This window comes from Euleptes europaea, chromosome 7, assembly GCF_029931775.1.
Source record: "Euleptes europaea isolate rEulEur1 chromosome 7, rEulEur1.hap1, whole genome shotgun sequence".
NCBI classification, from domain to species: Eukaryota; Metazoa; Chordata; class Lepidosauria; order Squamata; family Sphaerodactylidae; genus Euleptes; species Euleptes europaea.
The window spans coordinates 101,363,987-101,434,544 of record NC_079318.1 but is presented as its reverse complement, the minus strand read 5'-3'; the positions used below and the strand labels follow the sequence as shown (position 1 = coordinate 101,434,544).

Below are 70,558 nucleotides of genomic sequence, written 5' to 3'. Positions count from 1 at the left end.
GTCACAGCTGAGACACCAGATGAAGATGCATCCACCCCCTTAAGGGATCAATGGCCACATCCGCAGAAGAGAACAGGCAGTTCCAATGGGGATGGGGGCAGAGGAATCCCTGAAGGTTAGCTACTGGGCAGCATCAGTAGTGGAAGGTGACACTGGCGGAGGATCTTTCGTAGACAACGGCAGTGCCACTACGGCTAACCCTGGTTAGTACTGTGCAGAAGAAGGCACTGGTAAACCACTTCTGACCAACCTTTACCTTGAAAACCCTATGATGAGACAATCCAAAATGAAAAAAGATATAGTGCTGGAAGATGGGCCCCCCAGGTTGGATGGCACTCAATCTACTACTGGGGTAGAGCAGAGGACAAGTACAAGTAGCGCTGTTCTTAATGATGCGATTGAACTAAAGCTGAAAGGACGTTCAGTGGTTGACATGAATAGATGCAAAAGGAAAGTCCAAAGCTGTTCGACGCATATAATAGGAACAGGGAATGTGAGAAGCATGAATCAGGGTAAGCTTGAAATTGTTAAACAAGAAACGGAACGTATGGACATTTCAGTCCTGGGAGTAAGTGAATTAAAGTGGACTGGATTAGGACATTTTCAATCAGAAAATTACAAAGTGTTTTATTCAGGGAATGACAAAAAGAGAAGAAACGGAGTTGCTTTAATAGTGAGGCAAGATGTAGCAAAGGCACTCAGGAGAGAAATTATGGGTATATGAGGATGGCCAAATTAACAGATTCCCTACATGGGAAGGATATGGAAGAATTAAAAAAAAACATGGTTAAAAGCCGCCGCATATTGGGACAAACTGGCAAAAATGAATTTTACTAACTTAATGAATGTAATTTTTACTATTTTCTATATATATTGTTAAGAACTAATAATTTAAAACTGTTAAGACACTTCTCCGGAAGTCCAATATTGTGGTGGTGGGACACTGTTCTAGGTGGGTGGTGGGTTTTCAGGGTACTATGAATATTGTAATTTTATGATATTATGAATTTTTAATAATTTGTGTGTACACTTTTGTATTGTTTATTTTATATCCTTTGTTTATTTTTTATTTTGTTTTATGATAAAAAAATTTTTACAAAAAAAAAAGGAGCTATAATGCAAAGTCTGACCGAATATAAATCAGACTTCAGGGAAAGCCTATCAACATAAGCATCATTCAAGTTTATGCCCCAACTACAGATGCTGATGAGGAAGAAATTGAAAGTTTTTATGCCAGTGTCCAGGAAGGAATTGATCACACACCTAAACAAGATATGCTGATAATCATAGGTGATTGGAATGCAAAAGTAGGAAACAAAACAGAATCATATTCCCTATTACTATGTATGGGTGTGAAAGCTGGACAGTGAAGAAAGCTGATAGGAAGAAAATAGATTCCTTTGAGATGTGGTGTTGGAGGAGAGTGTTATGGATTCCGTGGACTGCCCCCCCCAAAAACAAATCAGTGGGTTATAGATCAAATCAAGCCTGAAGGCTTCCTGTCCTGAAAACCTCCAGACTAACAAAGACTACAGTCAACAATAGCCATGCAGATTAGCTTTGGATTTCACTCATTAAGAGATCACTTCAGGATACAATGGCTCCATATTAACATACCACACCCTCATTAGCACATTATCTTGATACTTACAGGACAATGATTAGCACATTACCTTTGATACTTTTTGCAGGACAATGATTCAGCTCAACCCCAACCCCTTTCTGACTATATATTACTCTTCCTACACACTTGACACTGAGAGACACTGTCCTTCAGTGTTACTCCTCTGAAGATGCCTGCCACAGCTGCTGGCGAAACGTCAGGAAAGAAAATACCAAGACCACGGTTACACAACCCGGATAACCCATAAGAACCAATGAACTCTGACCGTGAAAGCCTTCGACAATATTAAGGCTGTCAAAGATAGGACATTTTGGAGGACTTTCATTGATAGGGTCGCCATGAGCCGGAAGCGACTTGACAGCACTTAACACACTCAGTATGATATCAGCAGTTTTATTCTCTCTCTCTGTGTGTGTTAAGTGTTTATTCTCTATTCCTCGTCTAATTATGGCCAGCATGGAATTTGCCTTTTTCAAAGCAGCAGCACACTGGGTTGACATCTTCATCGAGCAATCCACTACCACCCCAAGATGCTTTTCTTGGTCTGTTGCTGCCAGCACAGATCCCATCAGTGTATATGTGAATCATGGTGGGGGTTTTTTAAATCCCCAATATGCGTCACTTTACACTTGCTCACATTGAATCTCATTTGCCATTTTAATGTCCATTCTTTCAGTCTGGAGAGTTCCTTTTGGAGTCCAATTTTGTTTTAACCACCCTAAATAATTTGGTGTCATCTGCAAACTTGGCCATCTCGCTGTTCACCCCCAACTCCAGGTCATTGATGAATAGGTTGAAAAGCACCGGTCCCAACACAGATCCCTGAGGCACCCCACTGCTCACATCCCGCCATTGGGAGAACTGACCATTGATTCCTACTATTTATTTGTTCAGAAGTAAATCCTGGCTGATGATACTGGAAACCACAGAGAGGTCTTCAGGTGAACCAGCAAGGACACCTCCAGTCGGTATACTGGTGCTGAGCACCCATCAGTGTGACCTGTTTCCATGACATGACTAGCCCAAGGTCACCCAGCAGGCTTCATGGGGAGGAGTGGGGAAACAAATCCGGTTCTCCAGATGAGAGTCAATCACTCTTAACCGCTACACCGCTACCGGTAAACATAAGAACTAAAGCCCTGCTGGAATAGACCAGTGAGGGTCCATCTAGTCCAGCATCCCGTCTCACACAGGGGCCAACCAGTTCCTCTGGAGGTCCAACAACAGGGCACAGAGGCCCAGGCCTTTCCCTAATAAGATCATAAGATCTCTCCAGGATCAGAGGAGCATGCCTATTCTGTTAGGTGCCATGAAACAGAGGCAGGATGCTGCTCTGCAGTCGTCTTGTTTGGGGGCTTCCTGGAGGCACCTGGTTGGCCACTGTGGGAACAGACTGCTGGCCTTGATGGGACTGGGTCTGATCCAGCAGGGCCTTTCTTGTGTTCTTATCATCAGAAGAGCCCTGCTGGATCAGACCAGTGAGGGTCCATCTAGTCAGCATCGGGTCTCACATAGTGGCCAACCAGGTCCTTACAGCGGGTAGTTTCAATACATCAGGATCCAGTTGAAGGATGGATCATTCGCTGCTGATGAATCAAGACCCAGTGGGGAAATTGAAAAGAGAGAGGTTGAAACCTTCTTTATATAGGAACAATCTTATCCAAGGAAATGAAAGGAGAAGGTCTGATATGACCTCGTTTAAATACTGAAGGAAAACATCTGATACTCAAGTAAGAGATCATGTAAAGCTGTTAGCTGCTTCCCAAGCAGCTAAATCCTTGCTGTTTCTAAACAAGCTTTCTGAGCATGTCAATAAACCAGGGAGAATGTTGGCCTGTCTCTTGGTAGATAAACCGGAGAATCGTTTTCTTGCCAAACATAAATCCAGATTAGATAAAATAGTACATAGTCTGACAGAGCAAAGGACAGATTAGGAAAAAAAATCTTTATAAATCAGAGCATGTTGATAAGTAGGGTGTTTTCCTAGATTCTGAAAGAACTAGATTTTCACATCTAGAAGATCCTGTCACTCTAGAAGAGAGAGAAACCACAATTAATTAATTGAATAAACCTCTGGGACCAGATGGTTCTGTCTTACATGTGTAGAAGAGATTAACCCTTTTCTAGAGAAGTTATTTAGGCCACTGTATCTGTCAGAGGCTGACAGAGTTTTGATTCACAAAGATGAGGAAGATCCAGCAAAAGTAGCATCTTACTTTTGAATGAGCCAGTGTGGATTAGTAGCTAGAGTGTTGGACTAGGATCTGGGTAGACCAGGTGCAAACTCTCCACCGTTGTTTGGTTCTTGTAGGTTATCCGGGCTGTGTGACCATGGTCTTGGTATTTTCTTTCCTGACGTTTCGCCAGCAGCTGTGGCAGGCATCTTCAGAGGAGTAACACTGAAGGACGTGTTACTCCTCTGAAGATGCCTGCCACAGCTGCTGGCGAAACGTCAGGAAAGAAAATACCAAGACTACGGTCACACAGCCCGGATAACCTACAAGAACCAATGAACTCTGACCGTGAAAGCCTTTGACAATATTTCTCCACTGTTGTGTTTATGCGTAATGTGCTGTCAAGTCACTTTCAACTAATGGTGATCCTATTAATGAATGGACCTGACCTGAATGGCCCAGGCTAGAATGATCTCATAAAATCTCAGAAGCTAACCAGGGCCGGCCCTTGGATGGGAGATCTCCAAGGAATACCAGGGTTGTGTTGCGGAGGCAGGCAATGGCAAACCACCTCTGTTAGTCTCTTGCCTTGAAAACCCTACTGGATTGCCATAAATCGGCTGTGACTTAATGGCACTTGACACCCATGCACATGAATTAATGACATCCAAACGTCCTCTCGTTAACAGCCTTGCTCAGGTCTTGCACACTGAGGGCCGTGGCTTCCTTGATTGAGTCAATCCATCTCATGTTGGGTCTTCCTCTTTTGCTAAAGTACATCTGGCACTCAGCCAGCAAGAAACCCCTTTTAGCATATGCAGGGTACGGTGGGGGGAAAGTCTCTCAGTAACCATCACTGGATATGACTGGCTTAAGCAGCACAAAACTGTTGCTAACACTTTGTGGCAGAAGAACAGCCCCACTGACCCACAACCACAGCCCCATTTGGCCCATTGAGGAATCCAGGCGGCCAGCGACCATCCTGAGTCTCTGCCTGGGGACATGCCCCTTTCCTGGCTCACCTGATCCTTGGAGTTTCTTTTCTCTCTTTATCAGTCTACTACCCCCAACTGGTTGTTTTAGAAATTACCCACTGAGAGGGCCAGTATTCCCAGCTTCCCTTCAATGTTGCTGATTAAAGGCTCCATCTAATGCCCACATCTCCTGTTACCCAGCAATTTGTTACCACAGGGATGGCTTACCACACTTGCATCCTCCCAGGGATACAGTGATTTAGCTACTGACTGCTGCCCTTCCCTTACCACAATTTAGATAGCATATTCAAACAGTGGAGAACAACTAGCAGCATTTAAAATAATGAATGTATTAAAAGTCCACAAACATACTCTCTGTCCAGCAACAGATCAATCAAGGAACACAAAAAGAAAGTGCAAACATGCTGTCCCTCTGTCCCTTTAAACATACCCTAGCTGATATTATTCTAAGAAGTTACAGTGTTCTAAAAGCCTCTCAATGTCCCTGAGTCTTTCTCTGGGCATCTATCCCTTTGTAGGTCAAGGAATCCTTTCTAAAATCTCCAGGAAGATACAACCTAGCCTCTCATGCCCCCAAGTCTCTGTGTCCCTTCTATGTGTCAGATTCCAGCCAAGGTGTGAGCTGACCATTGTCTGTGGCCAGGATGGCTATTAGCATTTCCAAAGCTTTGATGGTTGGTAATAGAGTGATAATTGGGAGAAATTGATTCAGGAAGAAAAACGTTTAAAACCTGAACGTGAGGTTTTTGTCAAGCTCAAACCCTGAAGCAAACAGCTATTTCTCCACATGCTTCACTGAATAGCGGTATCTGTGAAAATGGTTACACGTTGTTGTGCAGATGGTACTATATACCAAACAAATTATCCTGCATTTCCAAGACAAATTCTATATCTAATGCCTGATGGTGTCAGCTCTTGACCCAATGAACCAGAAATCACCACAGAGACAGTCAGAGTCCAAGCAGATGGCTTTTACTGGTCAAAAAGGTATCACAGTGCATATAGAATAAAATGACAGCTATGAGGGTCTTGCTCGTTAGTTGGCAATATAAGGCTTGAAAAAGGCGGGTGATTACAGAACACACAAAGCATAAACAGAGCACACTTTCCCAGGAAGTAGCGTTCCCAGGCTTTGGTATGTGAAGTTGTCCTTGAAGTCTGAATGGTTCAGCCAAGGAACAGAGGCAACAGAGAAACCGAGATAACAGCCTGACATCCTGCTCCCCTTAAGGCCCCCTCCCATCCTGCAAGGGGGCTGGTCTGTCTGGGTAGGCAACGTGAAAGGCGTTGACGAGCTTGGGGGCGGAGACATCTCGTGCACGAACCCACTCGTCATAGGCAGGGGGGAAGTGTTTCCAGCGAACTAGGTATTGTAAAATTCCATGGTGAATACGGGAGTCTAGGACCTTGGATACCTCAAAATGTTCTTCCCCCCCCACCATTATGGGCTGCTCGGGAGGCAGTTCTGGATGCCACTGCGGAGAAGCAATATGGGGTTTCAGGAGGCTGATGTGGAAAACGGGGTGCACACGTCTTAAGGTTTTGGAGAGAGATAGTTCCACTGTGACAGGATTTATGATGCGAGTGATAGGAAATGGGCCAATGTACTTAGCGTTGAGCTTATGGCACGGTCGGGTGGAACGCAAATTCTTGGTGGATAGGTAGACCAGGTCACCTACTTGTGGATCCCCACCGGGGGACCGATGTTTATCGGCTTGTGCTTTGTATAAGCGCTTGGCTCGGGCAAGATTGCTAATCAGCCAGGGCCACGTAGTGCGGAGGGTGTGTGCCCAAGAGGCAATGTCGGCATCCCCCTCCCCTTCCACATCCTCCACAGGGGGGATAGGACTGAAGTCCTGTCCATAGATCGCATAAAACGGGCTGAAACCAGTGGACTGATGTACAGCATTATTATAAGCATATTCTGCAAAAGGTAACAGTTCTACCCAGTTATCTTGGTGGTAATTGACATAACAGCGCAAATAACATTCAAGTGCAGCATTAACACGTTCGGTCTGGCCATCCGTTTGGGGATGGTATGCACTAGATAATCCCTGCTCCACCCCCACCAATTTGAGAAAAGCTTTCCAAAACTTTGCAACAAAGCTACTGCCGCGGTCGCAGATTATTTTGCGCGGAAACGAATGTAGTCTAAAGACATGTGACACGAAGAGGCGGAGGGGATCCCTGCGCATGGAACCAAATGTATTTGCTTGGAAAATAAGTCAGTGATAACCCATAGTACAGTTTTCCCCCCGCTGAGAGGGAGATCCGTCATAAAATCCATAGCAATCACTTCCCAGGGTTTGGAGGGTATTTCAAGCGGTTGCAGTAGTCCTGGGGGCTTGCCTTGAGATCGCTTGACTGTGGCGCAAATAGGACAGCTGCGAATAAACGAGTCAATATCAGAACGCATTCCCCCCCACCAAAACTGTCTGCGCAACAAGTGAAGGGTTTTTAGAAACCCAAAGTGCCCTGCGGTTTTCATTCCATGGGCCAAGTGTAAGACGTCTTTTCGGAGCGCTTTGGGTACATACAATTTTGAGTCTTTGTACCAAGAGCCCCCTTGTTCAATAACACCAGGAGGCAGGGTTTGTTTAGAATGTTCCATAAGGCAGTGGTCCCGCAGGGACTCTATGAAAGAATCAGAGATGGGAACCCCCCCCTCGTTTAACATAGTAGTCGGAGCAGGTAGGGGGGTTGGCGAGGGGGAAACGCTTACGTGTTGCGGTGCGTAGACTTCAGGCGGCCGGGCGGCCGGTCGAGTTGGAGGAGTCGGAGCCGGGGCCATCGTGGCGTCCCGTCGCGGAGGTAGGAGAGTGGCCGGTAGGGTTGGAGGAGTTTGCCTGCTGGTAACTGTGTGTTGTCGCCGGGGCAGCGTTTGAGATCGGGTTTGTACAGCCAATACGGGCAGGGCTTCTCTTTGTGCGGGCGTAAATAGAGAGTCTGTTGGCCGATCGAGTTTTGCTGGGTATTGAGGCAATCGGGAGAGAGCATCCGCGAGAACGTTCTGTTTTCCTGGAACATGCTTCAGGACAAAACGAAACTGAGCAAAGAATTCCGCCCAACGTTGTTGTTTTGCGGATAATTTATGGTTTCCTGTGAGAGCGGCCAGATTCTTGTGATCGGTCCAAACTTCGAAGGGGACTTTGGACCCTTCCAGGAACTGTCACCAAAGGGTAAGAGCATGGTGAACAGCTGAGGCTTCTTTCTCCCAAATAGGCCAGTTCAATTGGGAGTGCGCAAACTTCTTAGAGAAATACGCGCAAGGATGAAGGAGACCATTAGGTCCTTTTTGCAGCAGCCCCCCCCCCCCCCATGGCTACGTCGGAGGCATCGACCTGCACAATGAACATTCGATTAGGGTCTGGGTGCCTTAGCACCGGTTCTGATGTGAAAAGCCGTTTGAGAGCCACAAAAGCGGCTTGGCATTGATCAGTCCACAGTATTCTAGCGGAGGGCAATGTGGCCGAGCTTTCTTTACCTTTGGTTTTTAGAAGGTCGGTGATGGGCAGTGCTATTTGGGCGAAGTTTGGAATGAATCCGCGGTAGAAATTAGCAAAGCCCAGGAATTGTTGTACTTGCTTGCGGTTGGAGGGAGGTGCCCATTCGAGGACGGAACGGACCTTGTCTGGGTCCATGCTAAGGCCATGGTGGGAGATTATGTATCCCAAGAAAGTTATTTTGCTTTGGTGAAATTCGCATTTAGCTAGCTTTGCGAAGAGTTGGTGGGTGCGTAGACGGCGTAGAACTTCTCGGACCAATGTGACATGCTCGTCCATGGTTTTTGAATAAATGAGAATGTCGTCTAAATAAACCACCACCCCGCGGTACAGCAAATCATGAAGGATTTCATTGATGAGTTGCATGAAGACCCCCGGGGCCCCTTTTAACCCAAAGGGCATCACAAGGAATTCAAACATTCCAAAGCAGCTAGAGAAGGCAGTGAGGGGTTCGTCCCCCTCTCGGATGCGGACGCGGTAGTAGGCTTCTACCAGGTCCAATTTAGAAAAAATACGTCCTTCTTGTAGTTGTCCCAAGATATCTGAAATTAATGGTATAGGATAGGCGTTGGTTTGAGTAACTGCATTGAGTTTTCGGAAGTCAATGCAGAGGCGTAGGTCGCCCTCCTTCTTTCGAACAAAAAATGCGGGGGCTGAGTTGGGAGCATTCGATGGGCGAATGAACCCTCTAGCAAGGTTTTTGTCCAAAAAGTCCCGAAGCACAGTGCGCTCGGAAGTGCTCATTGGGTAGATTTTACTTTTGGTTAATGTGCAGTCTTTCACCACTTCAATTGCACAGTCGGTAGCCCGGTGAGGGGGTAAGGCATCACATTCTTTAATGTTAAAAACATCCGCGAAGTCTTGGTATATTTCAGGGAGGGCTGGTGTTGATGGGATCTCGGAGAGTAATGCCGGAGCGGGTGGAGACAGCATCGCAACTTGTTGTCGGTGTTGATCGCATTTGGGATTGTTAAAGGAAATTGTGTTCGTGTCCAATCGATACTGGGACAATGACCTTTAATCCAGTTAATTCCCAGGACCACCTCGAATCGAATAGGGGCTATGGTAAAGTCGATTTGTTCCCAGTGGGAGCCAATTCCCATTGCCACCCCTATAGTGCGATGGTCAACTGGACCCCCTTTGAAATGGCTCCCATCCATTTGGGCAAATTGGACGGGAGCTGGTAAAACCTCGGACTCGACTTTGAGTGCTGCAAATGTGGCTGCACTTATGAGAGTGCGACTGCAACCAGAGTCAATAAGTGCTTTAACGGGTAGTTGGGGGCCACCTTCATGATGTTGTAGAATGGCATCTACATAAACGGTGGTTTCTACTTCCTTTACTTTAGTGGGAGCTGTCGGTTTAGCAGGAGAATCTGCAGAGGTCTGTGGAGACGCTCCACTCACCACAGACCGGAGCCGTTTTTTGACAAGTCAAGGGGAGATTCTAGGTTTAAAGCCGGAGAGGTCCATGGGTTCTCTTCGTCCGAAGAGGGAAAGTTGTCCCCCAATGGGGCACTTGTAATCCGAGACCCGGCTGGGTCAGTTGATGCAGGCAGAACGGATGAGTCTCCAGCGTGAAGTGCAGAGGGTGTGGGTCTTCCGGGCGCTGCGCTGCGGGTGGCCGCGGTGCCTCTGCGTTGCGGTCGTCCCCTAGCTCGAGTTGCCGTGCTGGGACGAAAAGGTTCAGGGCGGTAAGGGCAGACCGCTGCAAAGTGGCCCTGTTCCCCACAAATGAGGCAGGCACCCCTTTGAAATCGGGTTTCGCGATCCTGGAGTGGACACGTCGGCTTCTGTATAGCGGGGGGTGGTGCCTTGGGCTGGGGCTTTGGGGCGCTTTTCTCCTTGTGTTTTTGGCGGACAAGGGAAACGAAGCGCCGGCGGCTTTCTACTTCTTCGGCTAATAGAATCCAATCCTCGAGAGTATCGGGATCGCCCCGCATGTATGATCAGTTCAGGACGTCGGGGTGTAGGGCTTCTCTGAAATGGTGAATTAGGGTGGCTTCGGGCCAGCCCACAATTTTGCTCGCCAGTCTTTGAAATTCATTGGCAAACTCTCGGACTGGAGTAGAGCCCTGTCTTAGTTGTAGCAGGTCGGTTTTGGCCCGTTCCCCCAGAAAGGGGTCCTCAAACCTCCTACGTAGAGCAGTCATGAAATTGTTGAGGGAACGGATAGAGCGGGATCGGGGGTCGAATTGGAGCACCATCCAGTCGGCCGCTTTGCCTGTCAGAAGGGAAGCTACGTAGCGCACCCGGCTGTCCTCGGTAGGGAATAATTGTCCCTGTTCTCGCATATAACTGTCCACCTGGTGCAAGAAACAGGGGAGAGCTTCAAGAGATCCATCATATGTAGTTTTCAACTTGAGCTGTTTCCAAGGACCGGGTATGGGTTGACCCGGTGGCACAGGCTGACCCGGTTGCACAGGAGCTCCGGGTGCAGGTAGAACAGGAGCTCCGGGAGGTGGAGGTGGTGCAGGAGGTTGGACTGGTCCCCCCTGACCCGGGACGGGCTGTGCTTGGGCTATCAGGGCTTGCTGCAACTGCCTGTTGTCCTGCAGCATTTGTTCCATTAACTCTTGGAGTTGATCGACACGGTCGGATAACTCTCGATTCTGGGCTCAAAACAGGTGAACATCCTCTCCTGGGCCGCCGGTACGATGAGGTTTACTTGTCCGGAAACTCGTGGCCCATTGAGAACTGTCCCCATATAGGTCCTCGTCTGCAGACTCTCCGGAGTCTTGGCGTCGGTTTGCAAGGCGGCGTGCGCGTGGGGTTGTGCGCGACGGGGCAAACACCGGGGAGAAAGACAGACCTAATGGAGGGCCGCTCTTTACAGTGTCCTTAGGGCGACCGCCGGTTTGCGCACGATCCGCAGCCAACTGTAACTCCTTATCCCTTGCGGCTTGGGCTTCGGCCGCTGCCTTAGCCGCTTCAGCAGCTTCTTTATCCTCGAGAACCTTTCGGGCTTCGAGTTTCAGAGCTTCAGTTGCGGTAACGTGCGGTAAAAGTTCTGTTTCCAGGAGCAAGAGTATGGGGTCGGGTTCCCCGCCCAGCAATGGTTGTATCCGAACCGCGATAGCGGGTGCGTCGGCCCCAAATGTCGAGGCCAAACGTTGGGCCAAGGTGGCTACCGTAGTATCCTTTGTACAATCCGCAAAGAGGAGGGCCGTCTGGACAGCGACCCGCTTGGCTTCAGCTTGACAACTAGCTGCATCGGGTATCAGGGAAAGACCTGAGGCTCCTGCCATGGTACCTTTTCCCCGGGTAGTAGGGGCCGTGAATGGGAGAGACTCACGGGCAATAAGTTCGTCCAATAATCCGGTTAGTACCTGTAAGTCCTCAGTTGCCAGCCGGGCATCATCCAGCAACTGATCAAAATCCTGGAGTTCTAAACGAGTATTAGTATCATCCGAGGTTAACATCCAGAGAACTTTCACTAGAGATTGCCACTGTGTCTGTACTAGTCCCTCCAAGCGGCAAGCCTCTAGAGTAGTCCTAAAAAGTTCAGCGACTATGTCCTGTAGAAGGGTAGGATCCCCACATGAGGACTCCAGGGTTCCAGGAAGTAGTAGTCCCGGTTCACTCGGAGAGCGACCTCCTAGCTCCTATCCGAGTGGCAGGCAAACCCTCCAGGGCTCTAGCCTGACTAGGGGATCGTTGAAGAAGAATTATAGTGACCCTTATAGCTGTCATAATGTCAGCTCTTGACCCAATGAACCAGAAATCACCACAGAGACAGTCAGAGTCCAAGCAGATGGCTTTTACTGGTCAAAAAGGTATCACAGTGCATATAGAATAAAATGACAGCTATGAGGGTCTTGCTCGTTAGTTGGCAATATAAGGCTTGAAAAAGGCGGGTGAACACACAAAGCATAAACAGAGCACACTTTCCCAGGAAGTAGCGTTCCCAGGCTTTGGTATGTGAAGTTGTCCTTGAAGTCTGAATGGTTCAGCCAAGGAACAGAGGCAACAGAGAAACCGAGATAACAGCCTGACATCTGGACATGTGGGAAGTTACCAGATATCCAAGAATGAGTTTAGGAAGGTTTCGTTTGTGATGTTGATTAATAAACTTTCCATGTATAAACACATTTGGGAGGGGGGAGGAATTATAAACATGAGCAATTTTTACATAAAGGGCAATCATTCAGTGTTGTAATAGTCATAACAATTAGTAATGTACATCAAGAAGTAATGCTAAGTGGATGGGAAAACTGATAAAGAATTGAATGACAATGATTTATGTTGAATTTGATTTGTTAGATTTATGGTAGTGGGTTAAACTGAGCTTTATGTAAGATTAATAACTGCCTCTTTCCTTTTTTATACTAATTTCTGTTTTATATGGATGACTGTTGTGTGTTAAGTGCCGTCAAGTTGCTTCCGACTCATGGAGACCCTATGAATGAAATTCCTCCAAAATGTCCTATCTTTGACAGTCTTGCTCAGATCCTGCAAACTGAAGGTCGTGGCTTCCTTTATTGAGTCCATCCATCTCTTGTTGGGTCTTCCTCTTTTCCTGCTGCCCTCAACTTTTCCTAGCATGATTGTCTTTTCCAGTGACTCTTGTCTTCTCATATGGATGACTACTTACATTGTATTTGGTGGACTTTTTCACTACGTCTTCCTGTTGTACAGAACGAACCGGTGGAACCCACTGCCACAAGATGTGTTGGTGGCAACGGGTTAACATGTGTCTAAAAAGGGAATGGACAGCTAACCACGTGAAGGGTGGGCTACCGTGGCTATTAGCCAGAGAGGATGAGTCTGTGAGTGGTCCTTAGCCATGGAAACCTCCAGTGCTCAGAAGCAGAGCGGGAGGCACAGGGGCCTTCCCAGGAGCATCTGCCTGGCCACTGCGGGAAGCAGCGGATGGACCCGTTTGGGCCCGTCTGATTCATCAGGGCTCATGATCTGCCCAGCGGTGCGACGGTTGAATCACAGGGTCTGTGCGGGGAATGGAAGGGCTTGGCTTGTCCTGGCCTTCCTGGCTACACCAACATATAATCAAGGGGGGCAAAGACTCCTCCCCTTCATTCCCTCCCCTGCCCAGCGGTACCCTCACCAAAGACCCAGAGCCCACCTCCCCAACCTGCAGAGCTGGCTCTCCCTCTTCTCCCCTCCATCAACCCCCAAGAGTATCAAGGCAGGTTTCAAATGACCCAGAGCCTTGGCATCCTTATTTTTAACTGCAGGTGGATATTTAAGCCCCCTGATTGGAGTGAAACCTGAGCAACCCCTCTGTCCATCCGGCGGCTTCAGCTCTCCCCCGCTCTCTATTTTGGGTTTCCTCGAGTCAGCACCTCACAGACTCCCAGCTCCAGCTCCCCCCACCCCACCCCGCTTCCCACAGATAGCACATTTTGTACCCAAAGCCTGTAGGGAGGAGCTGCGGGTGTGGAATGTGGGGGTGGATTCCTTCCCCCACGGCCTCCCCACTGAGAGGGGGGAGGACCTGGGCAGGAGCTGAGAAGACAGCCCCCAAGCCCTGGCACCCAAATTCTCCCCAAATCCCACAAAGTGAGGCCAACCTGGGAAGATGCGGAAATTCCCATTTGCAAAATTATGAGAAAAGGAGGGAGGCACCTGTGATTTCCCCTTTGGTAATTTTTCAGCGGGGCAGCGAATAAGGGCCAGCGAGTTCCCCCATTCTGAATGGGAAGAGAATCCCAGAAGCATCATCCTCACTCTTGTCTCAGAGTATCACAACACTGCCACAGAGTGTTAGGAGCTAGATGAAGGGATCATAGAGGTCATCTAGTCCACCCTCTGCTCATTGCAGGAATGCACAACCACAGCATCCCTGAGAGACAGGGTTGCCAACCTCCAGGTACTAGCTGGAGATCTCCCGCTATTACAACTGATCTCCAGATGAGAGAGATCAGTAACCCTGGAGAAAATGGCCGCTTTGGCAATTGGCCTCTATGGCATTGAAGTCCCTCCCTCCCCCAAATCCTGCCCTCCTGGTGGCGACGAGGGACCTGGCAACCCTACTGAGAGCCAGCCAGCCAGCCTCTGCTTCAAGAAGGCCAGGGGAGGAGAGTCCACCACCTTCTGAAGCAGTCTCTCTCTTCCACGACTGACTGCCTCTTACCCTTAGGAAGTTTCTCCTCTTATTCTCGCTGCAATAGATGTTCTGTGTCATTCCCACCCATTTTTGTCTTGTCCTGCCCTCTGGAGCAAGAGAGAGCGAGTCTGCTCCATGTCCTACATGACCCGTCTTCCGAGAGTTACAGGCTCCCTGACTGTCTGGGGTCAGAGAAGGCGCTGCACGGCCACTGAAAAGCTGCAGACAAAGTGATCAAGAGGGGAGCTACAGGGAGGTCATTTCAGACCCTCATAACACTCTTTTTGCTCCAAAAATGTTTTTACATGAACATTTGGGCCCATCCCGTCTTTTTAAATTTGCACGAGTAGGGCTTTTTGGTGGCTTTTGCTAGACTAGGGGCCGTTGGGAAGAGGGGCCGTGGCTGGGGGCGGGGACCTCTCGCTTGGCACATGGAATGTCCAGTGGGAAAAGGCTCAGGTTGGTGGTGATGGGAAAGGCCCTTCTGTGCCCGGGACACTCATGGTAGTCTCAGAGGAGCAGGCCTATTATCTGAGGTGCTGTGGAGCGCAGGCAGGATAAATGCTGCTGCAGCCGTCTTGCTTGTGGGCTTCCTGGAGGCATCTGGTTGGCCACTGTGGGAACAGACTGCTGGACTTGATGGGCCTGGGTCTGATCCAGCAGGGCTTTTCTGATGCTCTTATGTTCTTAACTCCCTTTCTGAGACCAGGGCCCTGCAAGACCAGTGCTCGCTTCGGCAGCACATATATTAAAAATTGGGCCCTGCGGGACCTGGCGCAATTCTGCCAGGCCTATGGTTGAGAGCAGCAAGGGTTTCCCAGCACAACTGGCCTCCCTTCCTGTTCCCATGCTGCTGTTATTAGATCGTGAACCAGAAGGGTTGCCAGGTACCTCTTTGCCACCGGCGGCAGGAGGTTTTTGGGGTGGAGCCTGAGGAGGGTGGGGTTTGGGGAGGGGAGGGACTTCAATGCCATAGAGTCCAATTGCCAAAGCGGCCATTTGCTGCAGGGGAACTGATCTCTATTGGCTGGAGATCAGTTCTGGAGGTTGGCAACCATATGAACCGGGGACCCTGACTGCTTTTGGTCTGGCTTTGGCCCCTGTGTGCTGGTAAATGAGCGCCATCTGTTTTGTATCTCTTTTTAATCTAGTGATTGATTTTTAATTGGGGTAAATTGTATATTCTTTCTAGGTTTCTATGCTTTTTTACTTGTGAACTGACTTGAGCCCTGCTTCGGCTGGGCTAATATAAGACTAAGGGTCAAATAAAAATATTGTCTACTGGCAGTGGGTCTCCAAGAACTCAGGCGAAGGTCTTTCCCATCACCTGCTGCCTGGTCCTTTCAACTGGAGATGCTGCCAGGGGTTGAACCCAGAATCTTCTGTATGCCAAGCAGATGCTCTGCCTCTGAGCCACAGCCTCTTGCCCTCAAATGCCTTCACAGCTGGTAGCTCTGCCCTGTGGTCTGCTGTTGGCATTTGGGCATGGTTTACATAGGAAGTCCTCCAACACATAAGGAGTAGAAAGAAAGCACTGTGGTACAGTGGATAGAGCACTGGCTCTGGGGAGACACAAGTTCAAATCCCCCACACACCCACAGAAGCTAGCTGGGTGACCTTGGGCCACCCCAGCGAACCCATCCTGGTTTATGTCTTATCTCTCTCCTTTCTCTCCAGTGAGGAACCTATAGTGGTTTGTCACATTGCTCTCCCATCCTCCACTGCATCCTCACAACAACAACCCTGTGAGGTAGGCGAGGGTGAGAGACCATGGCAGGCCCCAGGTCAACCAGCAGGTTTCCGTGACGGAGCTGGGGATTTGAACCCAGCTGGCCATTGTCCTTCTCCAGTGCTCTAACCACTAGACCACGCTGCTCTTGACCTGCAGGGTTGTTGTGAAGACACAATGGTGCAGGGGAGTACCTTGAGCTCGTGGAGGGAGAAGGAGGGCAGTCTTACAATGCCAAGAGATCCTTCAATATGGGCTCCGGCTGGGGCCTCAAGCCCTGGTTTCCTGCTTTCTTCCTACTGTAGTTAAAAAGTCAACCAAGCATTACTTAAAGCTGTAAATGATTTCCTCTCTGGGAGTGATGTCTTGCTCCCATGTACAAATGGAGAATTCCTTTGTCTGCAGAAGGGTGCAGTTCTGACTCCTTTGAAAGAGGTAGGGTGAGACGTTCCCAAAGAAGGCTTACCTGGATCTCGATGACTGGAACTTCTGCCCAGCGGCTAGCACTCCGTTTTCTGGAAAGATGCTCAAACGGGTGATGTAGCTTCACATGGTCTCACAGGAGACGGGTGACCTAGACCTATTTCAATCTGTTTCAGGCCCGGGTCTGGGACAGAGGCAGCCTGGGTCGCCCTGGCCTTGCCAGGAGAGTGATGGGTGTGTGTGAGAACGTCCCTGTTGATTCTCCAGGTCCTTTCAGCGGTTGTTGATACCTTTGGCCATGGCATCCTTCTGGCAAGGCTGGCTGGGTTGGGAGTGGGGGGTGGGGGGCACCATGCTTTGGTGGTTCCACTCTTATTTGACCAACCAATTCCAGAATGTGATGCTGGGGGGCAGTGTAGCTCAGCCCCACGCATTTGTGCTGTGGCACCCCACTGGGTTCCCTCTTGTCCCCCTGTGCAACTGAACGTCTACGTGAATCTGCTGGAAGAGATCACAGAGGGATTAGGAGTGCGGGGGCACCAATGTGTGGATGGCACCCAGCTCTGCTTCTCCTTAACAGCTGGGTGGTCTGTGTGGAAGCTCTTTGTGGGTGCTTTGAGAAGGGAATTGGGACGGAGGCGGGCCAATAAACTGAAGCTCCGCCTGGACAAAAAGACAGTGGTGCTACTGGTCAACGGAGAAGCTGCTCGGGGTGTGCAGAGTCCACCTGTCTTGGAAGGGCCCTGAAGGAACAGGTTCATACGTTGGGGGTGCTGCTGGACCCTGGCATACAACGGGAGGCTTGGGCTTCCCTGGGGCAGATCGGGCCTTTGATCAGCTTCAGGTGGCTCGCCGGTGATGAAAAGCATGGTTTGGCCATGGTGACCCATTCTATGATCACATCCAGGTGAGATTAGTCTAATTCATTCACTCAGTGCCAGGGCTGTCTTTGGGAATGGTACCACACAGCCAGACAAGCGCCAGGCAGGGGTCTGCTGCAGGCACCGAATCACGGCAGTGCTGAAAAAGATCTGCCCCAGGCGCCCATTTGTTTCCAGGCACAATTCAAAGTGCTGGTTCTGACCTTCAAGGCCTTAAACTGCTGAGGCCAGGTGAAGGATGAATAAATGCATGAATAAATATCTGAAGGACCCTCTCCTCCCCCCCCCCCCCACAGACTATCCAGCCTGCCAGTTCAGATCTGCTTCTCGAGCTCTGCTATCTGTGCCCCCAGCTTCAGAGGTGAGGTGGCAGCTAGGGCATTTTCTGTGGTGGCCCCCCCGTCTCTGTAACACCCTCGCCTGACGCCTACTTCACTGTCTATTAGGTGCCTAAATAAAATGTACCTTTTTATCCAGGGTTTTAATTAGAGGTTTTTAGCAGCTATTTAATGGTCTGCTTATGTTTTAGGGATACAGGTTGAGTCTCCCTTTTTCGAACATCTGATATCCCGGCTGATCCAAAAACCAGATGTTTTGAGCCGGCGTGCAGCCATTACTCACAGGCCCTCAGCAGCACCATTGATGGTTCAATGGACACAAAGTTATTAAAAAATATTGTTCAAAATTACATGCAAGCTACGTGTATAATATATATATAAGACTCATAGAAGAGAATAATAGAACCATAGAGTTGGAAGGGACCATCAGGGTCATCTAGTCCAACCCCCTGCACAATGCAGGAATTTCACAACCACCTCCCCCCCCACCCCGTGACCTCCTACTCCATGCCCAGAAGATGCCCAAGATGCCCTCCCTCTCATGATCTGCCTAAGGTCATAGAATCAGCCTTGCTGACAGATGGCCATCTAGCCTCTGCTTAAAAACCTACAGGGAAGGAGAGCTCACCACCTCCCGAGGAAGCCTGTTCCAATCAGGAACCACTCTGTTAGAAAATTCTTCCTAATGTCTAGATCAGTGGTTCCCAACCTTTTTTGACCAGGGACCACTAGGACTTTTTTGTTCGGTGCAGGGACCCCAAGGTTCAAAATAAAAATTCAGAGAATTTGAAAATAAACTTTAATCATAACTGTTAGTTAAACATTAAACTTAGAATAATATTTGAATATATATTTTTATAATAGAGAACTTTTAATTGAAAATATTAATTTATTATGGGTTTATAACTTTGTTTCGCGGACCTTAATTTAGTTCTCGCGGACCCCTGGGGGTCCACGGACCCCCGGTTGGGAACCAGTGGTCTAGATGAAAACTTTTAATTTCCACCCATTGGTTCTGGTCCAATGGGTTCAGTATAAAATATATATAAAACATAAATGAATTTTGTGTTTAGACTTGGGTCCCATCCTCAAGAGATCTCTATGACCTTAATCAGATGATGAGAGGGAGGGCATCTTGGCCATCTTCTGGCCATGGAGTAGGGGGCCACTGGGGGTGGGGGTGGGGGAGGTAGTTGTGAATTTCCTGCATTGTGCCGGGGGTTGGACTAGATGAACCTGGTAGTCCCTTCCAACTCTATGATTCTGATTCTATGATTCATTACGTATATGCAAAAATTCCAAAATACGGAACGATCCGAAATACAGACCACTTCCAGTCGCAAGCAGTATAAGGGATACTCAAACTGTAGTTTTTACTTATTTATGTATTTATTTCATGTGTACCCCACCTTTCTCCCCAATGGGGATCCAAAGCATTCTCCTTTCCTCCTTTTTATCCTCACAACAACCCTGTGAGGGAAGTTAGGGGAAAATGTGACTGGCCCAAGGTCACCCAGCGAGCTTCCATGGCACGAGTGGGGATTCGAACCCGGGTCTCCCAGATACTAGTTCGACACTCTTAACCACTGCACCACGCTGGCTTTTCATGGCCTGTTCTTATATTGTGATTCAGCCGTCTTGCTTGTGGGCTTCCTAGAGGCCCCTGGTTGGCCCCTGTGTGAACAGACTGCTGGACTGGATGGGCCTGGGTCGGATCCAGCAGGGCCTTTCTGATGTTCAGTTTGATTGTAAACCGTCTCAAGCAGGATTCTGAAGAGGCAGCCTAGAAGTCCCCTAGACGACCGAAGAAACCGTCTTCCTCAGGTTGAGACTGCCCCAATCTTTCACTTCTCTCTTCTGTGACGATGCACCCGGATGCTGAAAGGCTGCCCGGGGTTCAAGGCAGTGGAGCACAGAGGCCGGCTGCTCCCTTGAGGCAGGAGTAGCCCCCCCAGCCCCTTCCTCCCCACCCCCAAGTGGTGCTGGAGGGGCTAATGCCTGCGAAGAGCCCCCAGCAGCCCCCCAGTCAATCCGTGGCGAGCGCGCTTGCCGGCTCTCCCCAAATGAAACGGCTGCCGTTCAGGGACCGAAGGGAACAAGATGTTCATCTGGCTGGGGGGTTCGCCGGCATTTTGTCCTGGCTTGATCCAGCTGCTACTGCTAGCTACATCTGCCTCCCAGCTAGCCCCCCCCTGTTTTTCCCTTGCCCCCTCCCTACTGAAGGTCTCCGTATGAGTCCTGTGGGGCTAGCCCACCTGGGAGTTAGTGGTGCTCTCCCTATTTGTGATTTATGGCCTTCTTTGCAAGGCCCTTGAGGTGACGTGGAATCAAAGTTGTGTCGGGTTGCAACGCCCGCCTCTCCTCGCCTCGTTTTCTGGGCAGTGCCACGAAACGGATGATGATGCTGCTCACCCCCCCAGGGGCTGCTCAGCAGCATGTAGTAACGGAGGCATCCAGGTTTCCATTTCAGTGAAATTCCTCCGGGTTGAAAATCCCTTGAGGCAGCACACTAGACCCCAGACTCCGGAGGGTTTCTGCTTTGGGTTCAAAGCAGCCTGGTATGTTTCTAGCCCTGAGCAGCAAAGCCCCATTTGTCCCTCCTCTCTCTGGACCCAGGCCACCTCCCCTCCTCTTGAACCCAGTGCGGGATCCCTGCCAGTGCTGGATCCCTGCCCCCCACCCATGGCTATGTTCAAGTCATGCGCCCAGGAAGCATCGGCTCCACAAAGACTTTGGGGTACTCTGGACAGCAACGGAGGAATGGGCCGTTGGCTTTGATGGGTGCTGGAGACCCTGCTCGGTGGGAAAAGGGGCGCTTTATGGAGCTGGGCAGACGGGGGTGGGGGGGCTGAGTGGGAGGGAAGTTGAGGCCAGAAGCCTGAAAGGCGGCTGCAGCATCGCTGGCAGAAGTCTTTAAGGCAAGCTATGCTCCAGGGAACTATTTTTAACGCCCACTGCAGCCCTGGCTGGACAGCTGCTGTTATTTTCACGGGTGCCAAATGCCAAGTCCGTCCTGGTGGCTTAAGTGAGCCCTGGTGCTATTTCAGCGCTTTCTGCTGATCCAGAGCCTTATTTTTAAACTGCCTGCCTGGCTCCTCTGACCGTCATTAGCACTCAGGACCACTGAACATGATCCTGGGGCAACAGCCACCACGTGCAGGTCGGAGCAGCCCCGCGCTCACCTGGGCTGTGCGGGCATGTGGACGGGAGTCGGCCGGGGCAGGTGTGGAAGAGAGAGCGCAGCGAGCAGGGGCGGAGGGAGGACCCCATGCCATGAGGAGGACCCTGCGCCGTGCGTGAGCGTTACGCTCTCCTGGCCGTGCCTCCAGGCAGATGCTCCCCCACCCACCACCCTGGAGACCCACCTGCTCCAGAGTGGGGGACTGTGGGGGACCCAGCTGGTGTTGCTGTTTCCCAACCCCTGCCGGGCAAACAGACCCGTCATGAGGAGAGGCCTCCCAAGAGCTCCCCTGCCCCACGGCATCTCGGCCCTGAGAGCCGACGTCAGCCCCCCCCCCAAAGGCCTCCATATGAAGCACGAGGGCGTCAGCGGGAGAGCAGGTTACATGGCATTTATTGCATTCCCCCAACACCCAGGGGGCTGCTTTTGGCATCTCCACGGAGAGGAAGACGGACGTGAGCAGGCCAGAAGGCTCCGTACACACCACGAGGAAAAGAGGGGCTCACCTTCCTCCCCCAACCCTCTCTGCTGGGGGCTCTTTCATCCCCACACCAGGCCCTGCCCCTGGAGGCCTGCTCTCTTCTCAGCCCCGAGGAGGCAGAGCTCATCCCTCCCTGGCCGCTCCCCTCTTCTCCCCGAGGCCTGCCTGGGGGCCAGTGAGGGTCCCCACGGGGTGGGTACGATCTGGCCTCTCCGCCAGCCAGCTCTGCCATCTGCCCCTTTCCCCTCCCCACAGCGGGGTTATTGCCTAGGTGGATGGTTACAGGTGAGACCTACATGATTCAGGGGTGTGAGGGTGACCCGCCCCACCTTTAGACGCCCCTCCCCCTCCCCATTCCACCCTACAACTACAGGCTCTAAGGGGTTCCCAGGAAGCACGGAGGGGGCTCCGCAGGGGCGGCTGTCTCAGTAGTAGGTCTCCTTCTCCACCCAGCCTGCAAAGGAAGAAAGAGAGGAAGGAGGTCAGGGGGAAGCAGGAGGGCAGAGAGCCCTTGGGGCCGTTGTGCAGGAATGGCCCTTGGGGCTTTGAACGGATCTTCAGGGGCTCTGTGGGGGTCTGTGTTCATTCAGGTGACGACAGGGGCCAGTCCTTGTCCCTGGGCTAGGGGTGCCAGCTCCGGGTTGGGAAACACCTGGAGATTTTGGGGGCGGAGCCTGAGGAGGGCGGGGTTTGGGGAGGGGATGGAATTCAATGCCACAGAGTCCAATTGCCAAGGTGGCCATTTTCCCCAGGGGAACTTCTATGGCATTGAAGTCCCTCTCCTCCACAAACCCCGCCTTTCTCAGGCTCTGCCCCAAAAACCTCCCGTTGGAGGCGAAGAGGGACCTGGGCAATCCTGGTGATGCATTTGTGCATTAGAAAACGGCTCTCCCGCCTTTCCAAAGACCCTGCCCAAGGCGGCTTCCAAAATGGAACACGGTAATATCATAAGACATGAAACACAAAGAGGCCATTAAAGACTCAGGTCCAGCATTAAACAGCGTCCTTCCCGTCCTTTCCAGCCCCAGGGCAAACCCCCTTTCTTTTTACGCAGGCTTTTAACTAAGGGGCTCCATCTTTTCCAGCTGTTTAATGGTCTGCTCCTGCCCCGAGGGCTGTTTCAGCCACCCCGTTTTAGACTGCTCCGCTGTTGTGTGCTTTTATCCCGAGCCCTGCTTCTCTTGGCTGTTCTGGGCAGCATTTTCGTGGCGTTGGTTTGGTTTGTTTCTGCTCCTGACTTGGATTGCATAATCCAGGGCTCCCCAGTGTGATCCACACAGGCCCCATGGCTCACACCAGGACCTTTCCTGGCACCTGCCAAGTGTTTTTAGGAAGCGGGCTGGGCCAGGTGGGGCTTTTGCCCAGCAGGGCTTCTGATTGGCCACCCCATCTGCTGCCACCCCAGTGCATGAATCTTCACTGCATGACTGAAGGTCAGCTGTGTAAGAAAGAACATGTTTTTACATCTTATGATCATTTGAAAAGGCCTCCTGTTTAGCAGAGCTTCTGCCTGAAATGTTGAAGAAGGTATTGTTAGAGTTATGCATAACCTCACTCCCTGACATTTTGTGGTTGGCGCCACCTCCCGCGACAGCCATGTTGTGGCTGTGCAGGCCACCCTGTGTCACACTTCCAAAAGAGCCCACAGGGTCAAAAAAGTTGGGGACCCTGGGCTTAGCCTGCTTGCTTGGTTTTGTTTTATTCTCGTGAGCTGCCTTGAGTAGGGTTGCCACCTCTGGGTTGGGAAATACCTGAAGATTTTGGGGGTGGAGCCTGAGGAGGGGAGGGTTTGGGGAGGGGAGGGGCTTCAATGCCATAGAGTCCAATTGCCAAAGCGGCCATTTTCTCCAGGTGAACTGATCTCTATCGGCTGGAGATCAGTTGTAGTAGCGTGAGATCTCCAGCTAGTACCTGGAGGTTGGCAACCTTACATAGAGTCCACCTTCCAAAGCGGCCATTTTCCTCCAGGGGAACTGATCTCTATTGGCTGGAGATCAGGTGTAATAGTGGGAAATCTCCAGTTACCACTAGGAGGTTGGCAACCATCGCCTTGAGTATGTCCGGTGAGGTGGCACAGAAATTTTCTAAAGAAATAAACAGCTCCAAAAGAAGACTGTAAAAAACCAAAAGATCAGACCCTAATTAAAAGCCTGGGTGAGAAGAAGCGCTTGGGCCTGTTGTCCTTCTCTCAAGGGGAGTGAGGGGAGTGCAGTCGCCACCTGCCTCACCCCTGCAGGCAGCAGCACAGATGGCAGGGCTTGCGGGAAGAAGCTGGACTGGCCAGATCGCCTCTGACCTGTGGCTTAGCATTGAAGCCCCTGCTTAGCAGGTGGAAACGCTGCAGGTCCAACATGAGGGTCCATAGTTGGCTCTAGGGAGGGCCTTTCTCAGCCTGGAGAGGGGCGCTGCCAGTCAGAGGAGGCCGGGCTCAGCTGGCTGCGCAGAAGAGAGGGCTTGGGGGAGGGCAGCTGGGCTCAGTGTGCGTGCGTGTTTATTCCAAGGTGCGTATCCCGCCCTTGGGTCCACAGATCCCCCAGGCAGCGAACAAAATTAAACAGGGAAGCAGGACAGAAGTGCAGACAGGACACCCCCAGAGCAAAACGGCCCAGCCACAACGGGTGCCGAAATCTGCGGCAGCCCAAGCCGACGGGGAGGGGAGGGACTCACCGCCTGGGTAGCGCCGGATGAGCAGCTTCCGCACCTCGTCATAGATGAAGATCAGCAGGCTGTAGGGGAAGGCGCAGAACCACCAGGTGACCCTGCAGAGGGGAGGCGGGGGAGGCGGGGGGTCAGGGCAGGAGAGGAGACCGTGGGCGGGAGAGAGCACCCGCAGCCCCCAGGGGGCAAGCGAACGTGGCAGGGCACACGGGACTCTGGGACTTGCTGAGCAGGTGGATGTAAGCCAGTGCTAAGGACCCAGGTCAGCTGTCATTAGGGGAGGGGGCACTGAGGGAAAGAGTCTCGATGTGGCTCTGGGTTCAATGTGCCCTGCCTCGTTCGGGCACAAGATGCAAGCACGAAGAAGCAGAAGAAGCAGAAGCAGAAGCAGAAGAAGAAGAGTTGGCTTTTATACCTCGATTTTCTCTATCTCTTTAAGGAGTCTCAAGTCCGGCTTACAATCACCTTCCCTTCCCCTCCCCACAACAAACACACTGTGAGGTAGGTGGGGCTGAGAGAGCTCTAAGAGAGCTGTGACTAGCCCAAGGTCACCCAGCTGGCTTCATGTGTAGGAGTGGGGAAACCAACCCGGTTCACCAGATTAGAGTCCACCACTCTGAACTGCTGCACCATGCTGGCTGTTTCAAGTCTCAGGGCACAAAGGCGTGACTCACCAGGGAGCGCAAACTGTAGAATGAGTCTCCATGGAGCCACTGACCTGCCTACCTTTCTGGCTACTGGGGTTGCCAACTTCAGTCTGGCAAGCTCCTGGAGATGTGGAGGTGGAATCTGGGGAGGGTGGGGTTTGGGGAGGGAGGGACCTCGGCGAGGTTTGCTGCTGCAGAGTCCACCCTCCAGAGCAGCTGTGACCTCCGGGGGAGGCAGTCTCTAGCCAGGAGAGCTGCCGTAATTCCAGGAGACCTCCACCTGGAGGATGGCAGCCCTCCCGGCCATACCAGGGGCAAAGGCCACTTACTTGAGCGGGTACATGCGCAAGGCCACGCCCATGCCAGGGCAGTAGGACAGGAATGCGGCCAGGGCAGTTTCTTCAAGAAGGCCAAAGATCAGGATTTTGTTCCTGGGGAGGAAAAACAGCGGGAGGGGGGGTCACGAGGCCAAGCCAAGAGGGCCCCACTCGACCTGGGGCCCCGGCCTGACCGCCCACTCTGGCCCAGGGAGACCCGCAGAAGCTGGACAGGCCTTTCTGCACGTTGGGGGCAGAATCCTCACAGGGGGCTGGCTCTGTCCTCCAGGCCATGTGGCAGCGAAGTCAGGAGCCACACCGAGCCCCCCCAGCCCCCAGCCTCCCGAAAAGCTGGTGGGAAGGGCCTTGTGGCTCTCCCCTTCATTCCCCGGGCCAGAGAGAGACCGCACGAAGAGCATCCCTGAGGGGATCTGGGAGCCAGAAAGACAGGCAGGGTGCTGCAGGCATGAGACTGAATGCAAGGAACCAGGAGGCCTAGGACAGAGTTGGCACCTGTCTCCTGGGGCACAGGTGGAGAAGGGGGGGTCCCCACGACTCTCTACCTGCCCGGCCCATCCTAGCTGCCCTCGCAGGGGGCCCCCGACTCACTTCATGCCCTGCTGGAAGACCGAGTTCCGCCTGGTCTTGCAGATGATGAGGTCTGCCCACTGCACCACCACGATGCTGGCAAAGAAGGCCGTGTGGCAGGTGAACTCCACCACCTTGCGCTGCTCGTAAGTCTGCCGGAGGGGGGGGGGAGCAGAGGAGGCACCATGAACATGAGTGCCCGGCGCACCGAGGGCCGGGCAGACAAAGCATGGCCCTCCTGGGTCAGACTAGTCCCACTGGCCATTGGGGAGCTCCCACGCCAGCCAGCTAGGCTGCAGTGTGTGGTGCTCCAAGGTGTACTGCTTCTGTACATGGAGGCCCCATTAGACATCAAGGGCTAAGAGCCATCAACTGGCACCCCACTCACCCACTCCTGGCCGTAGCTGTCCTCCAGGTCGTTCTTGGAACGATCGTCCCAGTCCAGACGGATCCCCAGCAGGGTGCCAGGGAGAAAGCCGTTCTCCGCCAGGATCACAAAGTAAGTGAAAAAGCCACCCAAGGCCTGGATCATGCCTGGGGAGAGGCGGGTAGAGGTCAGGGCCCTGGCAGGCCTGAATGGCCCCTGCCCTGCCAGGGCAGAATCGTCACTGGCCTGGGGCCCCATGCCTTGGGAGGCAGGGTGCGGGGAGGGAGGCAGGGTGGCGGGGCAGACTCCTCTGTGCTGTCCCCACCCACCAAGATGGGTTTGGGTTTGGGTCTTGCTCCCCTCCTCAGCGGCAGCCTTTGGGGCCCACAGAGGAGCCTTCCGCCCGCACGGATGCCCTGAGGGGGCTCCTGGACTCTGTCCCTTCTCCCCAGGGTTGCGGCTGGCTTCTTTGCTCAAGGGAGCCGGAGGTCAGGAGAACGCCCTCAGGCTCAGAAAGGCTCAGACCCCATGCAGCCCCCAGGTGATTCAGGGGCGCAGAGACCAGATGTGCAGACAGGCAAACCAAGTGCCACCAGCTTTGCCTCCCTTGCCTGGCTACCCTGGAAGGCTCCTTCCCCTTCCCCGCCAATCCAGCCCCTGGCATCTGCTGCCCACTGGGCCAGCCCTCTGCAGAGTGAACACATGAAGCTGCCTTATACTGAACCAGACCCCCCTTGGTCCATCAAAGTCAGTATTGCCTACTCAGACCGGCAGCAGCTCTCCAGGGTCTCAGGCAGAGAAGGGTCCTTCACATCACCTACTTGCTTGGTCCCTTTAACCGGAGAGGCCGAGGATTGAACCTGGGACCTTCTGCATGCCATGCAGAGGCTCTACAAACTGAGCCACGACCCCTCCCATACTGATTGGCCAGCTTCTCACGCAGGTGGAACCAGCATGTTTTTCCTTCTGATGCAGCAGCTGTTGCATCCAAGGGGGCTGCTCGTGTCTGAAGCTCCCAGACCCTCTGAGATGAGTCCGTCTGCTCCCCTCTTCCCCACGGGAGGATGAGGGAAACCAGGCCCTTTGCAGCCGCCCATTTTTTCCAGCAGCTGGTCCTCAGGGTCGCGTGTTGTGTCCGGTACATGAATGGAGGGGCCCCTGGGGGGCTTGCAAGTGGCATCTGGGGGCCAGCCCCACTCACCAATCTGCCCGTAGGCCATGCTGATGAGGCGCTCGTTCACCAGCTTGTCCGTCTTGGAGTTCCGCGGCTGCCTCTTCATGATGTCGCTCTCTGCGGCCTCATAGGCCAGGGAAATGGCCGGGACCTGGAAAGCAACCCATGACAGATCGCTAGGGTTGCCAGGTCCGGGTTCAGAAATACCTGGAGATTTTGGGGGCAGAGCCTGGGGAGAGCTGGGTTTGGGGAGGGGAGGGACTTCGGTGCCATAGAGTCCAATGGGCAAAGTGGCCATTTTCTCCAGATGAACTGATCTCTGTCAGCTAGAGAATAGTTGTAATAGCAGGAGATCTCCAGCTGGTACCTGGAGGTTGGCAACCCTACGGATTGCTCAAAATGGGGGTTGAAACTGTGTGCGTGGGGGGGTCACCTCCATGAGTATGGTTGTCAGCTCTGGGTTGGGAAATACCTGGAGATTTTTGGGGCGGAGCTAAAGGAAGGCTCAGTTTGTAGAGCATCTGCTCAGCATGCAGAAGGTCCCAGGTTTGAGGAGGTGAGGGACTTCAATGCCATAGAGTCCAATGGCCAAAGCGGCCATTTTCTCCAGGTGAACTGATCTCTGTCAGCTGGAGATTAGTTGTAATAGTGGGAGAGCTCCAGCTAGTACCTGGAGGTTGCAGCCCTATCCATGAGAGAAGCAGACATTGCTCTGAGCTCGTCTCCTCATCAAGCGGGGATCTATACATCGGGGTCCCCAACCTTTTTGAGCCTGTGGGCACCTCTGGCTGTCTGACACAGCCTGGTGAAGGCAGCCACAGAAGGCCTGCTAAAAATGGCTGCCATAGGAGGCAGAGACAGCCATAAATTGGCTGCCACAGCTTATCTTCAGTGAGTCAGTGAAGATCCTTGCGCTGCCAAAAGAACATTTAAAAAAATCTTCACAGCCAATCAAATCTCCAGTGGCCAGTCAGAAGTCCTACTGGGTAAAAGCCCCACCTGGCCCTGTGACCATGTTCTAGAAACACTCGGGGGGCACCAGAAAATGTGTTGGAGGGCCCCATGGTGCCTACAGGCACCATGTTGGGGATTCCTGCTCTCCAACCCAGGGAGGGACTTCTAGGGAGGAGCTCATATCCACCCTGAAGACCGCTACAGGATTTTTGGGAAAGGCATGTGAGCAGGATCTAGGACCCTCCCCATTCCAGAGGCTCCGCGACCACACTCACCATGTCGGTGCCCAGGTCAATGCACAGGATGGTGACAGTGCCCAGTGGCAGCGGGATATTGATGATGATGAAGAGGAGGAAGGGGGTGATCTCCGGAATGTTGCTGGTCAGGGTGTAGGCGATGGACTTCTTCAGGTTGTCAAAGATCAGGCGGCCTGCAGGACACAAGGGGAGGTGAGGAGGGGGCCCGGAGGATGGGGGGGACAAGGGGGTGGAAAGGGCCCCTTCCCCTTGTGGTTGGGGGGGGGAACTCACCTTCCTCCACGCCCGTCACGATGGAGGCAAAGTTGTCATCCAGGAGGATCATGTCCGCGGCCTGCTTGGAGACGTCGGAGCCGGCGATGCCCATGGCGATGCCAATGTCTGCCTTCTTCAGGGCGGGGGAGTCATTCACTCCATCTCCGGTCACGGCCACGATGGCCCCCTACGTGGGAGGGGGAATGTTGGATCTGGGGGAGGGGGTCCTGCTGGTCTGCCCTGATCCTGGGAGGGGGCAATGGAGTGCCACTGGGCAGGAGAAGGCTGCTCAGACTGGCACCCCCCTCACCAGCTGCCCCTGGGAATCGGGATGTTCTCTGCTGCTGCCATCCTCTGGAGGAAGACCTCATCCCAAACAATCCAGCCCACCAGTTAAGATCCACTTTCCAATTCCTGTTCTCTGTGTCCCAACCCTCCCACCTGCAGAGGTGAGGTGCGTGGCGTGATTTAAATGGCCCACCGCTTAAAGCGGTGGGAAAGTTTCCCAGATCCTCCATTTAAAATAGTAGTGACGTTCACAACAGATTCTTTTCTAAGGAGGAGAATCAGATGGGGGTGACTCTTTTGGGACCTCATAAAAATCGGACCCCCTGATCCAATCTCCACCAAACTTGGGGGTTCTTGCAAGGAGAGTCCCTTGCAGCCATGCTGCAAATTTGGGGGCTTTACCTGAAAAATGCCCCCCCCCAGGAGCTGCGAAAAGCCTCATAGGCTTTATTAGACCTGAATTTTTCAGGAAACCTGGGAAAAAGCTGAATTCCCATATTTTAAATAAAGGTAAAGGTAAAGGTTCCCTGTGCAAGCACTGGGTCATTCCTGACCCATGGGGTGACATCATAGGCAGACTTTGTTTACGAGGTGGTTTGCCAGTGCCTTCCCCAGTCATCTTCCCTTTACCTCCAGCAAGCTGGGTACTCATTTTACCTGTATGGAAATTCGGCTTATTTTGGGTTTACTGAAAAAAATCGGGTCCAATAAACCCGAATCCGAAATTTACCGATTTTTTTTCATTTTTGCACAGCCTAGATCCTGGCGATCAGCCAGAGAGGTTTGCTGTTCAGCACCTGGGAGTACCCTGCCGGGAGTGTCTGTCCCAAGAGGGGGCCCAGGGACATCAGAAAGCACTTCCACCCCAGGCGTTTCGGCTGTGAAGCCGCCTTCAGTGGCCCGAATAATACAATTCTATGCCATTTTGAAAGTGCAATGAATGTATAAGAAAACTGCAATCCTTAGACTGGGTAAGCTGACATTTGAAAATTGTAAAGTCTAAAATTTGTTTACCTATATTTCATCCAGAGTTGCCTTTATAATCTTAGGCTCCTACAGAAGTAGGAGATTTAGCTGCCCTCCTTCCTTGCCGGTACCCCACAGGAAACTGGGGGGGGGGGCTGTCTGCAGGCAGACCAGGGCACCCACGAGCCACGTCGTTCCTTACCTGCCGCTGGCAACCCTCCACGATGATGAGCTTCTGCTGGGGAGAGGTGCGGGCGAAGACGATCTCCGTGTGGTTCTTGAGGATATCGTCCAGATGCTCAGGGGGCATGTCCTTGAGGTCAGAGCCGTGGACCACACAAGCCTTGGCTTCCCTGGGAGAAACAAAGAATCACAGAGTTGGAAGGGACCTCCAGGGTCATCTAGTCCAACCTCCTGCACAATGCAGGGAATTTACAACTACCTCCCCCCCTCACACGCCCAGCGACCCCTGCTCCATGCACAGAAGATAGCAAAAAACCCACAACAAAAAATGGGGGGGGGGGAACCTTAACCCTATAAAACTAGAATAAGGTACCCAAAAGGTAAGGAATCTACGTGAAATCATGGGCTAATATTGATACAAGTGATTTTGTGAATAATTCATAATAAATTTAATACAAACACAAAATTAAAATAAATATAAACGTATGTAGCCCTGCTCTAGCCTCTATGTATCTGTGCTGAACAAGCCAAATAAACATAAAAACACAAAATTACAACAGTGTGACAATATACCCAAACACTATCACAGCTCAGACCAAATGCGTTTCGGCTGTGAAGCTGCCTTCAGTGGCCCGAATAATACAATTCTATGCCATTTTGAAAGTGCAATGAATGTATAAGAAAACTGCAATCCTTAGACTGGGTAAGCTGACATTTGAAAATTGTAAAGTCTAAAATTTGTTTACGTATATTTCATCCAGAGTTGCCTTTATAATCTTAGGCTCCTACAGAAGTATTCCTTTCACTGTGAATGTTCTGCTAAGACCCCTATATCAGAGGTGTCAAACATAAGGCCCGTGGGCTGGATCCAGCCTCTTGAGAGCTCTTATCAGGCCTGCCAGCCAGCCGAGGCAGCCACACACACCCCAGGCATGGCTCGGCCCCCACCAAGTGCCATTTATGTCATATCCGGCCCTCGTAACAAATGAGCTCGGCACCCTTGCCTTTGATCCTTTTCACACACACTACTGCCAGGACAAGTCTCCCCCCATCCTATAATTATGCATTTGATTTTTCCTACCTGAATGCAGAACTTTACATTTATCTCTGCTGAAATTCATTTTATTTGTTTTAGCCCAATTCTCCAGCCTGTCAAGATCATCCTATATCCTGGCTCTGTCTTCTTCTGTATTTGCTATCCTTCCCAATTTACTATCATCTGCAAATTTAACAAGCATCCCCTCTATTCCTTCATCCAAATCATTTATAAAGATGCTGAAAAACACAGGGCCCAGAACCGATCCCTGAGGCACTCCACTAGTCACTCCTCTCCAACAGGATGAGGAACCATTAATAAGCACTCTTTGGGGGCGATCTGTCAACCAGACATAGACAGAGAGGGCCATGCCAGGGTCACCCGAGAGGTGTGAGCAGTTGTGCAGGAGACCCGCCAGAAGGCTCTGGGGTCGGCTTACCTGGGGTTGACCTGGCTGACGGGGATGTTGAGGCGGGCCGCGATGTCCTCGACGGTCTCGTTCCCCTCGGAGATGATGCCCACCCCCTTGGCGATGGCCTTGGCAGTGATTGGGTGGTCGCCTGTCACCATGATCACCTGTAGAACAGAGGTGGAGGCAGCAGTCAGGGCAAGGCATCCTCCCACACCTGCTGAGACCTATGGACAGGACGTGGGTGGGATCCCAGAGACCGGTCGGGTCCAAGGAGATTTATCAAGATAGCAGCCGGTCAGGGAGCTCCACTTTAATCCTAGGAATAGTAATATTAAGCCTTTTGGCTGATGAAGCTACTTTTGTAGTGAAAACGCTGGAATACGTCCGGAGCCACGTTACCATCTGTATCTCCGTTGCCTGAAGACACATTGACATTGATATTGACTAAAATATGACTCTATGTCTTACATGAACTTTTTTGCACTTATTATCAGCAACTCCAGCTGATTTTTTTCTTGACATTGTTATTTCCTTGCTTTGTAACCCTTGTTGCTTAGCTTCATTTGTACATTTATTTCTTTGTAATATAGTTACTCAAGATCTGAGCAAGGCTGTCAAAGATAGGACATTTTGGAGGACTTTCATTCATAGGGTCGCCATGAGTCGGAAGCGACTTGACGGCACTTAACACACACACACACAATATAGTTACAGCCTTCGCTGTTTTGCTGCCTGCTATCCATTGCTTATTGTCTCATTCAATTTTGCCTACTACTGTTTTATTTGCTTCAACCTCCAGGTACTAGCTGGAGATCTCATGCTATTACAGCTGATCTGCAGGCGACAGAGATCAGTTCCCCTGGAGAAAATGGCCGTTTTGGCAACTGGACTCTGTGGAATGGAAGTCCTTCCCCTCCCCAAACCCTGCCCTCCCCAGGATCTGCCCCAAAAACCTCCAGCTGGTGGCGAAGAGGGACCTGGCGACGCTAGCCACGTGCCATCCTGTCCTTGCTTGACTCGGTTCCACGTGGCTCTGGAGCCTGCAGGCTGAGATGCGTTGCTGGCTGCATCACGTGGACATGCCACCTCGCTAAAGGAATTACCAGCCCTGCCTGGTGCCCTACGCCAAGGCCCCCCATACTGGTCCTGACTGGGAGCCTGCTCCCCCTCTCCCCCTCTGCCCCACAGGCGCCAAAGCGGGGGGAGGAAAACGCTAACCTCCCCCCTCCACCCGGACAGCTGGCAAAAGGAGATTAAGGGCACCGAAGGATAATGAGAGACACACCAGCATCGTCTTAGTCGGACAAAAGGTTGAAGCGCCCAGCAGCGAGAAATGGGGGCACACGGGGGGGGGGGCGGCTTTGAGATGGGGAGGGGTTGTCTGGGGGAGGGGCATGCAGCTGGAGTTGTTCCAGAAGCAAAGAAGGATTTCTATTAGGACCAGCACCGCTGCCCACCGCTCCATCCTCCCAGTGGCGGACGGGGTCTAAAAATATTGGTTGCCAGGAGAAAAAAGAGGCTCACAAATAGGGTTGCCAGGTCCCTCTTTGCCACCGGCGGGAGGTTTTTGGGGGCGGAGCCTGAGGAGGGCGGGGTTTGGGGAGGGACTTCAGTGCCATAGAGTCCGATGGCCCAAGCGGCCATTTTCTCCAGGGGAGCTGATCTCTATTGGCTGGAGATCAGTTGTAAAGCAGGATATCTCCAGCTTGTACCTGGAGGTTGGCAACCCTATGGCCCACCCACAACTATAAGACTATAATTTAATTTTTATAAGAAATAAATTTTCAAAAAATACATAAGTGGGAAAAAGGCACAATTAAAATGTTTGCAAAATAAATGTACATTGTTTAGTCATTACAGTGTACATATATTGTACATATTACTGGCAGTGTACAGCAGATACTAAATGTAAATGCAGATTGTTTTAATTGGAATTTCTATTATATTTTCAAGCTACTCAAAGGTCATTAACATTTTAAACATATTGTTGAATGTTTAAGGGGCCCCACTTGCCACCGGGCAAGCTGGCATCCTGGCCAGTCCGCCACTCCATCCTCCTCCACCCCCCAGGGGATCCTGAGTGGTACCTTGATGCCGGCACTCCGGCACTTGCCCACGGCGTCTGGCACAGCGGCCCGTGGCGGGTCGATCATGGACATGAGTCCCACGAAGCAGAGGTTTGTAAGAGGAAAGTTGACCTCATCTGCATCAAACTTAAAACCACGAGGAAATTTCTTTTCGGGAAGGTAGAGCTGGCAGAATCCTGGAAGTGAAAAAGCAAGAATCGGTGAGGGACAGCCCCAGGGGAGCCGGGGCCAGGCACCAGCAGGCCCCGCCAGGGCCCCTTCCTGCCACATGGACGAGACCCGCTGCGGCTCACACACACCTCTCATCCCCATAGGAATTTGCCCCGTCTCTTGCCTTTATGGAGCTAAGATATTGAGAGCCGCCCCTAGCGAATGCGGCTTCCCTTTTCTAGGGGAACCATCCCTATGTGATTCAACTATTTCATTGCAAACTGGCTTGTCCTGGCAAAACTACCCGGACTTTAAAACCCCTAGAAATAAAGAGCCCCGTGCAATGTAAGCGCTTGCTGTTCTGCTCTGTGGGGCTTTCTGGAGCTCCAAATTTCAGTTTTATGGGGAAATCCTGACCTGCCTCTGAAGAAGGGCATAGCCCCTCGTACAACCATAGAGTTGGAAGGGACTACCAGGGTCATCTAGTCCAACCCCCTGCACAATGCAGAAAATTCACAACCACCTCCCCCCACACACCTCCAGTGACCCCCTACTCCTTGGCCCAGAAGATGGCCAAAAAAACACCTCCAGGATCCCTGGCCAATCTGGCCGGAAGGAAAATTGCTTCCTGACCCCAAAGTGGCGATTGGCATTGCCCTGGGCTTGTAAGAAAGGGCCACGAGAGCCAAACACTGGCACGACCCTTCCTGCCCTCCCTCTCATGGTCTGCCGAAGTTCACATCAGGGGCTGACTTGGTGTGGGAACACAAGGACACGGGGAGTGCCCCGCTGGATCTGGCCAGTGAGTGTCCGTCTGGTCCAGCATCCCAGGCGGGGCTGGCTCGTTGGTCGAGGGTCTTCCCTGGTCTCTGCCTCCGCCCCCCGCCTTGCCCGCAGGCCTCCTCACCCAGCACTCTCTCGCCCAGCCCGCCCAGCTCCAGGTAGGCGTTCTGGAAGGCGTCCCGCAGCTCCGCGTTGAGGGGCACCTCCTTCCCTTGCAGCAGGATGGTGGAGCAGCGCTCCAGGATCCTCTCCGGGGCGCCCTTCATCACCAGGATGTTGCCCTTGGGCCGGTCTTCGGTCTCGTGGATGGACAGCTGCGGCACAGAAGAGAGTAGGGTTGCCAGGTCCCTCTTCGCCACCGGTTGGAGGTTTCTGGGGTGGAGCCTGAGGAGGGCGGGGTTTGGGGAGGGACTTCAATGCCGTAGAGTCCAATTGCCCAAGCAGCCATTTCCCCCAGGGGAACTGATCTCTATCGGCTAGTGATCAGTGGTAATAGCAGGAGCTCTCCAGACACTATCTGGAGGTTGGCAAGCCTAGAAGAGAGGCCTGAGTTCCCATCAGAGGAGGAGAGGGGTCACAGGGGGGAGGGAGGGGAAACCCCCCTGGCCCTGCCCCAGCTCTGCTAGAGTCTCCTTCCGGGCACTAGGTGGGTTCGCTGGTTTTGTGTTGCAAAATTCTTCCATAAAATTCTTGGAACACAAAAATGTGTTCCTTCTGCACCTTTGTGTCTAGAAACAAATCAAAGGCCATTTATGCTTGGTAATTAGCAGCGCGTTCAAGGCTGAATTGCCCCACATATTTTTTTGAATTTTGCATGATGAACCGTCATCCCGGAAGTGACTGTGAAGCCGGCGGGTACCTGCTTCGCATTACTAAAGAGCCCATTTAATGAGACCTTTAGTGTTTGCCATGAAGAAACCCCCTCAAGGAACCATGCAAAACAACAGTGGTGCCTTAGCTATGCACATGCTAATGGATATGCAAACAGGAACAAAGGAGCAGGTGAGTGAGGGGGTGGAATTTCTCCTTTTGTGTCGGACAGTGAATAGGCATTTTTAAAGTCACATTTAAAAAAAAGAGCTTTGAGCTAGCATCAAAATTGACCCTGCAAAAACAGCCCAAGACTTATGGACCCTGGAACTTGGCTGGTAACAATTAAATTTTGGCTTCAGGGGCATTTCAAGGCTGAAATAAATAATTTTATTTCTCATATGCTAACTAAATCTCAATCATCCATATTGAGAAGACATATTGAGAAATAAATTAGATCAATAGGAATCTCTTTAGATTCCCCGTATTGCCTCACAGAAAAGTCAGAGTTTGATGTGATCAGATGTAGTCTTTTAGACATAGAAATGCAGAAATGCCATGCAAGTAGTAGATGCTCCCCCTTGAGCTGGAAAACTTGGCCAAATAGACAATATATAGCACTATACTTTACTTGTCTAACTGCACCGCAACAGCATAGAGCATAGATGCTTGCCGGGCTAAATGCACTACCTTCCGCTTTGTTATACGGAAGATTTCAGAAAATCCCATTTATGAAGAGTTTGCCTCGTGGGAACGGTGGAGAAGAATCACTTGTGCACGTCCTTTTTAATTGTTTGTAGCTGATCCCAGTTCACTGACCCGCTGTTTATAAACAGGGAACGGCTTTCTGATGCTATCAGGACACCCTATCTTATGACCACACAAAACACACAAATTATTGAATCAGTTGCAAGTTTTTTGCACTTAGCAACCAGATATCGTGGATGGTATGCAGTATTCCTTAATGGCTGATTTGGGATTGTTTTATCCAATTTTATTTAGTTGTACTTGGATTTATCCTAATGTTCGCTCCTCTTTTTTTATATGCCAATAGAGGCGTGTGTTTGTGTTTTGCAATTAAAAAAAAGACACATGAGCATCAATACATTTATCTGGCGATTGTTCATCATATTAATGGAAAGAAAAAAGAGAATATTGTTTCTTAAGCGGGGGAGGACCCAATGGGAAACTCTCGGCGGCACAGATTATTCTTTTCCAGAGTTCCACCTTGGCAAGGAAAAGGGACGCTGAAGCTGGTGTGTGTGTGTGTGTGTGTGTGTGTGTGTATGGGGGGGGGGGTTTGCTTCTAGGCCAGCCCCCACCGCTGCTGTGGCCCATTGGCCCCCTCTAGCGGCTCCTCCCAGCCCTCACATGCAGGGAGTCAAGCCAGGAGAACCCGCTCAGGGCCGGGCCCGTGGTTAAAAATAGGCGTACCTAACTGTATTGCTGGGGTGTCACTGCGTGCTGAACTGGGCCTGAGCTCCCTTGAAGCTCGGATTTGGGCCGTGACTTTAGATTCTGGATTAAGATTTATTTCTCCACGGAATTGAATGGATATTTACATCAGTTGGGGAGGGGCCGTGGCTCAGTTTGTAGAGCCTCTGCTTGGCATGCAGAAGGTCCCAGGTTCAAACCCCAGCATCTCCAGTTAAAGGGACCAGGCAAGTAGGTGATGTGAAAGACCCCTGCCTGAGACCCTGGAGAGCCGCTGCCGGTCTGAGCAGACAATACTGCCTTCAATGGGCCAAGGGTCTGATTCAGTAGAAGGTAGCTTCATGTGTTCATGTGCTGATTCCTATCAAAGCTGATTCCTATCAAACTCTGATTCCTATCAAATCCTTCAAGATGATTCCTATCAAACTCTGTGGAGTAAACTGGTTGAATGTGGTATCCAGTCTTTAGGAATCTCTCTTTCTGACCTAAAAGAGCACAGGTCATCAGAAGCTCTTTCTTCCATCTTGAGCTGCTTGCAAAAACTGGATTCCGGAAGTACTACAATAAGAGCACTTAGGGTGTGCTCATCTCTATACCTAGGTCTAAACTTGCTGCAATCCCTCCCAATGTATTTTGATTTTCTGATAATCCCGCGATACAGACGACTATTTATGTAGGCTAGACTGAATGCCATCCCACCAGGGGAGTTAATACATCGTTTAAATAGGGTACCATACTCTGAGAGAGTATGTCACTGTGGTTCTGGAAAAACAGACACTCTTCAGCATTCCTTGTTTAGCTGTGACTTGCTCAACGAGGCTAGAGACAGATGGATAAAGCTTTTTATTCAGGAATCATCTGTCTCTAAACTGGATAATATGAGGGTTCTTTTAGCAGGGGTAGGTTTTAATACTACATTGGCAGTCACCAATCAATTTCCCAGTCAATTGAGATTAAAAAATACTAATTTCCTTATGAGTTATTTAGATCCTCCCCCCCCCCCTTTTATTTTGGTCTCAGTGTGACAGCGTTCAGGGCCAAATTGGCCATATGAACAGTATCATTAAAGTAAGATTAAAAATAGGGACTCCAATCTAGGGTCGCCAGCTCCGGGTTGGGAAATACCTGGAGATTTTGTGGGTATAGACTGAGGAGGGCAGGGTCTGGGGAGAGGAGGGACTTCAATGTCACAGAGTCCAATTGCCAAAGCGGCCATTTTCTCCAGGGGAACTGACTGCTGTCGCCTGGAGATCAGTTGTAATAGTGGGAGATTTGAGAGGGGCCGTAGCTCAGTGGTAGAGCATCTGCTTGGCATGCAGAAGGTCCCAGGTTCATAGAATCATAGAGTTGGAAGGGACCACCAGGGTCATCTAGTCCAACCCCCTGCACAATGCAGGAAACCCACAACCACCTGGTTCAATCTCCAGCATCTCCAGTTAAAGGGTCTAGGCAAGCAGGTGATGTGAAAGACCTCTACCTGAGACCCTGGAGAGCTGCTGCCGGTCTGAGTAGACAATACTGACTTTGATGGATCGAGGGTCTGATTCAGTATAAGGCAGCTTCATGTGTTCATCTCCAGCCACCACCTGGAGGCTGGAAACCCTACATCAATCATAAGAACGTAAGAAAAGCCCTGCTGGGTCAGACCCAGGCCCATCAAGTCCAGCAGTCTGTTCACACAGTGGCCAAATAGCAAGCTCATCTGATCCTGGAGAGAACAGGTATGCATCATGACTAGTATCCATTCTAACTAAGAGCCATGAATACCTCTCTTCTCCATGAATATGTCCACTCCCCTCTTAAAGCCCTCCAAGCTGGCAGCCATCACCACATCCTGGGGCAGGGAGTTCCACAATTTAACTATGCGTTGTGTGAAAAAATACTTCCTTTTATCTGTTTTGAATCTCTCACCCTCCAGCTTTAGCAGATGACCCCGCGTTCTAGCATTATGGGAGAGGGAGAAAAACCTCCCCCTGTCCACTCTCTCCAAACGATGCCTAATTTTATAGACCTCTATCATGTCTCCCCTCAGCCGCCTTCTTTCCAAACTAAACAGCCCTAAGGGTCTTAACCGCTCCCCATAGGACAGTTGCTCTAGTCCCCTAATCATTTTGGTTGCTCTTTTCTGCACCTTCTCAAGCTCTGTAATATCCTTTTTTAGGTGTGGTGACCAGAACTGTACACAGTATTCCAAGTGTGGTCTCACCATAGATTTGTACAAGGGCAGTATGATATCAGCGGTTTTATTCTCTATTCCTTGTCTAATTATGGCCAGTTTGTTTCCTGGAACTCTCAGAAATAATTAGTAGCTTATGAATTTGCTTTCTTTTATCCTGCTATGGAGCCCCCACATAGTTTACAAATTCTAAAATCTATCCCGAAGTCGAGCAGGAAACAAAGTAGGACGCATTATCTAATTTCACGGTTGTGAACAACAAGCAAGAGACCACCATTAGTATTAAAAAATATTTGTATCCCGCTTTTCCTGAATAATTTCTGTCCAAAATGGCTCACAACAAAAGCAAACACAAACATTAAAACCAAACCTTGTAAAATGACCTATAAATTAAACATAATGACTGTCAGAGCGATTTGTTCTTCCAAAACCTTTCTAAAAAAGAATGAAATAATAAAAAGGAGTTCTCTCTTAAGCGGGTAACTTTTCCAAACTAGCAAAACGTGTGCCCAGATTCCTTCAAAGGGGCATTGTGTTCCTGGACTCGTTCATGACTTCCCAGGGGTTTCTGGGGTGGGGGCTCTGCGGTGGAAAAGGGCACAGCAGCGGGGCTGGCAAGGGTCGCCAACCTCCAGGTGGCGGCTGGAGATCACCTGCTATTACAACTGATCTCCAGCTGATAAGAGATCAGTTCACCTGGAGGAAATGGCCGCTTTGGCAATTGGACTCTAAAAACCCTGCCCTCCTCAGGCTCCACCCCCAAAATCTCCAGGTATTTCTCAACCCAGAGCTGGCAAGCCTGGTGAGGCGGCCAAGGGTGTCTGTGTGTGTGTGTGTGTGTGTGTGTGTGGGGAGGGGAGACAGACATTTTGTTTTTCCCCAGTCCTGATCTTCTTTTGCGCCTACCTCCCGCTCCCCTCCCACGACTGCCCCTTTGAAAGATTCTTGCCCTGGCTGGGTTTTTCCTTTTCAAATGCCAGCTTCGTCAGCAGCGCCCTTGACTAGTTTTTCAATCTGTCTTTGGCTTCTCTTGCTGTGAGATTTGTTGCACAAATATCCAGTTATACTTAAAACTTGCACGGCTGCAGCTGTGCCATAGTTCTGGGGGACCAAGGAATTTAGCTCCCCAAGAATCTGGGCCTTCTTTTTGTAAAACAAACAAGCAAAAAAGACCAAGTTTCTAGCCCTCGTAGCTGCAAAAGGATGCTTGAAAATGTGTGTGCAAAATGCCTGCTGAAACCTCCCAACGTGGAGGGTTTTGCAAACCAGAGTCCTCCTGGGTCCTTCTGCCCGGCCTCGGGCCCCACCTGGTACTTGTTGGTGGAGTTGAAGGGGATCTCGGTCAATTTGGGGTTTCTCTCGCGCATCTTCTTGACAGACCCACAAGACAACTGGATGCATTTCAGGAGTGCGGATTCGGAGGCATCGCCAGCTGTGTCCCTCTGTGATGAGAGACAGAGAGAGAGAGAGAGAATACAGGATGTCAGCAGAGGAACTGCCAGGCCTGGGTTTGGAGCGGCACAGTCTCCAAGGAAGGTGCCTCTGCTAGGGCAGCATTCTGCCGGAGGGTGAGACCCTCGAGCGACTGCTCCTGGCCCTCTGGCATGGCTGGCAGGAGAGGGATACATGCAAGCCCCTCCGCAAACTGCTTCTGCTTGAAGCAGAAGAAGAAGAATTGGTTTTAATATGCCGACTTTCTCTACCACTTAAGGGAGACTCAAACCGGCTTACGATTGCCTTCCCTTCCCCTCCCCACAACAGACACCCTGTGAGGTAGGTGAGGCTGAGAGAGCTCTAAGAGAGCTGTGACTAGCCCAAGGTCACCCAGCTGGCTTCATGTGGAGGAGTGGGGAGTTGAACCCGGTTCTCCAGATCAGACTCCACTGCTCCAAACCACCTCTCTTAACCACTACACCAAGCAGGCACAGAGCTCCACCTGGAGAGGGAAGGGGCAGGGCCCGCCGGCCAGAATGCAGGGGTGGTGCTCCCAGATGGCCTCTGGAGTTCTTCTCTCCCTTCTGTGCCTCGCCTGGGGTGGCCCTGCCTCTGGATGCCCCCCAGATGAAGGAGGGCAGCTCTCTTCTCTTCCTGGAGGCAGCAGTTTGTGGGGAACCTCGGAGAGCAGCACAGCCAGGATCACCTGAGCGCCTCCAGCCTACCTTAGAGATGGGGACGTTCTCCTGCCCGGCTTTGAAGACAGCTCGGTTGCACAGGGCTGCGATGCGGGAGAGGGCCGTCCAGGTGGGGGAGCGCTTGTCAAAGGTTGCCCCTGGGAAGAGAATACAGGGGGTGGGGGGAGGTGAGCTGTTCAAGGGGTGGCTAGCAGGCAGCAGCTCCCCTCTTGGGGGCACCGGTGGACAGGTGTGTGTGTGTGTGTGTGTGTGTGTGAGGAGCAACTGCCAAACAAGACCCCAGACCAGCTCCCAACAGCAGGGCCTGTGCGGGAGACGAGGGTCTTTCCTGAAAGTCCCAACCGCCAGCTCTGCTTGTGTTGCCACCCACATACCCCCCAAAATTTTGCTTCTTCCTTCCTAAACTGTGGGCAGCCCCTACTGGCCTATCTGTCTGTAATATGGATACGGCAATGCTGGCCCACCTGACAGGGCCGTTTTGCAGATTGCCAAAATGAGCTCAATCAGAGCGCGCTTAAATGCTCCTGCTCTCCTGGAAGCCCCACCCCTCTCTGACCTGGAGACTCTGGCCTCTGGCAAATCGGGGTGTGCTGCAGTGGCTCTGTTGCAACAGTAACGTGCCCTCTGCAGATGCTCAGAGACTCAGTCATCTGAGAGGGTCCCAGGATGTGAGCCCCTCCTACTGAGCCCTCCCCCCCGCCTCCTGCCTTGACGCCCCAGAAGGAGTGGGAGAGAGAGGTCTGCCTGGCTGTCCCCTGTCTCTGGTGGCATGATGCAGGGGCAGAGGGCAGGGTGGCCCCCAGCCCGACCTCACCACTCTGGTCCTCGGTGGTGTCGGCCTCGTGAATCTGGTTGTCGAACCACATGTGGGCCACCGTCATCCGGTTCTGGGTGAGGGTGCCCGTCTTGTCGGAGCAGATGGTGGAGGTGGAGCCCAGCGTCTCCACAGCCTCCAGGTTCTTCACCAGGCAGTTCTTCCGAGCCATGCGCTTGGCAGTCAGCGTCAGGCACACCTGTGGGAGAGGGGCGGGAAAGGAGAGAAAGCCGAGGGGTTGGCTGTTGATCCAGGAGGGATGGAGCCCCCTGCCCTTCTGCCAAGGAGCTGAGGGTGGCCTCCGTGGGTCTCCCTTCCCCATTTCATAACCCACAAAGGTAAGTTAGGCTAAGGACAGATTGCCAACCAGTAAGCTTTGGAGCAGGATTTGAATCCAAGGCTCCTTGGACTTTTAGCCCACCCCATCTCTTTTGGGCATTCCTCCTGGGCAAGTGGTTCCACAGGTATAAGAAACCCTCTGAATGTTTCCCAGGGTGGGACCCCCCTCCCACCCCCCTCCGGCGGCTGCTTCTCAGGGTCCTTCTGAAGCAAACCTGCCGGGCATTTCCCTGGCTCCGGTCTTTGGCCTTTGGGTTGCTAGCCCAGCTGATCTCCCCTTCTCTTAGTTGAGTCATTCAGGCTGTTTTATTTTATATTCTGTTTTTAGATTGCATTTTGTTGTGGTTCTCCTCTAAAAGAACCCAGAGGGGTATGGATGCGACAAACCTCTTGGATGCATTTGAAGACTTCCCCCTCGTTTGGGTTCTATTGTAGTATTTTTGGCCAAAAAAAGAGATCAAAGCACCCACTTCTTCTCCCTAATGATGACCGCGGCCCAGCAAGGCCACGGGCTGCCTGATAGTCTATCAAGAGCAACACCCAATTCTAACCAGCGATGCAGTCCCTGGTCCCATGTCTCAGAGCTGAACTTCATCCCTTAGCTTGAGTGCAAGGAGAAGCCCCCTCCCCCTGGCTGACAAAGCCCATCTTCTACACGGCAGGAGAACACCTCTCCCATGTGGGGCGACACAGCCCTTCTCATGGCAGCTAACAGACACATGGGGCACCACCACCTTCTCCACATCCCCAGACAGGATTAGATCCTTTCTCTAGCCCCAAAGCACAGGCAAGTAGTCTTTAACAAGTTTCAGAGATGACTCTAATCTCTCCGCCCCCACCCCGGGTAGAAATGCAGCTCAAGACAATGCATTCTCCTGGATTGAATAGAGATCTGAGATTCCTGTCTCATTACCAATGCTAATTTCTCCATGCCTACTACCTGGTGAACCCTGCCCAGCCTCCCCTCGCCCATCACTTGGAGCCCGTTACCGTGACGGTGGCTAGGAGCCCTTCGGGGACGTTGGCCACAATGATGCCGATGAGGAAAATGACGGCCTCTAGCCACGAGTAGCCCAGGATGATGGAGAGGATGAAGAAAGACATGCCAAGGAACACGGCCACCCCGGTGATGATGCGGATGAAGTGCTCGATCTCCATGGCGATGGGCGTCTGGCCCACCTCCAGGCCAGAGGCCAGCGAGGCGATGCGCCCCATCACCGTGCGGTCCCCCGTCGAGATGACAATGCCCCGGGCTGTGCCTGTGGAGAGGGGGAGGGAGGGTTTGAACTCGCCTCTTCCAGCACGGCTGGTTTCTCAGTGTTGCGAGGGAACCAGGCACCCACAAGCCACCAGGTGCTGCCCCATGCCGCTGCCCCAAGGCCAACTTCCTGTTGGGGTGTGAGGTGAGCCAGACCACCCTGAAGGGGCAGATTCTGTCCTGCTTGGGCACTCGTGCACACACTTCCAGGCCAGGATGAAAAGGGGTGCAGGGACTCAGATCCATTGCATTGCCAGAGCCTGGGACCTGTGGGAATGGTCAGGCTGCGCACCTGTGTCAAACCACGGTATCAAAGGAGCAGGCCTGTTACCTTGGGTGCCGTGGAACACAGGCAGGATGGTGCTGCTGCCGTCGCCTTGCTTGTGGGCTTCCTTGAGGCTCCTGGTTGCCCACTGTGTGAACAGACTGTGGGACTTGATGGGCCTGGGTCTGATCCAGCAGGGCCTTTCTGATGTTCTTAACAATGTGCCAGAGACGGTCTGGCCCAGACCCAACCCTTCAGGTGAGACCCTATGGCCCCCTCCCCCTCTTACCTCACATAACTGGGCCTGATAAAGAGTGAAGCTGGACCCTCCGGGAAGTGAGGACCGCAGACGAGGGAGAAGGCCCTGGGCCAGCTGAGCCCGCCTGCCCTCCACATGGACCTGCCCTCCCCTCGCCTCCTCACCTTCAACACAGTTGGTGGAGAAGAAACAGATGTTGCGGGTCTCCAGGGGGTTCTCGTGGGTGAACTCTGGGGAGCGGGTCTGTGGTTCCGACTCGCCCGTCAAGGAGGAGTTGTCTACCTGGCCAAAGCAACGGGGGACATTCATTTATTTATGGTCTATTTGTGTCACCCACAGCCAGCTTTTCTCTCCGAGACTCAAGGCCGACTACGCAGACTCAGACAGTACAATCAACAGGATGAGATATCCATAAGCAATGTTTTAGGATTAGGACTGCAGGGCCATTTATGCTTGGTAATTAGCAGTGTGTTCCAGGCTGAAGTGCCCCGCATATTTTTAAAATTTCTTCACGCTGAACTGTCACTCCAGCAGTCACTGCGAAGCCGGGGCACACCTGCTGCACATTTCTTAAGAGCCCCTTTAACTCGACCTTTTGTGTTTGCTCTGCCCCTGCATCGAAGCATTGATGAAAGGAAGCATGAAGAATCACAGCAGCAGCTTAGTTATGCAAACCACAATCGCTAATGGCTATGCAAACGAAGGAACGAAGGAGCGGGCGAGTGGGGGGTGGATGGAATTTGTTTGACTTTCTCCTCTTGCATCAGGACCATGAATAGTCATTTTAAAGGGCGGATTTTAAAAAGCAGCTTTGAGGGAGAATCAAAATCTACTCTGCATAAATGACCCAGGAATCTGAAACCAAGCAGAAAGCTGCAACAAAACATAAGTATTAGCATGACATGAAAATGATGCAGAAATTACATGGTATATTACATGCTGCCACAGATAGTATGTACAATACACTGTTGTAAAATCCGAAGTTCTTTACCCTTCATTTCTCTTCCATATACGCCTGTGCCTTACCTTTGCCCCTTACTAGTGTCCTTTTGAAATATGGCTTCTGAAACCTGTCGATTATAACCAATAAAACTGCTTTCGTGGACTTGCCGTCTGCTGGAATCTGTTTATGGGTTCGCCGCAGGGCTAGAGCTTACATTAGGACACTAGTCTTCCTAACCTTATTTGTTAACCTTGGCTGGAGCCCTGGAGGGTTCGTTTGGACACTCGTCTCCTCGACTTGGGGCGCACGACGAGCTCCCCGGGGACCCCGACTTTCTGCGTACCGTCTGGGAGGAGGTGCAGCGGACTTACGCGGAGTCCACCTGGCTGGTTGGGCAGGTGATTGATCAGTGGTGTCGCCGGGCAGCAGCGACCCCTTGGAGGACTCGGGACGCTGATCTACGAGCCTACAACGACCTTTTGGGACTTGATATTTTAATCGAGGAGGTCCGGTTGGTGCAAGAGGACTTTGCTACCCTAACACGGTTGTTGGCTGAGCTTGCGCTCCGCGGGCCGCAACAGGTGTCGGCGGCCCCGATCCCGGGGTCCGAGTTCTGTTTCCCAATGGTGGGAGCTCTCGTGGGAGAGGTTCCGCAAACTATTCCGGATCCCACCTTATGCCGCCGGGAAGCACAGAACACAGCCGCCAGGACAGTCCTGGTTTTTTTGGATCTCACGCCGGCTACGGCGACTGACGTTGAGAAGATACTGACTCCGGAATTCGGTCCTGCCTCTGCGGACCTGGCTCGACAGGTCCAACCGCTGTTGGGCCAGCACAAGGAACTTCAAATGCTCCTGGAGCAGGCGGCCGAACCAATTGTGACGGCTGCCGCTGCCGCCAAACTCGAGGAGGACCGCGCTCTCGCTGACCAGAGGCGGGCGGAGGAGCAACTGTTGGCAGATGTGGCCGCCGCTCAGGCGCAGGCGACGGCAGGAACGGGAGCGTGGGCGAAAGTTTATGGGGGATCGGACTGATCTCTCCCCTCGTTGTCTTTGAGTTCCCTGAACCTGGCCTGCCCCGGGATGTAGCACGCAGGCAGTGGCTCACCTTTGCTCCTGACATCCAGGAATATGAGGAGGAGGAGGACTTGTATGCCGAGGAGGGTGACTGGAATACAAACTACCGAGCCAGCCAAGCCCGACGGACTGGGGGGCTGAGGAGGAGCTCCATGCCTTAAGGTTTCAAAACGGAGAGTTCTTGGATCGTATGGCCCGTATGCAGGACCAAGTGGACATGTTGATGTGTGAATACGGTCGCCTGCAGTGAGCTCAAATGACACCTGGGCAGGCACTGATCCCAGGCCAGCAAACCCCCGGCCAGCAATCTCCGGCGCAGCCAGTACCACAGCAACCTCCAGGACAGGCGCTGCCAGGGCAGCTGGGACAGCCAGGACAACAACCCCCCGGCCAGCAGCCTCCAGAGCAGCCAGTGCCAGGACAGCCTCCGGCACCTCCACCGGTGGCACCAGTGGTGCAGTGGAAGCAACCCCAATTGCGTGTGACATTTGATGGCTCCACGGATGCATTGCTCTGTTTTCTTCACCAAGTGGACAGTTACATGAGAGAACAAGGGCATACCTTTCCCACGGAAGACAGTTGAGTAAGGTTCGTTTCCTCACTTCTAGCTGGAAAGGCTGCAGAATGGATGGTCCTCCAGTTTGACACCCGGGCCCGCTCCATACGGTCACTTAATGAATTTATGAGAGCGTTGAGAAGGCGTTTTGAGGACCCGTTTCAAGGGGAGATGGCCAAAGCGGCCCTCCTACAACTCCGTCAAGGATCCTCTTCCGTCCGAGAGTTTGCGGATGAGTTCCAAAGACTGAAGCCACCCGGGTGCACTTCAGAGCAGCATTGCATCCTGAGATTCTAAACTGGGCATACATGCAGCGAGACTCAGTCACCTTGGAAGAGTGGATTTTACTGGCGGAAGAAGTGGAAAGCCGCCACCAGTTTATTTCTCTTGCCTGACGGCAAGCCAGGGAGGGGGGAAGCCAGAAAAACCCTCCCAAACCTGCCGCTCCTCAGACCCCGCGGAGGCCGGCTCTACCTCCACCAGACCGAGCATTGCGGTTTCAAAGGGGAGCCTGCCTCGTTTGCGGTGCCATGGGTCACTTCGCTGCCACTTGTCCGTCACGCCCGGGGCTGCCGAGTCCCACTCCCCAGCCAGGTGGGACTCCCTGCGGGAGAGGACGTGCCCGGGGGAGAGGCACCGCAGCCGAGCGGAGCATCCCTCCAAGACGAAAAGTGCCCCCAGCTCTACACGCCGGAGAAATGACGACGGACCTTTCACCAGCGGACCCGTCGGGGTCCAGGATTACAATTACTACTCCTGGTGGGAGTAGCCCCGCATCTTCAGAGGAAAGCGACCACTGGGACTCCCCAGTCCTTAACTTGGAGTCTCCCCTCGACCAGCCAAAAAATGGACTGGGTCTGCGGTAGAGGGAGCGATACCGCAGACTTCCGCAGGTGCTCCTGTGAAACCCAAGGTTCCTGTCATGGTGAGTGAAGTAGAAGAGACTGTGTATTTAGATGTGATATTACAACATTATAGAAAAGGTCCTCAACTACAAGTTAAAGCCTTAATAGACTCAGGGTGTGCCCGTTCGTTAATTAACGAAACCACCTTTAAGGTGCTCCAAGTGAAGTCAGTTCTGTTACCGGCACCTGTTCACTTTGCTCAAATGGATGGCAGTGATTTCAGGGGGGGCAGTTGACCATCGCACTCACAGAGTGGCAATGGGAATTGGCTACCATTGGGAACAAATCAACTTCACTATTGTGCCCAATGTTCGATATGCTGTGGTGTTAGGAGCAAATTGGCTCAATGGGCACAGTCCCACCATAGACTGGGAAGCTGAGACCTTAACGTTCAATAGCCTGCTATGTGAACTGCACCGACACGAAGTGGCCGTTAAAACCGTAGTCAAACCAACTCCTGCCCTGATCTCGCACACCTCCAGTCTGACCCAATTGCCACTTGACTATCAGGACTTTGCAGATATATTTAATGTGCAGGAGTGTGATGTATTACCCCCCCACCGCTGGACGGACTGTGCTACTGAAGTAGTGGGGGATGGAAAACTACCAAAGAGTAAAATCTACCCGATGAGTCCTACGGAATGGGCGGTGCTCCGCGAATTCTTAGACGAGAACTTGGCTTGCAGTTTCATCCGACCCTCCACCGCGCCCTATTCCGCACCGGCTTTCTTCATACGTAAGAAAACAGGAGACTTACGTTTGTGTATTGACTTTCGAAAACTCAATGCTGTTACTCAAACGAATGCTTATCCCATCCCCCTCATTTCTGATCTCTTGGGACAGTTGAAAGAGGGACACATTTTCACCAAATTGGACTTAGTCGAGGCTTATTACAGAGTCAGAATCCGGGAGGGGGATGAATCTCTGACTGCCTTTTCTAGTTGCTTTGGAATGTTCGAAGGCCCTGGGGGTCTTCATGCAACTCATTAATGAGATCCTCCATGATCTACTGTTCAAAGGAGTGGTGGTCTATTTAGATATTCTCATTTACTCTAAAACCATGGATGAGCACGTTGCCTTGGTTCGAGAGGTGTTGCAACGTCTCAGAGACAATCAGCTGTATGCTAAAGTGTCTAAGTGCGAGTTCCATAAGAAGCAATTGACTTTCCTAGGATATATTATCTCACACCAGGGACTGACTATGGATCCTGAAAAGGTGCAAGCAGTGCTCGATTGGGAACCACCCTCTACTCGTAAACAGGTCCAAAGATTCCTCAGGTTCGCGAATTTTTACAGAGCATTCCTCCCACATTTTGCTCAGATTGCGCTACCCATCACGAACCTCCTTAAGACTAAGGGAAAGGGAGATACAGCCACCTTACCCAACGCCCGGGTGGAGTGGACCCCCCAGTGTGAAGCTGGCTTTGATAGTCTTAAGCAGCTTTTTACATCCAAACCTATGTTGCAGCACCCGGACTGCAATCAACCATTCGAGTGCATGTAGACGCTTCCGACATAGCGATGGGGGGCGCACTCCTGCAGCGGGGGGAGAATAGGCACCTACATCCGTGTGCCTATTTTTCCAAAAACTTCACTCAATCTGAACTCAACTGGGCTGTTTGGGAAAAGGAAGCCGCTGCGGTGAAGCATGCCCTGGCAGTGTGGAGGCAATTTTTAGAAGGTTCCAAGCTGCCCTTTGAGGTGTGGTCCAATCACAGAAACCTAGAGGCCCTAACGGGGGCTCGCAAGTTGTCTGCGAAACACGTGCGCTGGGCGGACTTCTTTGCCCAGTTTCGGTTCGTCCTAAAGTATGTACCAGGGAAACAAAACCTTCTGGCTGATGCTTTGTCCAGATTTCCCCAATATCCCACCAAGGTTGATCGGCCCACAGAGTCACTCTTCACCCCTGCCCAACGAGGTCTGTTGCCCACTTTGGCCGTACAAACCCGTTCTCAGACCCGATCCCCACCGCTGCCTCTTTTGGTGTGGGGGGGGGAAGCCTCACGCCCGGCTGAGCCAGCAGCTCCACCCGCCGCACTTCCTCCTCACCCTGAGCGACCGACAGCCACGGTCCCCGAGGTTCAGGGACCCGAGCGCCCTGTTCAGTCACTCCCTGCACCTGTGTCGGCTCCATCCCCGGTCACGCTGCCCGCCAACGCAACCCCGGAGGGGGTGGCAGGACTGACTAATTCCTTTAAGGAAACCCTTCTTCGCAGTTATCAAGCGGAACTGTCCTCGCAGACCCTTCCGTCTATTCTCATTAAACGCAGGGACTTTTGGTACAAAGATTCTAAATTGTATGTTCCAGAAATGTTGCGGGGGGAGGTTTTGGGTTTGGTTCATGGCGCCAAGACCGCTGGACATTTCGGGTTTCTCAAGACTTTGCATTTGCTGGTGGGCGGGCATGAGATTGGATGTGGACTCCTTCATCCACAGCTGCCCCATTTGTGCAGCAACCAAACGCTCTCAGGGCAAGTCGCCCGGACTTTTACAACCATTAGAGACTCCTTTAAAACCATGGGAAATAATTGCAATGGACTTTATGATGGACCTACCCCCTAGTGGGGGAAAGACAGTACTTTGGGTGATAACTGATCTGTTTTCAAAACAGGTGCATCTTGTACCCTGCGCAGGTATCCCTTCCATTCCGAAATTGGCCCGCCACTTTGTGTCACATGTCTTCCGTCTCCATTCCTTTCCGCGCAAGATAGTGATGGACAGGGGGCCAACTTTCGTGGCTAAATTTTGGAAGGCTTTTCTTAAATTGGTCGGAGTAGAACAAGGACTGTCTAGTGCCTTCCATCCCCAAACAGACGGTCAGACCGAACGGGTAAATGCGGTGTTGGAATGCTATTTACGCTGTTACGTTAATTACCATCAAGATGATTGGGTAGGCCTGTTGCAGTTCGCTGAATAGGCTTATAATAATGCGGTTCACCAATCCACAGGGTTCAGCCCTTTCCAGGTTGTCCATGGTAAAGAGTTTGGCCCCGCTGGTCATATCGAGGTTTCTAGGGAGGAGGGGGGAGCTGATGTGGCCGGATGGGTACGTTCAATTCAAACAACCTGGCCATGGCTGATTAAAAATCTGGAACGAGCCAAACAAAAGTACAAGGCTCAAGCTGACAAATATCGCTCCCCCGGTAAGGAATACAAAGTGGGGGATCTTGTCTATCTGTCCACCAATAACCTATGGTCCACCTGCCCATGTGATAAACTCAGTGCCAAGTATGTGGGTCCATTCCCCATTTCCCGGATTATTAATCCAGTGGCTGTGGAGCTCTCCTTGCCCAAGTCCCTAAGAAGGATTCATCCAGTATTTCATGTCAGTCTGTCAAAACCGTATGTTCCTTCTCAGAAATGGCATCCTGAACCACAACCCGAAGTGCCTGAAATGGTGGGGGTGGGGAGGAGCATTTTGAAGTGGCTAAAATACTGGATTCTCACATTCGCTATGGTACCCTTCAGTACCTGGTCCGCTGGAAACATTTTGGTCCCGCCCAGGATGAATGGGTGCGTGCCCGTGATGTCTCCGCCCCCCATTTAGTACAAGAATTCCATGCCGCCCACCCTCACAAACCCACGGTGGGGGGGTGAGGGGGGATCTTTAGGGGGGCAGAATGTCAGGAGCAAGCCATGAGGATGGTATGCGATAGCGTGATTGAGCTGCCTCCAGGTGCTGTTGTGCTATTCTGTCCAAGGCCAGTCTGTGCCCTGTGTTTAGTCTTCATAGATTCCCATACTGTGGGAAATGCCAAGTACTCCTTCCTGCCTCTGGGAGTGGGGTTGCCTGGGTTACCAGTTATCTTCTTTTGCACTTCCATATATGCCTGTGCCTTACTTTTGCCCCTTACTAGTGTCCTTTTGAAATATGGCTTCTGAAACCTGTCGATTATAACCAATAAAACTGCTTTCGTGGACTTGCCGTCTGCTGGAATCTGTTTATGGGTTCGTCGCAAGCTAGAGCTTACAAATTCGGTCATGCAGAAGGCATGCCAAATCTCTCCTGCACCCCCAATGTAAGGAGCGTGCGGTCAACACCAGTGACAGCTTGCCCTGGGCATCTGCGGAAGGAATCGCGGAGGATCACAGCCGCCCCTGCCTCGGACTCACCCTGAGAGTGTAACGGGGATGCTGAAACAGACCTCAGCTATCCAGTCAGGGTGGATCAGGCCCCTCCCCTCCAACTCACCTTACAGCCATGGGAGGAGATGATCCGCAGGTCCGCGGGGACCCGATCCCCGCCTTTCACCTCCACCAGATCTCCCACCACCACGTTCTCAGCATTGATTTGGATCTTCTCACCTTCACGGATCACCAGGGCTTGCTGCGGACAGCAATCAGATGGATGGTGTTAAGGTCCCAGGTGGGCGGCAGGCAAGGCGCTTCTTGTGTCCAAGCATCCACCACCCACACACCCCCTAACAAAAGGGGGGTGGAAAAGTCCTTGAGGCATCTCCCCCTCCCCATTTATCTCACCCTGCAGACAGACAGGGCTTCCAACCTCGACAAACCTTGCAAAACCATCTGAGAAGGAAGTGGGTGGAAGGACACCGCGGGCAACACAGATGCTCTCAACCCACTTCCACCTCTAGATGCTGCTAAATCCCTCTGGCTTTTAGGAATCCCAGGGCTCACCCAGTACCAGAAGGGATACCCTGTGGAGGCCACCTGCTGGACCCTTGCTCACTGGTCATTGGCCTCTTATGGACTCTTGCCCACTGGTCATTGGTATGCTATCACCTGCCTGCATCAAAGAGGAGATGAGCTATGGGGCCCTTCAAGCCCTCCTCAGGCCCCTCTTCTGCTTCTCCTCCCACTCCCAGAAGGTCAGGAGCTGCGCAGAGCATTCAAATTCTTGGCGCTGTCACATTTCCCTCTCACCCTTCCCCTGAAGAGCTCCAGGAACTTAGCGTGGGGAATTCTGTCCTCCAGGCTGAGCGACTGGCCCAAAGGCCCCCAGTGAGGATGGAATCATAGAATCATAGAGTTGGAAGGGACCACCAGGGCCATCAAGTCCAACCCCCTGTACAATGCAGGAAATTCACAACTACCTCCCCCCAGCCACCCCTAGGTACCAGAAGATGGCCAAGATGCCCTCCCCTCTCATCATCTGTCTAAGGTCATAGAATCAGCATTGCTGACAGATGGCCATCTAACCTTTTCTTAAAAACCTCCAGGGAAGGAGCGCTTACCACCTCCCGAGGAAGCCTGTTCCACTGAAGAACCGCTCTAACTGTTAGAAAATTCTTCCTAATGTCTAGACGGAAACTCTTTTGATTTAATTTCAACCCGTTGGTTCTGGTCCGACCTTCTTGGGCAACAGAAAACAACTTGGCACCCTCCTCTATATGACAGCCCTTCAAATACTTGAACATGGTTATCATATCCCAACCTTCTGTGCACTGTCACCTCCCAGGGCCTGAGGTGGGCGCCCTCCCCTCTGCCTCCCCAGCCCCCCCCCATCTTTCCACTCAGCCTCTTCAAGACCTGTGTGCTGAATGACACCCCCCCACACACACACATGCTCTTGTGGGAGGCTGTTTTCCCAGCCTGGGCACTGATGGGATGCCAGTCTTGCTCTTGGGCTGCCCTGGCCTCCTGGGTATCTTCCTTTGCCAGCTGCCCACTGGCATTTGAAAGGCTGGCTGAAATTTTATTGCTGCACCCTTAGGGTTGCCAACCTCCACATACAGCCTGAAGATCTGCCAGAATTACAACTGTCCCCTTGGAAAAAGTTAGTACTTTGTAGGGTGGACTCTATGGCATTGTGATGCACACCTATTCTCTCCAGGATCAGAGGAGCAGGCCCGTTATATTGGGTGCTGTGGAGCGCAGGCAGGAGGGTGCTGCTGCAGTCGTCTTGCTTGTGGGCTTCCTAGAGGCGCCTGGTTGGCCCCTGTATGAACAGACGGCTGGACTTGATGGGCTTGGGTCTGATCCAGCAGGGCTTTTCTGATGTTCTTGTGTTCTTATTGTGTCCAACTAGTCTCTCCCCTCCCCAGGCTCCACCCTAAAATCATCAGGAATTTCCCAACCCTACGGACCCTCTCTGGCTCCTTGAGGTTCTTCTGAGCTAATTTTGAAGTATTTATTCTTGTATTTTTAGGACATGTGCGTTGTCACTAGTTCCCTTAGGAATTCCATGAACTGAGTTAATTGAAGGGGGGGGGGGACATGAATAGTTTAAATCAACAAATGCCACAATTTTTCCATTTGTCTGGAAAAGCTTGGGATCAGAAGCAGCCAAGTGAAGAAGCTGAACACACAGGATGGGAACCTCGACACAAGCAGCAGGTGGTCCTGTCCATTTCCCACAGCTGCAGGGCAGCTATCTGGAGTGGGAAGAACGGCGCTGTGCAAAAATAGCCAGAGCAACACCCTCCCTGCATATCAGCGGTTCCCAATCAGTGCCCATCTGGATTTGGCCTTTTGTTGGGAGGACAGCCAGGATTTTTTTTAAGGAGAATTGATGGGACATTTTTAGCACAACCGGGAAGCAACCTTACTGCCTTCAGGCTGAAATTCCAAATAATGGCCTCAAAAGAAGCCTGGAAGGAGAGGAGAGGAAACTGCTGTGTTCATCCCCACGTCATTGTGATTGTTCCCAAACCAGGTTTGGTATGATTTCTTGCAGTCGGTCAAAGTGCCTTGGGATGCTATGTGGATGGGAAGGGGCACATTTTTGTAGGTCCTGCCCATATCAGCACCATTTTTGTTATCTCACTCCCCCAAGCTACCACACCCCCATACACACCAGAAGGCCTTTTAAAAATCAACACCAATTAGATTGCTATAGCATTATAACAATCTATTGCAACAATGTACTCATTCCCAGCTTGCTTGCTTGCTTTTTAAAAAGTAAGACTCTAGCCCCTTTTAGTTGCCGATTTAAAAGGAGCAAGATGCAGGCTGCACAGTTCCTGTTATAACTCTGCAACAAAAAGGCTAGATAAATGAAAGCTGAGAACTGGTACATTATTGCCATAGATCAGTGTCCCCAGTATAGTGCCCATGGGCACCACAGCGCCTGTCGACACCTTTCCGGGGCTAACCAGGTGTTTTTAAGAAAGTGGATGTGGCCAGATGTGGCACTTGCCCTGCAGGACTTCTGATTGGATGGGCAGATTAAAATAGCATCGTTTCAATGGCAGCTGGCACCAAGGTGTTGCTTTTATTCTAGCTCACTCTTCCCCAGTGTATTTTTAAAATCATCCCCCTCCCCCCTGTGTGTGTGGCTCCGCTTCCTGTGGCTGTTGTTTTGTGGCTGAACCCACCACGCTGTGTTGGAACTGCAATGGTGCCCGTGGGCTCAAATAGGTTGGGGCCCCCTGCCGTTGACTGTTATAACTTTAACATGATACTGATCTGCTAATTACAGGTTGAGTTGCCCCTATCCGGACATCCAATATCCAGACTGAACCGAAAACCAGACTTTTTAAGCTGGCATGCAGGCATTACTCAAAAGCTCTCAGCAGCCCGCCAGTTTGCTTTCTGATGATTCAATGTACGCAAATTAAAAATATTGTTTCAAATTACATTCAACTATGTGAATAAAGTATATGTGTATTAAATGCCGTCAAGTCGCTTCTGACTCCTAGCGACCCTATGAATCAATGTCCTCCAAAATGTCCTATCTTTGACAGCCTTGCTCAGGTCTTGCAAATTGATGGCTATGGCTTCCTTTTTTGGGTCCATCCATCTCCTGTTGGGTCTTCCTATTTTCTTGCTGCCCTCAACTTTTCCTAGTATGATGGTCTTTTCCAGTGACTCTTGTCTTCTCATAATGTGACCAGAATATGATAGTATTTTGTATATATAAAGTATATATAAAACATAAATGAATTTAGTGTTTAGATGTGGGTCCCACTCCCCAAGATATCTCATTAGGTATATGCAAATATTCCAAAATATGGAAAGATCCGAAATACGGACCACTTCTGGTCGCAAGCAGTCCGGATAAGGGATACTCAACCCGTACCTTTTTGGAAAAGCCTGAAAGAGCCCTCTGGCAGTGAGGGGGTGAATGGCAGCCATGGAGGAGGAGGAAACGAGGGTGTGGGGGAAACGTGCTGCGTGGGTGCTCCGTTGCCCTCTCGGATGCCCTCTGCCCTGGCGGCCCCGATGCCAGCTAAAGGGAGAGTCGTCTCCAGGTGGAGTCAGCCGGGGATGGAGCCCGCCGAGGCCTGTCTCGGCCACAGGAGGGCAGCAGAGCTCCCAATCCCGCAGTCCCTGGACTTTTTGGCTTGCTAGTTTTGCACCTTCCCTCTGCCTGCGGCTGCAGACGATCCCACGGGTGATGCGCTGGCTGCACCCGAGTGTCTGTGGCACACTCCTTGCGCTGCCAGCGTCTGGTGCTCCAGTCCGCCCCCCCCTCACCTGCCACTCCTGTGCTCTGCAGAAAATGGCGCATGGCCGCCTCCTGGCTTCCTAGCCTTGCACTTGAGTCTTTCAGAGCAGGCTGCAGGGCAGAAAGTCAACCGGCAAAGCTTTCCCCATCGCCAGCTCGATTTCTGCCTGTCATAGTGAGCAGGATTACCTCTCCCCACTGAGCAGCAAAGGAAAGGGCAGCCACATGTGGCGGTGGTCAGACAAGCCCCCCCCCCCCGCTATACTCTCCATAGTTCCAGAGGAGCCCCTGCCCAGTGTATCCCGATGGGGCCTTCCATCTGTCCTACCTGGGGAACCATATTTTTGAAGGAGTCCATGATTTTGGAGCTCTTGGCCTCTTGGTAGTAGGAGAAGCATCCGGTCACGATGACGACGGCGGCCAGCACCACGCCCAGGTACAGCTGGGGAGGGAAAGCGGACAGTGGTGGGACGGAGGCCTGGGCGGGCCACGATTCTCTCCCCCTTGCCAGGTGCCCTGGGTCAGCCACCCTTCCGAGCCAGAGTCCATCTCCCTCACGGATTTCTCCCGCCTTCCACGGAGCTCAGGGCAGCGCGCGTGTTTCTCCCTTACTCCATTCCATCCTCACAACACCCCTGTGAGGTAGTAGCGATTGGCCCCAGGCCATCCACTGAGCTTTGATCTGGACGAAGAATTTGAACATGGGTCTTCTGAGCCCTCATGTGACACTGTGACACTCAGGAGACACCTGAGGGACGAGTTCAGCCACTGTGCTACCACTGCACGTTGGCCAAGGACTGACCAATGACCTCCTACCCCCCCAACTCCTGCACAGTCATGGGCCAGGCAGGTTGAGATGGCTCCCCCCCCCCCACAGGCCTTCTGCAGAAGGGTGGGCATTCCCTGCATCCTCCTCGGGCCCTGGCCTTTTCTGTGGCCCTTCTCATGCTGCGGGGAGAGCTCAGGGTAAGCGGGCAGCTGCTTGCTTCTTCCTGCTCTCTTGGAAGAGTGATCAAGATGGGCAGCCGTGTCTGTCTGTCTGTAGCAGTAGAAAAGAGCCAGAGTCCAGCAGCACCTTAAAGACTAACACAATTTCTGGGAGGGGAGGAGCTTTCTTGAGTCACAGCTCACTTCTTCGGATAGTGAGCTGTGACTCATGAAAGCTCGTACCCTCCCAGAAATTGTGTTAGTCTTTAAGGTGCTGCTGGACTCTGGCTCGTCTCTCTTGGAAGAATTGCTCTCCTCTTGGGTTGCCAACCTCCAGGGGGGCTGTAGCTCTCCCAGAATTCTAGCTTGTTAAATGTCTCTTTAAGGGCACATTTTTTACTAGGGTTTCTAATTGAAAGGTGCCTCGAGCATAGGGACATTGTTCTTACGTTTTGTGCTTGTACTCATGTTTCTATATTATATTGATATTCATGGTTAAGCTTTGAGTAGTTCTCTGCATTCTTTGCCGTAAGTGCCCGTTCTTTTTGCTAAACTTCCTAACTTAGGCACTAGTTTGTAGTTTGATTTCCATACTACCTGGTACTTGGCAACCCTAGCTGGAGTTCTCACCAAATTTTAACTGCCCCCCCAGCCTACGGAGCCCAGTTCCCCTGGGGGCCGCGGTCGCTTCAGAGGGTGGATCTCTGGCATCACAGCCCTCCCCTCCCCAAACTCCCCCCTCCTCAGGCTCTGCCCCCAAATCTCCCAGGAATGTCTCAAACTGGCACTGCAACCCTAGGTGGGAGGAAATGGACTTTTTCTCCCCCTCCCAGAATACCAGAAAACAGGGGCACCCGATAGGGTTGCCAGCCTCCAGGTACTAGCTGGCGATCTCCTGCTATTACAACTGATCTCCGATAGAGATCAGTTCACCTGGAGAAAATGGCCGCTTTGGGAATTGGACTCTATGGCATTGAAGCCCCTCCCAAGCCCCTCCCTCCTTAGGCTCCGCCGCAAAAACCTCCCGCCAGTGGCAAAGAGGGACCTGGCAACCCTAGCATCTGATGTATCTGATGGGCAATAGATCCAGGAGAGACAAAAGGAACTATTCCTTTACTCAAGGAGTAATGACATTGTGGCATTTCCTGCCAGCGGACGTACTAGGCACGGCTTTAGAAGGAAATTGGACCGATTCCTGGAGGAGAGAGAGCCAGCCGCCATGACTGCTGGGAGCCTCCACATCCAGAGGCAGCCAACCTTCTGTGCCAGGAGGCAGCATCAAGGGAAGGCCTCGGCCTCTACACTCAGCCAGCTGGCCCCTCCAGAGGGACCGGCCGGCCCCTGAGGGAGGACAGGATGCTGGTCTAGACAGACCCTCACTGCTCTGACCCCGCAGGGCTCTTCGGAGGTTCTTCATGTACCTGTCTCAAATGGGGCAGCCCGGCTGAACTTTCTCTTCTGGCAGCTCCAGCGTGGGGCGACAGGATCCAGCTCATGTTACCGCGGCCCTGGCTTATATAACTGGGGCCAGCTATTTTGGAGCAGGACAGGAGACCCTTTCTCTGCCTTCCCAGCTCGATGGGAATCCCCCGAGCCGAGGGGCTTCTGAGTGGCTGTGTCCCACAGGAGGACTCTGGGGCAAGGAAGAGCATGGCAGGGGGCCCGTATGCAGCTGAAGTGGCCCCACGCTGCCCCTCGCCTCCCCCCAAGTCTATCCCCCCCGCAGGCAGCAGTGCAGGCGGGTGCCGATGGGGCTCTGGTGGGGTATAGTTGAACTAATCCTGCATGGCATGTCCCCAAAGGGTAAGTGGACACTGATGGCACCTCTGCCCTCTCCTCATTAGGGGTGTCCTCTCCCTCTTTCTGAGTGAACCCCCCCAACACACATACTGGGCAGGAGATCTTGCCCCTATTATCTTGGGATTTCCTCCCCCACCCCGAGACTGATTTTCCTTAAACGGGGAGGTGCTAGCTGAAGTGGCCATCAAATTTTGTCCAAAGTGGGACCAGAGGTGAGTTTTGGGAGGTTCCTGCTTTGGTGAAACGTTTTGAGGAATCCCGAGGAGAGAAGAGTTTGGCAAAGAATTGTGGGCTGTCTTGGGGGGTGGGGGTGGCCCTTGCTAGGGCTTGACTGAATGAGAGCGGAGACAGGTGACCATCAGAAACTGCCCCCTTTCTCCCAAATCTGGCTACTCATGGACCCCTCTGGCTGGGTCCCCTGAGGCTCTCTGGGCTCTCAGGGAAAGAAGTGCTGGATTCCGATCATAATTCAACTCTCAGAAGCTCCCACCCCCAATATCTCGTTTGTCTCTGAGGAGCTCCTGGACTCATGAACACACATGAAGCTGCCTTCTACTGAATCAGACCCCCCCACCCATGGTCCATCAAAGTCAGTATTGTCTACTCAGACTGGCAGCGGCTCTCCAGGGTCTCAGGTTAATTTCACATCACCTACTTGCCTAGTCCCTTTAACTGGAGATGCTGGAGATTGAAGCTGGGGCCTTCTCCATGCCAAGCAGAGGCTCTACAAACTGAGCCACAGCCCCTCCCCAAATCACATGAACACATGAAGCTGCCTTCTACTGAATCAGACCCTTGGTCCATCATAGTCAGTATTGTCTACTCTGACTGGCAACGGCTCTCCAGGGTCTCAGGCAGAGGTCTTTCCCATCACCTACTTGCCTAGTCTCTTTAACTGGAGATGCCGGGGATTGAACTTTCTGCATGCCAAGCAGGTGCTCTGCCACTGAGCCACAGTTCCTCCCCTTGAATCCAGCAGTGCCACTGCAGACCAGCGTGGCTGCCCTCTTGCAACCATCTTCAGGGAGAGAAGGATCTCTCTGAGCTCTTAACTGGTGACGCCAAGCGTGTGCTCTGCCACTGAGCCATGACCCCCTCCCTGGTGAGCCCCACACACCCCAGGACAAGAGTAGACTGGTTGTGAGGAGCCTCCAGGTTGCTGATCCAGGCCAGCCCTTGGGCCTCGGGCATGACCAGTTAGTGACCTTCCACCCATGACTGCAGGGAATGGCTGGGCTCTCCCAGTGAGTGGGAAAGGCCCTACGATGCCCTTTGGAGACGGCCCCTTCCTTCTCTCCCCTGATCTCAGGTGGAGCGACGGCTCCCAAAGCTGGGCCCGGCACCGCGCTTGTTCGCCGGGACTCGCGCGTCCCGCCAAGGGCCCCGCTCTGGCTTACGTTGTCATTGGCTGGCTCATCCTCCATCACGGCCTGGATGCTGTAGGCCAGGAAGCAGAGGATGGCCCCGATCCACAGCAAGATGGAGAAGCCGCCAAAGAGTTGCCGACAAAACTTGACCCACTCTGGTGTGGTTGGGGGAGGCGTCAAGGCGTTGGGGCCATCTTGAGCCAGGATCTCTGCGGCTCGGGTGTTGGTCAGACCCTGCCGTGGGGAGAAAAAAGGAAGAAGAGGGGTCAAAGAGGGGGGCAGAGAGGGGGAGGTCACTTTTCAGTACCTCTATGAAAGAAGGGCCTCCCCTCCCCATTGTGACAGTTCAGTTACAAAAACCCCAAAACTGAAAGGGAGGACGTGGCTTCCTGGCCCACCTTGTTTCACTGGTTTATGTTATAAATTACATCAAGGGGGAGGCAGTGAAGTGGGGTTGTGAGGGAGCCCTACAATTCTGAAATGCAAATTTTGTTTGTTTAGGGCAGAAAAACACCCAACTGGAAGGCAAACGTGCCAGGTAGCTCACAGATATTGTGGTGGTGCAGCCAAGGGTGAGCGACTTTTGTGTGGGGTTGCGTGGCTGCCCTCTGTGGCTCTGCAAAGGATCTGGCGGGGCGCCTCTCCCCCCCCCTCCCTGGCAGCAGCTACAGCAGCAGAAGGCCTTGCGGGGGGGGGGGCAGCCTGCGTCCTTGGGAGAGATCAGTACACCCACAAGATGCTGGCCTTGGTCTGTTCCCATCGAGGGAGGGCTGCCGGCACGCAAAGCCACACCGTGGGGCAGGAAAGGGGATGCTGGTCCCGTGAAAAGTCTTGGGGGTGTTTCTGGACCCAGCCTTGCTTCTTGAGACACAAGGGGTCACTCTGGCCAAGGATGCCTCTCTCCAGTGTCCTCTGGCTTGGCACTTATCCCTCCACTGATCTGGCCATGCTCATCTGTACTACTGTAACTTCTGGGCTAGATTACTCTAATGTACTCTACATGGGGCTACCCTGGAAGGCAGCTCAGAAGCTGGGTACCCAAGGTTGGGTGGGATGAAAAAATATCAATAATGGAAATATATAATTTATTAGAAGTGCTATGTCAAGATGAAAATTATTTTTTAAAAGTTAAAACCGCACAATGGCCTTTCCTAAAGTTGATATCTGTCACCACATGCCAAACGCGCCTGCAAAACGTTTCCCTGACTGTTCAAAAGGATCCTTTAGGATGAGACGCCACAATCGTATCTATTTGGGGCAATTTGGGAGAGCGTTTGCTTGTGAGGATTCTGGGCTCAAATGGAGCCACGTTCTGCATTTTGACTGATCTCTGGGAACCTGCCTTGCCTTTTTCTGCCAACGTGTGGGGCTGAACACCAGTGAAAGGCAGAAGAGAGCGTGGCCAAGGGCCGCCGGTAACAAGAACAGCCCTCGGGAGACTCACCTTGGACAGGTCCACCTGGTATTTCCTGCTGATTTCATCCAGAGAAAGTCTGTGGTCGTCCTGCAAAGGAGAAGCAGCACACAGGCTGCGTGAGTCGGACTGGCACAGAGCTGAACGATCGGGCATAGGACCGTTATCCAAAGGGCACCACACCGAACAAACAGCAGGAGGTGCGTTCCGCCCCAGACTGCCAAGGCCTCCTGCCAGCCCTTTGCCCCCCCCCCCCCGGAGGCCCCCAGGTAGACTTGCGCAGGGGCCCCAAGCACCACCCAGAGCCAAACACCCACCCCCTGGGGGGCTCAGGGGCCGTGGGGTTTTGTTCCCCACCCCTGAGAGCCCGGCAGCCTGCATGCCCTTGTAGGGAGGAGGGAACCAGGAGCTCCCAAGCAGGGAGAAATTTTGCTCCATCCAAGGAGGGGAACCTCCTTGCAGCCCCCCCCCCCCCCGCCAAACTGGCAGCTGGCCCTCCCTCCTCTCTCACCAGGTTCACTTCCTTCTTCAGTTCGTCCAGCTCCTTCTCCTTCTGCTTCTTCTTGCCCCCGCCATTCTCCGCAGTGGCCCCCGGAGGGGAGTATTCACGTGCCACCTGTGGAGGGGAAGAAAGTGTGAAGCCAGGAGGCCCAGAAGATGGGGCCCACGCCACGAACGTTCGAGGCAGGGCCACGGAACGGGACTGGATCTCGGTACAGCCGTCAGGCCAGCATCAGCAAACGCCGTCTGTCTTGAAGGTGCCCCTGGAGGACTCGTTGGATTCCGCTGCTACGGATCGGGAATTTCCGCCAAACCTGGACAAGATGCTTTGCCAACCACAGCTACCAAGTTGGACAGCTAACTACAGCCTCGGGGGTGAATTCCATCCTCACCAGCAGCTGGTGCTAGACTTAGGTTGTGCACATACACTCCTCTCTGGAGCACAATAGTGGTGCTGTGGGGTTAGCCCTGGCTGTATAGACGAGCATGGGGGAGAGCCATCTTGTAGGGCATGGGGGGGGAAGCCTACACAGTCCTACTCGAAGGGCTGCTGTCTCTTCCTCTCCCGTTGTGTCAGTGAAGTGGCACAATTGATTGGACCCCTTTTGGTCTAGCCAATTTTATTCCTAAGCGGAACTTGAAAAGAAGAAAACGTCCTTTTTTTGTTTTGTTTTGTTTTTCTAAAGAATTTTTTATTACACACAGTGCACAGCAAATAAAGTAATATTAAAAGCAATGAAGAACAGATACAAAAACACAGAACGTGGCCTGTGGGAAAATGTGCAAACTTCTCATTAACTCTGTTAAGAGGAGCTCTCTAAATTCCTTAATAACAATAACAACTCACAGTGTATTACAATAAATGTGAGATTAAAACATACAATTTTGAACCAATTGTCCAGTTTAGATTAACAAGATGGCGTTCTAACTTCATAACTGCTTCTTAGAAATAACAAGAATATCCTCGATGGTGAGGATGGTCTAGGGTGATACTCAGGAGACCAACATTGACCCAGAAAGTCTCAGTTTCTCCAAGGAATAAGGACAGGAAGAGGGAACAAGAAATAAGGGGAAAGTACAAAGAAGGGAAAAGGAAGGGAAGAAAGGAAAAGGAGAAAACGTCCTTGAATCTGGGTCATGGCTTGGGGAAGAGGAGTCAGCATGGATCCAACCACTACATGGGTAGAAGCTGCTGCCAGAAGGGGTGATCTTCCGTGCCAATGTGGAAGAATAAATAGCCTTCTGACACCAAGGACCGACTAGGTTGCTTTCCGAGCCAAGCGGGTCTCTTGGATGTTCCAGGATGGGATGCCGGCCCTTCTCCCCCCCGCTTGGGCTGAGGCTGGCTGCCCCCTCCATCCCTCGGAGGGATGCCCCACAGCCGAGAACCTGCTGCACCCTGGGAGCGCTTGGTGGGAGAGACCACGAAAGAGGCCGGTGAGGCCTTGCCTTGTTTCTCTTTGCCAGGGAGACTGAGAACCAAGGCTAACCTCCTCCTGATCCTTCTCAACTCAGCAGGCACCCCAGTGGTTGGGAAAGGCACCAAGAAGCTTGACATTTTCTCCTGGCCCCTGCAAAAAAAAACCCTTGAGGCTGGAGGTCAGAAATGCAGCCAACACAATGGGCAGCGTCCCTCCCGTCCCTCCCTTCCTGTGCCAGCTACCTGCTGCCCTGCTCTGGCATTCTTGTGGCGCTGCCCAAAAGGATGGTTGGCAAACACAAGAAGACAGAAAGTCCTGTTGGATGGACTTTGGTGAGCCCCGGGGGTAGCCGCAAGAGACAAACTCCATGCCCGTCTAAACATGACTAAACTGAGGCTATCGTACTTTGGTCACATTATGAGAAGACAAGAGTCACTGGAAAAGACAAATGCTAGGAAAAGTGGAAGGCAGCAGGAAAAGAGGAAGACCCAACAAGAGATGGATTGACCCTATAAAGGAAGCTACAGCCAGTCTGCAAGATCTGAGCAAAGTTGTCAAAGACAGCATGTTTTGGAGGACATTGATTCATAGGGTCACCATGAGTCAGAAGCGACTTGACAGCACAACACACACACACGCTGTCTATGGGGATCTCTAGTGGGGCTTACAGAGTTAGTGGGCAAATGTCTCCCCCCCCAATGGAGCAGGTTGAGGTCTCTTCTCCCCCCGCCCCCAACCTGGTCCCTTGAGCTGAAGATGCTGGGACTGAACCTTTGTCATGCAAAGCAGAAGCTCTACCCCTAAGCCACTGTCCTCACCATGGCTATGGCACCCCTCTGAGCTTGCCTGCTGCCCTGTCTCGTGGTGCTGGCAGAGGAGACCCCCCCCCCGGGTGCAGCCAGGGGTAACTCTGGGGGCCAGATAGGGCTGTGACTCTGGGGGTGTGTGGAATCTACTGCCTTCCTCCCTTGCTATGTGACTGCTGTGGCCTGCCTTGGAAGGTGACGCCTTGCCTTGGGGAGAGGCTGTGGCTCAGTGGTGTAGAGCCTCTGCTTGGCATGCAGAAGGTCCCAGGTTCAATCCCCGGCATCTCCAGTTAAAGGGACCAGGCAAGTAGGTGATGTGAAAGATGTGAAAGACCTCCGCCTGAGACCCTGGAGAGCTGCTGCCGGCCTGAGTAGACAATACGGACTTTGTTGGACCAAGGGTCTGATTCAGTATAAGGCAGCTTCATGTGGTCATGTGGCCTGGCCAGGTGTCTTCCCAGGGCTGAGGAGAGCATTTTCATTAGCAACCTGGGCATGTCGGGCACTGGAGGAATTGAAAGAGCTGCAGAAGACTCTGGCCAAGCCCCGGACAGAGAGGCCGGCTCAGTGGCACCATTCCAGATCTATTCAGAGTGCCGCCTTTTCAGCTGGGCAGAAAGGGAACTCTATTCTTGTTCAGGACTTGGGGGGGGGGCTTCCCTCACCCCACTTCCCCCTGCTCCGGGTTCTTGGCTGGGTGCAGGTCCCCCCCTCCGGCCTCTGGCTGCAAAAAGAAGTTTCCTTTCCAGCACTGAGAAGGAACACAAGAAGGCAGGCCAGGCGCTCGTCTGCTGGGCCAAAAAGCTGGGAACCCCCCCCCCAACACCCCCCCATAGGGTTTCCAGCCACCAGCTGGGGCCTGGCAATCTCCTTGAATGACAACTCCGGACAACAGGGATCAGCTCCCCTGGAGAAAATGGATGCTTTGGGGGGAGGGGAGGAGGAGGAGGAGGAGATTATGGCATTATACTATGGTTGCCAACCTCCAGGTGGTGGCTGAAGCCCCTCCCCAAACCCTGCCCTCCTCCTCCCCTTCCAAAATCTCCAGGTATTTCCCTACCCAGAGCTGGCAACCCTACATTATACCCACCGAGGTCTGTCTCCAGGCTCCACCTCCAAGTCTCCAGGATTTTCCCAAACCAGAGTCAGCAACCCTAACCCCCCCACCTCCCTCTGCAGGCCACTGGGGGGGGGGGCTTGCTGGCAAGGCCTGTTCAACGCCGCCATTTCCAAGTTGTGCCAATCAGTGCCAGTGACACGTGGCCTCCTGCCCCCACCCCCAGGAATCAGCCACCAGGGCCGCACCATCTGCCTCCAGGCCAGGCACTGAGAAGCAAACAGGATTGGGGGGGGGGTCACCAACTCACACATGAGGCTCAACCCCGGGCCAAAAGGCCAGCCCCCTCCCTGATCACTGTGCTTCCCCTTCCTGATCAGCTCATCCCCAGGATGGGTGACTGTCTCATAGAATCACAGAGTTGGAAGGGGCCATAGAGGCCATTTAGTCCAACCCCCTGCTTAATGCAGAATCAGCCCAGAGCATCCCTGACAAGGGCTTCTCCAGCCTCTGCTTAAAGACCGCCAGTGAGGGGGAGCTCACCACCTCCCTAGGTAGCCGATTCCACTGCTGAACAACTCTTACTGTAAAAAACTTTTTCCTAATATCCAGCCGGTACCTTTCCTTCCACAATTTAAACCCATTATTGTGAGTCCTATCCTCTGCTGCCAACAGGGCCCTCCTCTAAGTCCCTGCCCTCCTCTAAGCACCAGCCCTCCTCTAAGTGCCAGCCCTACACCAACGTGGTGTAGTGGTTAAGAGTGGTGGTTTGGAGTGGTGGACTCTGATCTGGAGAACCGGCTTTGATTCCCCGCTCCTCCACATGAGTGGCGGAGGCTAATCTGGTGAACCGGGTTGGTTTCCCCACACCCACACATGAAGCCAGCTGGGTGACTTTGGGCTAGTCATAGCTCTCTCAGCCCCACCTACCTCACAGGGGATCTGTTGTGGGGAGGGGGAGGGAAGGTGATTGTAAGCCGGTTTGAGTCTCCCTTAAGTGGCAGAGAAAGTCAGCATATAAAAATCAACTCTTCTTCTTCTACCTTTCTGCCCACAACTTAAGCCCATTATTGGGAGTCCTATGAACTTAAGCCCATTATTGGGAGTCCTATGATCCTCTGCTGCCAACAGGAACAGCTCCCTGCCCTCCTCTAGGTGCCAGGCCCTTCAGATACTTCAAGACAGCAATCCTGACCTCCCCTCAACCTCCTCCAGCCTGAACATGCCCAATGCCCTCAGTCTCGGAAGCCCCTCTACTCTCTGGAGAACACTCTGGGGGGCTTCCTGTGGGTTTTTCAGTGCAGACAGAGCCCAGCAGAGAGGCCCCCGAGTGGGGGAGCTCATGACGGGACGGAGGCCTCGCACAGTGACAGCCGTACACAGGTGCGTCTGCATGCCGTGCGGGGCCACAGCTGGAGGACCCAAACAAGTATGTCCACGGGGGGGGGGAGGGGGAAGCATGTTCTGGTTGTGGGGGCAGCCAAAGAGATATCTTCCAAATGGACACCTGTCTCCACCCCCCCCAGGGCAGCAGGCATGACAGAACGGGTGACATGGCCACATATTTCACTAGAGCCCTCACCCACTTCTGTGCCAGCCTGGGAAGGGAGGGGCTGACAGGAAGCAGTGGGCAGCAGAAGCATGCAGAACCCCCACCCCCCTGCCCCGTGCCAGCCCTCATAAAATCCTAGCGGCTTTTTCTCTTCTATTTATACGCAAGGGAGAAGAAGGGAGGGTCACAGGGGGAGAGATCGCAGCATTTATTCCTGGTGCCTGCTTGTCCAGAGGTGAACTGAGGCCGTTGTGGAAGGAGGTCATGCCGAGAGTATGTCAAAGGGGGCTGCGGAGTGCTTGAGCCATTGGAGGGGGGGGCTTCTGATTTAAGGGGAGCCCAGCCATCCCCCCACTTCTCCCTCAGCCTCCCTGCCCCCCCTCCTCTCTGGGCCTCTGTCAGGTGACCCTTTGCTCACAGCCGCTGTTCTTGGCAAGTTCCAGCAATGAGCTCCTCTTTTTATTTTCCACTCTGAAATCAACATCTGCATCTCTCTCCCTGGACCCGTTCTTATGACCCCCCTTACTATCTGGAAAGGGCCAAGGAGGAGGGGCCAAGGCCAGCCTGGGCCTTGCAGCCCCTCCCCATAACTCTGGCCCACACAGCTCGATTTGAGTCCCCTAGCACCGCCGCCGAGACAGGCAACATTTTCTCGGTCTAAGCTTTTGAGAGGCAAAACAACCTTAGTCGGATGTGTCTCGCATCTGTGACTCTCGAAAGCTTTATGTTGTTCTCTACGGTCCTAGAGGACTCGAATCAAGCTGGCTTACTACAGATCAACAGGGCCCCCCACCCTCTGAAAGTATCTGGACCTCACAGACAGAATTCCAAGTCACACCGGCAAAAAACAGCCGGCTTCTGGAGGTCCGGGGAGGGGCCGTGGCTCAGGGGCAGAGCCTCTGCTTGGCATGCAGAAGGTCCCAGGCGCAATCCCCAGTGGCATCTCCAGTTAAAGGGACTAGGCAGGTAAGCGATGTGAAAGACCCTTTTCTGCCTGAAACCCTGGAGAGCTGCTGCCGGTCTGAGTAGACAATACCTGACTTTGATGGACCAAGGGTCTGGTTCAGTAGAAGGCAGCTTCATGTGTGTTCATGTGGGGGTTTGGGGCTGAATTGTCCTCCAAAAAGCCCCCTCCTGTTTTCAACAGCCGCTCTTGCAGACTTCTCAAAAGAGGCCCGTCAAGCCAGGAGGTCCAAGCAGAGGGCCCAGTCCAGAGGCAGCCCACGGCTCCATATACCCGGCCTTTCTTCCCAACCCCACACAACATGCTCTACTTCTACAACGTCTAGCCAGAGAAGCTTGTTCAGTTGCTTAGACCCGTGCCTCAGACCTGTGTTGCTGCTGTGGAGGGGGTGGAGGGAGATTTGAAAGTTGGAGTCAACTTCCCCTCCTTAAGAGCCAGCGCGATGTAGTGGTTAAAAACGGTGGACTCTTATCTGGAGATCCGCGTCTGATTCCCCACTCCTCCACATGAGTGGCAGACTCTGATCTTAAGAACCGGGTTTGTTTCCCCATTCCTCCACATGAAGCCAGCTGGGTGACCTTGGGCTAGTCACAGTTCTCTCTGAACTCTCTCAGCCCCACTGACCTCACAAGGTGTCTGCTGTGGGGAGAGGAAGGTGATTGTAAGACGGTTTGAGCCTCCTTAAAAAAGTAGAGAAGATTGGCATATAAAAACCAACTCCTCCTCCTCCTCTTCTTCTCCAGCCAGAAATATCCATGAGAACATTTTTATACAGTGTATTAGAAAGGAAGAGAGCTGAGGTCGCTTTATGAGAGGGGGGTCCGTGGTCCCTTGCGAGCGTTATGAGGAGGGTCCCCCTCCCTTTACTACACTGTATTGTACTTTTGTAACCCACTTTCTGCATTATGGCAGATCACACCTACACAGGGTCCCCCCCCCCTGTTTCCATTCCCCCCTCCCCTGCTGTTATTGTTGTTTGCCTGTTTCCCAGTTCTGCCCTCCTGGTCCCACTTCATTGTTTATTGGAGGTCCTTGAAGTCTGGTCGAACCACGATATACATTTTGTAATCCAATGTGAGTCTCAGGGGAGAAATGCCAGCTACATATGAGGTTAAAAAAAACAAAAACCTTATCCTTACAACAACCCTGCCAGGTAGATTAGGCTGCAAATGTGTGCCTGGCCCAAGGTCATTCAGCAAACTTCCATGGCAGAGTACCACTTGCTATGGGCAACAATGAGGGGGGGGGTCTTTGGATTCTGTGCGCCCCCCCTTTTGTGGGCCTTCTGGCCACCTGCCTGCTCTCTGTGGGAAACAGGATGCTGGACGGTGGGGCTCTCCCGGGGTCCGAAGAAGCCAGCTGACTGCCTGCGTGCTCCAGGGAAAGCCCTTCCCTGCATGAGTCCCTGTCTTGGGACAGAACACTCTGTCCCTTTGGACAACCACCTGGTGTGGGCTGGGCGGAGGCCTGCCCCCCAGAGGTAGGGCTCTTGAAGGGGGGAGAAGCTCCCCCCCCCCAGCCATTCTCTGAGAAGGCTCCCTGCAAAGTGTGGCTTGTCCTGCCACGGCGGAGGAAGAGGCGGATGGAATTCTGCCTCCTTTTTCAGCCACTAGCAATGCAGCAGCCCCCTCTGGGCCAGCAAGAGACCCCCCTCCCCACTGCCCCTCGTGCTGACGCAGGCAACCAAAGGCTCAGGGCCACCCCTGCTTCTCGAGGCAGGGGCCACACCGGCATCCCCAGGGTTCTGTCTCCAGCTCTCTCTCACCTACAGACCCGAAAACCAACAGCAGCATCTTGCCGGCTACAAGTTTCTAGAGGACGTGGATGGGTAGTCAGGGACAAGAACGGAGAATCCATGCAAAGCTCCCTGCCAAAGGGATGCCCCTGGCCTCTGTGCCACAGCTTGAAAAGATGGTACTCAGCCGCATCCATAGAAACAAAGAAGAAGAGTTGGTTTTTATATGCCAACTTTCTCTACCACTTAAGGGAGACTCAAACCTGCTTAGAATCACCTTCCCCTCCCCTCAACAGACACCCAGTGAGGTAGGTGGGGCTGAGGGAGCTGTGACTAGCCCAAGGCCACCCAGCTGGCTTCACGTGCGTGGGAGTGGGGAATCAAACCCGGTTCTCCAGATCAGAGTCCACCGCTCCAAACCACTCTTAACCACTACACCATGCTGTTCAAAATTCATATCCAACACAAACATGGATCCAGAATGCCAGTGCAGGTTGAGTCCGATGGGAGCCGCATCAGACTTCTGGGGGCCACGGGCAGACCCCCGACCCTGCCGGGATTCTCCTAAAAAAACCGGCGCACCCGGCATAATGCCCCTCCCCAGGAGTCATAGGTGTAGGAAGGGTAATTGTGTGACAAGTGAACACATGAAGCTGTCTTCTACTGCATCAGACCCTCAGCCCATCCCCATCAGTATTGCCTACTCAGGCTGGCAGCTGCTCTCCAGGGTAATAGAATCTTAGGATCATAGAGTTGGAAGGGACCACCATGGCCATCGAGTCCAACCCCCTGCACAATGCAGGGAATTCACCAGACCTCTCCCACCCCCAGTGGCCCAAGAGACAGCCAAGATGCCCCTCCCTCTCATGATCCGCGCAAGGGTCTCAGACAGAGGTCTTTCCCATCACCTTTGAACTGGAGATGCCCCCAGGGTTGATCCGGGGACCTCCTGCAGGCCAAGCAGAGGCTCTTCCCCGGACCTTTGCCAGGGGTGGGGCTTGGTGCCGCAAGCAAGCCTCCCCTCAACTTTGCCCCCGAGCGGTGGGCCAGGGAAACCCCCTCGTCTGGGCAGCTCCTGCCCTGCCCTTCGTTTCTGGCTCCGCGGCAGAGGAGGGGGGAGGGAGGGCTGCTGGCGGGGTGGGGGGCGCCCGACGGGCGAGGCTAGGGCGGCATCGGGCGA

At 52.6% G+C, this 70,558-nt stretch overlaps 1 protein-coding gene across 1 annotated transcript; it reads right to left on the bottom strand.

Moving 5' to 3' along the window:
* Positions 1 to 25,627: 25,627 nt before the first annotated feature.
* Positions 25,628 to 60,118, bottom strand: LOC130480547 (sodium/potassium-transporting ATPase subunit alpha-2-like). Its single transcript, XM_056853126.1, is given in 18 exon segments — positions 25,628 to 25,651; positions 25,653 to 25,757; positions 25,994 to 26,139; positions 27,174 to 27,297; positions 28,376 to 28,530; positions 28,631 to 28,799; positions 30,069 to 30,219; positions 31,525 to 31,661; positions 33,585 to 33,760; positions 34,642 to 34,831; positions 40,245 to 40,379; positions 41,097 to 41,206; positions 41,884 to 42,082; positions 43,213 to 43,481; positions 44,169 to 44,286; positions 51,677 to 51,811; positions 56,163 to 56,276; positions 59,959 to 60,118. Coding segments are annotated over 18 exon segments (2,484 nt in total). The 5' UTR covers positions 59,986 to 60,118.
* Positions 60,119 to 70,558: the final 10,440 nt, after the last annotated feature.